General features: G+C 31.0%; 8 protein-coding genes and 1 long non-coding RNA gene across 18 annotated transcripts in view; 5 read left to right on the top strand and 4 right to left on the bottom strand.

The window, feature by feature from the left end:
* The first annotated feature begins 6,670 nt into the window (after window positions 1-6,670).
* On the top strand, window positions 6,671-9,629 carry LOC114413349 (bifunctional UDP-glucose 4-epimerase and UDP-xylose 4-epimerase 1-like). Its single transcript, XM_028377698.1, has 9 exons — window positions 6,671-6,935; window positions 7,013-7,062; window positions 7,154-7,289; window positions 7,576-7,677; window positions 8,061-8,288; window positions 8,480-8,561; window positions 8,693-8,775; window positions 8,944-9,035; window positions 9,284-9,629. Exons 1-9 carry the CDS (start codon window positions 6,741-6,743, stop codon window positions 9,366-9,368), a joined length of 1,053 nt encoding a protein of 350 aa, XP_028233499.1. The 5' UTR covers window positions 6,671-6,740; the 3' UTR covers window positions 9,369-9,629.
* Window positions 9,630-11,519: 1,890 nt separating this feature from the next.
* On the bottom strand, window positions 11,520-12,398 carry LOC114413348 (protein P21). Its single transcript, XM_028377697.1, has one exon. The coding sequence runs from the start codon at window positions 12,379-12,381 to the stop codon at window positions 11,707-11,709; it is 675 nt and encodes a 224-aa protein (XP_028233498.1). The 5' UTR covers window positions 12,382-12,398; the 3' UTR covers window positions 11,520-11,706.
* An 8,668-nt stretch (window positions 12,399-21,066) lies between these two features.
* On the bottom strand, window positions 21,067-26,556 carry LOC114413347 (CBS domain-containing protein CBSCBSPB1-like). 5 transcript variants are annotated; one of them, XM_028377694.1, is made up of 15 exons: window positions 26,336-26,556; window positions 26,100-26,259; window positions 25,209-25,368; window positions 24,965-25,097; window positions 24,740-24,877; window positions 24,507-24,588; window positions 24,280-24,393; window positions 24,058-24,124; window positions 23,827-23,932; window positions 23,685-23,752; window positions 22,825-22,934; window positions 22,608-22,741; window positions 21,983-22,068; window positions 21,809-21,898; window positions 21,067-21,445 (listed from the first exon to the last, which is right to left on the bottom strand). In XM_028377694.1, the coding sequence occupies exons 1-15, from the start codon at window positions 26,469-26,471 to the stop codon at window positions 21,269-21,271; spliced, it is 1,761 nt and encodes a 586-aa protein (XP_028233495.1). In that variant the 5' UTR covers window positions 26,472-26,556; the 3' UTR covers window positions 21,067-21,268. The 5 variants fall into 5 exon arrangements, with proteins under 5 accessions (XP_028233495.1, XP_028233493.1, XP_028233494.1 ...); XM_028377692.1 differs by having other exon boundaries at window positions 24,707-24,877; window positions 26,336-26,553; XM_028377693.1 differs by having other exon boundaries at window positions 24,707-24,877; window positions 26,100-26,250; window positions 26,336-26,553.
* A 5,244-nt stretch (window positions 26,557-31,800) lies between these two features.
* On the top strand, window positions 31,801-32,503 carry LOC114413346. The gene has a single exon (XM_028377691.1). It carries the CDS (start codon window positions 31,918-31,920, stop codon window positions 32,227-32,229), a length of 312 nt encoding a protein of 103 aa, XP_028233492.1. The 5' UTR covers window positions 31,801-31,917; the 3' UTR covers window positions 32,230-32,503.
* Window positions 32,504-35,195: 2,692 nt separating this feature from the next.
* Window positions 35,196-37,978, top strand: LOC114413345 (gamma carbonic anhydrase-like 2, mitochondrial). Its single transcript, XM_028377690.1, has 2 exons — window positions 35,196-35,676; window positions 37,274-37,978. Exons 1-2 carry the CDS (start codon window positions 35,292-35,294, stop codon window positions 37,648-37,650), a joined length of 762 nt encoding a protein of 253 aa, XP_028233491.1. The 5' UTR covers window positions 35,196-35,291; the 3' UTR covers window positions 37,651-37,978.
* Window positions 37,979-42,045: 4,067 nt separating this feature from the next.
* LOC114413343 (squamosa promoter-binding-like protein 13A) lies at window positions 42,046-46,106 on the bottom strand. 6 transcript variants are annotated; one of them, XM_028377684.1, is made up of 5 exons: window positions 45,816-46,106; window positions 45,448-45,542; window positions 44,640-45,114; window positions 43,771-43,904; window positions 42,046-42,891 (listed from the first exon to the last, which is right to left on the bottom strand). In XM_028377684.1, the coding sequence occupies exons 3-5, from the start codon at window positions 45,059-45,061 to the stop codon at window positions 42,275-42,277; spliced, it is 1,173 nt and encodes a 390-aa protein (XP_028233485.1). In that variant the 5' UTR covers window positions 45,062-45,114; window positions 45,448-45,542; window positions 45,816-46,106; the 3' UTR covers window positions 42,046-42,274. The 6 variants fall into 6 exon arrangements, with proteins under 6 accessions (XP_028233485.1, XP_028233488.1, XP_028233487.1 ...); XM_028377687.1 differs by having other exon boundaries at window positions 45,454-45,542; XM_028377686.1 differs by lacking the exon at window positions 45,816-46,106 and adding an exon at window positions 45,659-45,806.
* LOC114413344 lies at window positions 42,890-44,367 on the top strand. The gene is made up of 3 exons (XR_003666890.1): window positions 42,890-43,637; window positions 43,724-43,941; window positions 44,059-44,367. It is a non-coding gene; the product is annotated as an uncharacterized LOC114413344 (long non-coding RNA).
* An 11,192-nt stretch (window positions 46,107-57,298) lies between the features above and the next one.
* On the top strand, window positions 57,299-61,367 carry LOC114413342 (SUMO-activating enzyme subunit 1B-1-like). The gene is made up of 11 exons (XM_028377682.1): window positions 57,299-57,451; window positions 57,536-57,637; window positions 57,821-57,872; window positions 58,011-58,206; window positions 58,322-58,401; window positions 58,538-58,654; window positions 59,572-59,622; window positions 60,224-60,290; window positions 60,593-60,696; window positions 60,785-60,889; window positions 60,968-61,367. Exons 2-11 carry the CDS (start codon window positions 57,549-57,551, stop codon window positions 61,070-61,072), a joined length of 966 nt encoding a protein of 321 aa, XP_028233483.1. The 5' UTR covers window positions 57,299-57,451; window positions 57,536-57,548; the 3' UTR covers window positions 61,073-61,367.
* Window positions 61,368-63,403: 2,036 nt separating this feature from the next.
* Window positions 63,404-63,710, bottom strand: part of LOC114413341 (tubulin-folding cofactor B) — a 4,692-nt gene continuing 4,385 nt past the window's right edge. The window contains exon 6 of the mRNA XM_028377680.1: window positions 63,404-63,710. This exon is cut by the window's right edge and continues 94 nt beyond it. The gene's annotated coding sequence lies outside the window, so the exon portion shown is untranslated.

The following is a 63,710-nucleotide window of genomic DNA, read 5'->3' as shown; positions in this document are numbered from 1 at the left end:
TTGCGCGCTAAGTGTGTGTTGCGTGCTAAGCGAGAATACACATTGGACTTGTCTTGCACACTAAGCGAATTTTCTAATTCTTCCAATTTTTCTTCAAGGCTTTTTCTTTCAATTTTTATATCTATTTTTCTCCAAAACACTTGAAATCTTATTCTTTTAACTTATGTTTTAATCAAAAACTGCAAATATATTGATTTCTTTATTATTTCATTAAAAACAACAATAAGATAAATAAATTATAATTATTCTTAACTAAAATTGACTATCAAATTAACTCAAATTTTACGGTTATCACTCTTAGTCCTAGGTGCCTCGGATCTTGAAGAATCCATGAGATGTGTCTCAACCAAAAACCACAAACAACGAGTTATAAACTCATTGATCTCAAAGCACACCCCGAAGATAATCAATTTATTTTTGGCAATAATTATAACAACGCTTCTTCAATGACAAATTAATGGTGTGTTGGCACTTGATCCAATTTTAGAGTGAGCAATTTGTGACATTTAATGTGCAGTAGTGAACAACTTGTATACTACAATATTTTTATTTGAGAAATGTTGATATGTATTTGAGGGTATTGGTCAAGTAACTTAAAGTATAAATAATTTTATTGAGAATTAAAAAATTGTGTTGTTGATGTTTTTTTTAAACACTCCTATAATTTACATAATAAATTGTGTAGATGAATTGGACCAAGTTAACTAAAGTACTTTAAGTTTAGGCTAGCTTGAGTAGCCGACTCAACATCTTTCTCCCGTATAAGTTTAAATGAATTGAGGCTAGACAAGTCAAGAAGTTCCAAATTAATATTACTAGATAATAAGTATGTAAATGAGTTAAAATATTTTAAACCTTTCAATCTCAACTCATTAAATATTTCACCGAAACTTGTTTGTTTAATTAAACAACCTCGAACTTGAGATCTATGATATACGTTGAAATGTCATGTGTTTGGAAAAATATCTTGATGATGCCATGTGTTTGTTGTCGCATGGACTCAAAGTCCGGACAATTATTTGGAAATTAATAATATTGGCGCATGGGTTTCAACTAAAATTATTCAGAAAAAAAAAAACTAAGTTAGTTGAAAAATTATGAGTCGGCTAAAAGCTTGCAAGTTAAAAGATAAAAAAATGAAAATTTATAAATTAACTTATTGAATTGAAAATATTTGATGAGATTAACTAATCATACGATATAAAACAACATATATTTAATTATTAGTTATAACTTGATATTTTATTTGAGTTTATTTATAATAATTTAGCATTTTAAAATTATTTTTTAATTTTCATATTTTAAACAAATGGTGAAGATTCGATGGTTTTACTTAATCCTCCTTATGAATACAGTATTTGTTAGTTTTGAAAGTAATGAACAGTGTCATACTTTTTTTATTATGTTTTTCTTTATTTTTTTTTCAAAATTTATAATTTAACTAGATAAACTTATATTTTAAATTTTAAATTTTTGAACAACTTTTAAAAAATATTATTTAAGAAAGAATAATTATTTTTCTTTATAATTTGAATTTTATCAGGTTTTGTTTTGTTACCAAATATTTTAATTAAAATAAAAAATAAACAATTCAATATCTAATAAAGGAAAAATATTAAAAAATCATATAAACTAATAAGATAAAAATAGCCAATAGTTTATAAAATAAAAGCTGGTTAAAATATCTTATAAATAAACTCAAAGTTACTAAAATAAATACACGTATCAACTAATTTTATTTTGATTAAACTAATTTTTAATTTGATTAAACTAACTAATAAATTATTATAAGCTATAACCTTAGGAAAATAAGTTAAGGTTCAAAAGCGTTTTGGCCCGTGACTGTAGCTGCTATTGACTAGGGGCGAGAAATTTCCTGCTTCCTTCAGGAAAAAATAAAAAAAAAAAGCCTCTCTTATCATCATTCTCCAAGTTCATATAAATTATTGTTATCTTATTGATAAATGTAACAAGAAAATTCAACACCCATATCATGGACTTATGTTGAAAAAAACAAAAACAAGAAAATTCAACTAAGAAGAAAAGAAAAATCAACCAAGTGTTACTGCGTTGTTAATAATCCACTATACGCGACCAAAGGTCCAAAGCAAGCAAGTTTCAACAACACTTGTAAAAATAATCCAAAAACAACACGTAATAAGTAATATTTTTATTCAAAGTGTGCAATTTACGTAAGTGACCTGGAAAGTAATATGAACATTAATGATGAGAGTTTTTTTGGGTACATAAATAGTGTTAGATCTTCGTTTTAAATGTTTTAAATTTATTTTAAAAATTGTTAAAAATGTTTCGTTTATCGAGTCCAAAGAGGTTAAAAATATTATTAATGGAAAAAATAAGAATTTATTTCTTTATATACTGCTGTTCTTAATAAAAAAATTACTTTTATTTTTAATACCAATATTAAAAAGAAAATATTGTGAGAGAACAAGTCCCGTGGAAACTTGTTTCTACTGTATAAAAATAACGGAAAGTCTAAATAATTCTTAGGCTTTGAAATTTGTTCATCCTAACTCTTGTAGAATTGGTGAGTAGCTGCTTCGAAGTTTCATTCGTTTGGAACTGATTGTCTGACGGCTTGGTCAGTAGTATTCGCTGTCCTCAAAACGAAATATTAGAAAAGTCTCAATTTTCAATTTCATTTAGTAGCCAATGCCCGAGGGACAAGGTAAGTGTTAAGTGAGCAAAAATAAATTTTTAGAATTGTGAATTTGTGATGTTTAGATATTTTTCATAAAAATTTTACAAAAAATTAAGAATATAAAAATATTAAACTTCTTTATAAGCTGAATTAATTAATGAACCGTAATTTTTGTAGAAATTAAAAAAAAACAAGAAGAAATTTTATAAAATTAAGTGCATAAGGCCTTATTTATATATTTTTTTTCCTATAATCACTTGTAAGAAAAAAAATGAGAAAATAAAATAAATTAAGTTTCTTTTATAAGCTAAAACTAACTTATGCATTTAATTTTTATAAAAGTTCTTTTATTTAACTTCTGTATAAGTTAAGATACATAAATAATTGATTTTCGCTTGTAGGGAAACTTAATGCTTCAGTTTTTTTTTTTTTTTTTTATAAGTTCTTATGGTAAAAACTATTCAAACAAGAACCAAATTAACTCATAGGTTAGAACTCATTTTAACAACTTACATGTTACCTTTTTTTATTGGGACACCAAACCAAACAAAACTCAATATCATGGCACACGAGAGAGTAGTCATAATTTAGTATTGCCTTTTAGAAATCATGGTGCTATTTCTTCAATTTTTCTCTCTATATGTTTAGTTTTGTAGGAGAACATTATTTTTACATATCAACACATCTAAAATATTAAGACGATATTAATTACCATCATTTTAATTATATTTTTATTTAATTTTTAAATATTTTACTCATTATATTTAAATAAACGAGAGAAAAACAATAATAATGATAATATTAAAAAAATAATATATATAAAAATACTCATTACATTTCATAATCAACATATTATTGTTTTAAGTGGACATATTTAGTTATTCCATCAATAAGTTATTTATTCGACTAGAATTGAATTTGATCTCTTTAAGTAAGATTGTAAATTGAAGACTCATGAATAAAAAAAAACAATTAAGAGAAAAGAATCGCTAAAAATTATTAGTTAAATTTATTAAATAAATTAATCATTAATAAAATTAATGACCCTCCACAGCAATTCATAAAGAAAAAATAAAAATCAGTTATTCCTTTTACAAGCCCATCAAATCTTCACGATCCAAAACTTCTTCCGAGTAATCATGGACCATAACATGTGGACTTCTAATCTTTCACAAAATAAAAATTGGCCACTACTTCCCGCACCTCATAATTACTTGCTGCAGCCTCCTATTTTTAAAATTCCAGCATTACCCTTCCCGAAATTGCATCACAGATAAGCACAAACCCACTGTACAAGTACAAGTACAAGTCCATGGATGGATCCAAGATCGTATCAAAGAGCTGTCGATTTTTTTTATACATGATTATTTAAATATTTAAGTTATAATAGATAATTATTTAATAAATAATAAAATTTTTATTATTAATTTTATGAATAAGATTAGAGATATAATTTACTACTAAAAAAATTAAGTAAATATCAATTAAAAAACATATTTTTCATCATTACTAATTTTTTTCTCACATACCCAAAGGGTGCTAAGGGTGTTAATTTTTTAATCTGGAGCCTGATAGAATGAAAAAATTATATTCCAGATTACCTAATCCATAACACTAAAAATCTATTCATGGATTATCCATCTAACTTACCGATTGGAGCAAGCGTGTTAAGATCAAATAATTTTGAAGTTTAGTCCATTTAATTTGGGACTAACCGAGCTGGATTGAGTTTAGTTACATTGTAGATAAAAGCAAAACTAATAGTAACTCTGTTCTTATTAAGTTCTAAAGTGTTATGCAAATCGTTTCAAGTAAGTAGATGAATGATTAGAATAACATGTAATTGAAAGATGAATTACTTAATTATAGTATACATTTTTTTATTTATAATGGTACTGTATTGTATAAGGATTAGTAGGATAAGTAGTTATTTATCAGTTATAAGTTTATGGGATATAAATAGACTGTTACTTATGCTGGTCACCAATTATATTTTAGATAACTTATACTAATAGTTGCATCCAGTGAAGTACTATTGCCCACTCGTTTCCTCCAGACAAACACAACTCATTTATACATGGGCTTTCCTATCAATATTCTTTTCAAATTGTCGGTTCGGTACATTCTGTTCAACCATTTTTTTCACCATCAGTATCATCAATTCACTATACTAGCGTCCTTCAATTAATTTTACGTTGTACCCAACTCAGAGATATCATTATCATAATGAATTATAGCCTTATAGGGAAATTAAAGCACAATCAAATGACTCATCCCTGCTTTTAATTGTAGATATCAAACAAACTGTTATTCCATTCGACTTCACGATTCTACAAGTCTGAATTCTGAAGTTCTGAACATGTAAACAAATGATTTTGCTTATCTAAGTTGTTTTACACGGCTGGGAGAGGCTTGCGTTCACGGAACAATATCTAAGGATGTTACTGTACCGTTCAGCTATTACTCACTCATGAGCATATTTACAAATCCAAATTCATGTTTAGTCAATAGTAATAATTTATGAATAATATTAATCGGTCTCTTTAGAATATTGACTAAAAAATTACAAATTATATTATCTATTGATTTTTTTTATAATTTATACAATAATTATTATTTTTTTTAATTTTTTAACTAATAACACTAGTTAACCAGATCCATAATTTATATGGATCTATAGTTTGGCATTTTGATTACGTGACCTAGTACGTGCCCGCATATCCAAAAAGGATCTCTGCCGTGTCAATCAATTGCTCCACACCGTTAACACGTGACCACATTGTGCTGCTATTCTTTCCTCATTTCAAGCAGCTAAACAAATAAATAAAAAACTTAAATATATGATTTTACTTATTTAAGCCTATATTAATTTGTATTTTTTCAATCTTCATTATTTGAAAATTTTTTAAGTTCAATTTTTGGTCTTTAGTTTCGTTTGAGGTTACAATTAGGTAGTTTTAGTTTTAGTTGAGAGGTAAAACAATAAATGGAATGGATAACCAAATTTTGTATTTCTCATTTGCAGATAGTTATTGTTATTTTTTATTAAATCATGCAAAGACGATGGGTGTTTATTAGGAATAAAATGGTTTTAAAAAAGTGGAAACCAAAAACAATTGTTGAGATGAATATCCCTTTTATCTATTCTTGGTGAGAGGTAAAACAATAAATGAAATGGGTAATTCAAATTTTGTGTTACTCATTTATACATAGTTATTGTTATTTTTGGTTAAATGATGCAAAAAATTATTAGTGTTTATTAAAGATAAAATGGTCTGGAAAAAGTAAAAGTCAGTTAGTTATTACTTTACGTCCTACTTATAAAAACAAATTGTAGTGTTCATTATAAATAGAATCAGAGATAATAATGTTTTTTGAAATTAATTAATTTATTAATATTTATTTGGATATATTTAATAAAACTAGGGAAAATGATAAACTAAGACCTGAAAAGTTGAAAAATTATAAGTTAATTAGCTGAAATGTAAGTATTTACCAAACTATCTAATAAGCTAAGTGATAAATATAAAATTATATTAGAAAGAGTATTTCGTTATTTGAAGTAAAAAAAAATTAATAACTTATAAACTATCTTATTTATTTTTCAAGTCATTTGAATATAATATCACATTGAATATGTTTTATTTTTTATTTTTTCGATGAGAAAAAAATTGAGTGTATAAGTTTTTTTTTAAAAAAAAAGGCACAATAAAATGAAAAATGGTGAGATAGAGGGAGTGAACAAAAGTACCCGAAAAGAAGTGAGGGTCTCGGGCGAGGAGATGAAAACTGGAAAGATTCGGTGATGAAGCTGCGTGGCGAACCAATCCAAAGGCAGAAGCCTGTGTGGGACCCACGCGCAAACGATAACAAAGAGCACAGGAATGGGAAATAATTAATCAGTTAAATAAAAAAGAGAAAGGCGCGCGCGAAACTAAGAAAGCGAAAGGGAAAGCAAGTAAACATTCCCCCGATACTAATGCATAATTATCCCAAAATCAAATTATAAATAACTCCATTATCTCTCACTCCTTAAATTCTCAACGCCGCTCCCACTTCTCTCCCTCTCTATTGCAGCATGGTGTCTTCCTCCCAACACATTCTGGTCACCGGTGGTGCCGGTTTCATTGGCACCCACACCGTCGTTCAGCTTCTCAAAGCTGGCTTCAGCGTTTCAATAATCGACAATTTCGATAACTCCGTCATGGAAGCAGTGGACCGCGTCCGCCAAGTGGTTGGCCCTCTGCTTTCTCAGAACCTCCAATTCACCCAGGTCTCTACTTTTCTTTTTCTTCTTTTCTTTTCCATATTTCAAATTCACCCCTCCTTCGTAACCTCTTGCTTCCGTAGGGCGATCTCCGGAATAGGGATGACTTGGAGAAACTCTTCTCCAAAACAACGTACGCTCAATCTTTTGCGTCTTCTTCTTCTTCTTTTTTGTGTTTTCTCATTTTTCAGTTAATACTTTTTGGTTATGAAATACTGAAACAGATTTGATGCCGTGATCCACTTTGCTGGCTTGAAAGCGGTTGCTGAAAGCGTTGCGAAGCCCCGTCGCTATTTTGATTTTAATTTGGTTGGCACCATCAACCTCTACGAGTTTATGGCAAAGTATAATTGCAAAAAGGTTCGCACCTGACCAACATTTTTATCACGCCCTAATTTTTTAACTATTCTATCACAAATTATTATAATGGTAAACCTTATATTGACTTCAATGGTTATTTAAAATTACATGTCCATAATTTTGTATATTAATTGCATTTCGCTTTCATTTCATTTTTGGGAGAGTGCTTTATTACTTTTACGTTGTGTTCCAAACAAGTAAACAGAATCAGATTCTTGCCCTTCCTTCTTTTTTTCTTGTGATCTTATAGAATATTGCTTAACAGCATGATTGTTCTCCTGCATAGATGGTTTTCTCATCATCTGCAACCGTTTATGGCCAACCTGAAAAGATACCGTGTGAGGAGGATTTCAAGTTACAAGCTATGAATCCCTATGGACGGACCAAGGTAACCTTCACACTTTGTTCTGAGTTGCTTTTTTCCCTTTTTGTTGTTCGCAGCTTGTGGTTTCTAAGGTCGGATAAACTTATCCATAATTACTTATAGGTAAAATGAATTAGACTTTTTTCATGTAAGTTAATTTATAGAAACTATCTTAGTTGGCTTTTCTAAAAAGCTAATTTAAACTTATAGGAGAAGCTTAATTTATTTGACCTTCATATTTTCTTTTGTAAGTGGTTATTGGGAAATTTTACCCAAACAAGGCCTAATTCAATAATTTATCATCACTGTTTGGGCTGTTGTGTAAACTTGCTGAGTTGTAAGGCTTGTAATGCCTATTTTTTGGGATCTAATGACCTGTCTCTCTCTGACACTTCAATTTATTGAAGCTTTTCCTGGAAGAAATTGCCCGAGATATTCAGAAAGCTGAACCAGAATGGAAGATCATATTACTGAGATACTTCAATCCAGTTGGGGCTCATGAAAGTGGCAAACTCGGTGAAGATCCCAAGGGCATCCCAAATAACCTCATGCCTTACATTCAGCAAGTAGCTGTTGGAAGATTGACTGAACTCAATGTATACGGTCATGATTATCCAACGAGGGATGGCTCTGCGGTTCGTAAAATTCAACCATATTCTACAATGTATTTGTTCCTTTTTTTACATCATATACACCTACAGGCGACAGGACAGGACATTAGGGGAAAATGTGACACTGGACAAAGTAAATAACAGCATAGCATATACATAGTTTTTACCACTGTAGAAATGCTAATCCTCCCTTCTTTTTCCTTATTCACAATAAGATCCGGGACTATATCCATGTGATGGACTTGGCAGATGGCCATATTGCTGCCCTGCGAAAGCTCTTCACAACGGAGAACATAGGTGAATTGTTCTTTTTCTTCCCTTGCATATCTATATGGACAAATTTGTGTCTTTGTCTGAGTGTTTTGATATTTATATGTTGATTGTTTTTCTCTGCATGCTAAAGTAAAATGTGATGTATTGTTGTTCAGGTTGTACTGCTTACAACCTGGGAACTGGTCGTGGAACATCTGTGCTTGAAATGGTTACAGCATTTGAAAAGGCTTCTGGCAAGGTAAATATGTCTTCCTGATATACTCGCGAAATGAAATTTTTTGAATGATGTAAAAATGTTAAGTTTTATAGCAATATAAACCAATCCCTTTATATATCTAAACACACAAATGAATGAAATAGTGTCATCTGAAGGCTTATCTTTTTCCACTGGATATCAAATCTTCAGAAAATTCCAGTAAAATTATGTCCAAGAAGACCGGGAGATGCGACTGAGGTTTATGCATCTACAGAGAGAGCTGAGAAAGAACTTGGTTGGAAGTAAGTACTTTAGTTCTTTGTGTGCGATAAGCATGGTTAAATGATTAAATCGGTAATCATTTGGGTTTTTTGGCGAGCAGATTTTGTTGACTGAAAAATCCAAGATTCTCAATTTTCAAATACTAGCATGCTATGCTTCATTAAACTTGTATATTTGATAAATAAGATGTACTGATGTAGGGATCTTTCATTTTACCTTGCATTTTATGTTTCTTGTTTGTTATTACTAATTTGCCTCTTCTCTTCAGGGCAAACTATGGTGTGGAGGAGATGTGCAGGGACCAATGGAATTGGGCAAAGAACAATCCCTGGGGTTACGCGGGGAAGCCTTGAATTAGCTTGAGAAATATACTGCTCATCTACGAATGCTTTTCACATAAATAGGCATCTCTTATATAGAATACTTTTATGTTTGATGATTTGTTTAGGCAGTTCGTTGTATAATCTTGACAATAAAAATTTGGCAGCATTTCAAGAAGTTAAAGCTATGTATTTAAACAATAACTTTAAATTAGACTGGCCATTGATTTGATATTGAGAAAAGTTTATCCAGTCGGCCATCATTTTTAAAAGGAAGTTGGTGTTCAAATTGAATCTTAAATGTTACATCCATAAAATATGGACATTGATTAAATTGTTAGCCGAAAATATTGAAAATATAAAGTTTTATTTATTTATTAAGTTTGGGTTTTTAAAAACTGAACTAAATTTTATTTTATTATTATTACTTTTCTTATCGAGTCACTTTTGTGTCTTTAACATTATAGTCGGTAATCGTTAAGAAGAATGTAGTAGTTAAGAAAAATATTTATGGTTTATCCATTTTGTCTTTAAATTTTTTAATAAAAAATAGCATAAGTTATAGTTTTGTATTATGGAATTGTTAGTGTGAGTATTGAGTAGTTCATTAATTGATAAATTAATAATAAATAAATTGTCACGTATGAATGAAAACACTGAGAATACAATATTTTAAATTAGCATCGGAAAACTAAAAAAAAAGAATTGTATAACTTAGTTGAATTAATTGGAGTAGTAGATTTGATTTTATTTTTTATTCATGAGAATTGAAGTTTACACATTTTATTCGATCAATTAATCTTTAGAAATATAGCCTTTAAATATAGTTTTACATATTGTTTGGGCTTTCTCAAATGCAATAGGGTGCTGGAATTAATTTTTGGAGGTAGAGGAAGTTTTAGCTGTGCACTCAGCATAGCCCAATTCTAATTTTGTCCTTGTGTAAAGAAGATATGAATGGCCCAAACGATTTTTTTTTTAATTTTTAAAAAATGTTTTAACGAATTTTTTCAATCCATAAGTAGTTTATGCAGAAATCTAAGTCTCAAAGTTATTAACATAATACTAAAAAAATTGAATATATAAATTTTAGGTTATTAACTAACTAATTTAATAAGTAAATTATAATATAAAATAATTAATGTCATTATATATAATGCTAAAATTTTTAATATATATCACAATTAATTTTGATGGATGAGACAGAGGACAAAGCTTTTAAAGGTGTCAAATAATTAATCCTTTTATTCTTGCATATATATATATATATATATATAGTAGGGCAAAAATGGTTTGTGTTTTCGTATAAAGAACACAAAATTTGTCCAATTAGTCTTCTCTTTTATCATGTAACTAATATAAATAATCAACTTCTTTTCGAAATTGACACCTTTGAAAGGGGTGGAGTTATTGAGCTTTGTGCATGATGGGTGAGACAGAGGGCAAAGCTTTAAATGCCATAACCTCATTGCTCCTTTCCTCTCTCAATGAATTCCTAACCAGATCTAAATACTCGACGACGAAAACATCTTTGATGAGCACAATGCTTCTCATTGGTCTTGACTAGAAATTTTCCCACTACTCTCTCTCTCTCTCTGCTTTTGTTGGCCTCTTTTAGAATTGCTTCCGATCAAAGAACGTAATTGGGTGTTGGGACTTCGTTTTGTTGGTTCCAACTACAAGTTGCTAATTGCTATGAAAATGTTGCAATTGGTTCTCTTTGGTGAAGTCATGAAAGGTTGGATTTAGAGGTAAGGTGGTGCTCTAAAAGGGAGGTAGGGGATTATTTAGTGTAAATGAATAAGAGGATTATCACATTTTGTCCAATTTGGATTGGTTTTAGGTTTAAAAATCGTTGGCCCATAAAATCGAACTGAATATCATCAATATGGTTGATAGTAAACTTAAGTAATTAAACGGATTAGCCAAATCAAACCAAGTAACTCAGGTTGGGATGCATCGAGTTGATTAAATCTATGAATTTATTTCTTCCCCTTTCACGTCTATCTCTCAATATTCTCTCTTGCACTCCGGAATTGGGTTGTGTCCTACTTTTTCAATAGCATTACACATGGGAATAAGAAACTAGTTTGCGATCGTACGTACGGTAGAAGTTTTACTGCTTTTCACGTGAATTTATCATATAGAGGATTTTAGAGGGGAAAAAAATATGTAACAAAACAATAAAGTATTGAAATGGAATTTCATTGCCCAAAGAGTTTAATATATTATTCATAAGTACCCCATTTCATTTAGAATAGAAGTACACACATCATAGACGAGGAGGGGCACGCAAAGTGCACACGCCTTATGTAATTTTATTGATCTTTATTTTAGTGCATATATTATATATTATGTAAGGTTATTGGGTTCAAGGACAAAAGACAACCCTATAGTCAGTCCCACCATTACAAGTGAAGGTGCTAGTTTGATCATCCTTGGGGTAACTATAAGCATCGGGGCACCTTTGCTTGAAGAATCTGGAATAATCAGTGGGCCCACAGCTACCGGAATTGCAACAGTACTGGTCGGTTTTGAAGACAGTGCAAGGGTTGTTGCAACCTCCTTGAGTCTTTAGCTCACTAGGGCACTGTCCGTTAATGTCCGCAGTGCAGCTTATGCCACGTGTGCATCCATTCGAGGTTGGACTAAAGTCCATGGGCACGTTAAAACCGTCCACGAGGGAGATGTCGAAGAAGTCCAAATTGTTGAACCCGTTCAGGCCGTATTCAGCCAGGGTGTTGGGAGGCGCACCGTAAGCTTTGCAGTCGAGGACACCCCCGCAGTCACCGGTCTGGCATCCACCGCGGCCCGAACCGTCGAAGTTGCAGCCGGTTCGGGCCCAAACGCGGGCCCCTTTCGTTCCTGCAGGCACGTCCACGGACCATGACTGGCCCGGGTTTAATTGCACGCCACCGCCAACAGGCACAGACGCAGCCCAGACAGTGTATGTGCATCGGTTTGTGATTTCAAACCTTGCAGCATATGCGGAAAAGGTGAAGCATTGAGCGATTACAAAGAACACGGCTTTTCTGAGAGCCGCCATTTAGAGAGTGTTTGTTTGTGTGTAGACACCAAGTGGCCTTATATAGACCACTTCATCCAACAAAAATAACGTTACTACTTACTAATTTTATCCATGATTAATTGATAAATCATCTTTAATACATTTTTTTTAGATATTCTTTTCATCCATAAAATTTAAATCTAAGACTTTTCTTTAAAAATTAAAACTTGAGTTTTATTCGGACCAATATATAATGTTGGTAGTAGAGCTTTACTTTATTGTTTCTCTAATTATACTTATAAATTGATTCGGATACTAAATTATTCTTTAAAGTTGAATTGAGTAGTTAATTTTTTCTTTTGTATTTCAAAAAATATTAATTTGATATATGATGAAAATAGAGTTATTGGTTAATTTAATCTTTCACGTACGTTATAAAAAAAGGAATGAAAATATCTTCTTTTATCATCATAAAAAGAGGAAAATGGAAATAGTGTAAAATATTAATGCCGTGAGAGAAAGTTCACTCCCTTAGCAGTAGCAGCCAGAGACGTAGACCTTGGCTTTATATATATCACATCCAAATGTTAATTAATACTTAGTGAACAAAATTAGAAAAATATAGGTATGATAAATAATATGGTGTGATAAAAAGAGAGAGACAAAAAGTGTGGAAAGAATGTTTAAAGGATGGGGTATCCAATTATCATTACTCACAAATTAATGGCGTTGAAAAAATAGATATCCAACCTACTGTTTGTTGTTACTCGATACATCCAACCTAATATAAACTGTGGTAATTAAATTGAGAAATTGATAATTAAACAATTGAATATAAAAAAATAGAAAATGAAAAAAAGATTTTTTTTCATTAAATTGTTTTTGGATCTTAGGTTGAAAATGGTTTTGATTCAAATTGAATCTAATAACTTTGTTGTATAGTCAAGATTATTCAATAATTAAATATATGTTTACGTATTTAAGAACATTTATGAATTAAGAATTTATTATTTGTTGTGTATTTGTTCTTTGAAATATTATAAAATTATCTTTAACTTAAACTTTTTTTGTGACGCCTTTAAATATATATTTTGAACCAAGTTATTAATTATTTATGAAACGTATTGATTGATGTTAGAGTAATTTGTGTCTTTTATCATTTTTTTGATATGACAATTGCTAAAAATAATCGTTTTTTTTTTATTGTTTGATATTTTGTGTATTTCACATTTATTTGTCAATAGCTAAACGTGATCCCTTTAATTTGTTGCTAAATGTATTTTCCTTTTTTCATTATTGATAACTTATTAAGATACTTTTCTTTTTTGGTCTCTTTTCATTCATTCAAATAGTAGAACTTTTTATTTTCATTATTAGTATTTTGTTCCCCTATAACCCTATATGCTCTTTGTTTTCCCTCCCTCTGTTTGGCTCATCTTCCACTTCTATTCTATAGACATGCATATGTGCTAATAATAGCGTGGGGTCGGGTGTGGTGGTGATGGTGATCAATGAATCTGTGAGTGGCATCGCTGAAGCTTCCTGTTTCCCTTTTCCTAACTCTTTCCTCGGTCCATTTGTGATTTGTCTACTTAAACTTTAATTTGACGTCATATGATGATGTAATTGTAATGAAGACCACGATATTAATAAATTATTTAATTTTATTTTTTGATGAAAAATATTATTTTTTACGAAAGTATTTTTCGTCAAAACTCACTATCGATGATTTCAATCAAAAAGGGACTTTTAGGTTTTTAAACCTTTTTAACCAATATCTACTTTAAAAAATGAGTAATGCTATTTGATACGAGAAAATCTTTACAAAAATGAGTACAAAGCCATACAAATTCATAATCATACATGATGGGTTCCTATAAAAATTGTTTTTTTGTGTATCTACATATCCAATTTAACATTTTGAGTCAATCATATTGTTTTGTTAAACTTTCACGAATTTTGGTACTTACAATACATCATTTTCCTTTAAAAATCACCATCGTTCATTTCAAATTTCGTGCAATTAGTTTTCATAACAAATACCGTCACTCATCCTTAAAATGGTGTCGATATAATATAGACTTAAGCTAACAGATACAGATGGGTAACAGATGGTTTACATAACTATAAGAAACAGTTTCAGACTTATATGGATTGCTATACTTGCACCATTAACTGTTGGCGTGAAAGTTGACTTTCTAGATAAATACTCTAGTAAAAATAATTTATAAATATAACTGCCACTATAAAGAAGCATCACAATCTTGATACTAAATAACAAGAAATTCACAGCTAAACACTGTTTTTTTACTATAAAATTATAAACACTATTAAGATCTAATTTAATTTCTTTTTATCTCTATTTTTTTTATTACATTATGTTATTTATAATAATACGATTAATATGGTAATTTTTACGTACCATTTTTTAATAGTTCGTTTTATAAATTATAGGGAGGACGAAAAAATATTTGCATTATATACGTACACTTAAAAATTTGGGGGACCACGGCCCTCCAGGTCCCGCATTCCCTCCACCCCTGCATAGACCTTGACTTTATTATTTCCACATCAATACTCATAAATTGAGTTGGATATTAAATTATTCTTCAAAGTTGAAATTAGTAGCTAGTTAATTTTAATTTTTATATCAGAGAAATCATATTAATTCGTTATATAAAAAAAATGAGAAGTATTGGTTAATTTAATCTTTCAAATATTAAAAAAAAAGAGAGAAAGAAAGAATTCTTATTTTATTATCATAAAAAGAAGAAGGTAGTATAAAATATCTAAGGTGAGAGAGAAGATTATTCCTATTTGCTAGCATCCAAATAGACTAGTGTTAGGATGGGAAAATCTAAATGCCCCGACAATGCGTAGACCATAAGACTTTATTATTATTTGTACAATATTTCTATATTTGAATAATATACTCCATTGCTTGTTGTCTGTATCGTTGGCATTCAATTTCGCCAACAAAAGAAGTCATGCTATTTATTATTTTTATTGAAAGTGTCCAAACCGAAGACCTTGACCTTATTATTTCCACACTAATAGCCATGAAGTCAGTTGGATATTTCTCTAAAAAAACTGAGTTGGATATTAGTTTATTCTTTGAAATTGAAATTAGTAGTTTATTTATTTTTTATATTACAAAAATTATTAGTTTAATACTGTTCATAGTGAAAATTTGTTTTGAGCCTGCATGCACGCATTTCAATTTTTAGTGAAATTTGATGAGATAATTTTCCACGTTTGATTCTAATAATAAATATTTTTTTAAAATGGGACAATAAGAATTAATGAACTAGTATAAGTGCATGCATGCTTAATCCTGATCCGTGTTGCTTCTCGGTGATTCACGTCTGAAGGTAATAATCAAAGCATTACCAAACATGTTGTAAGTTCTTAGGACTAACTTGGTAGCTGACTCTATTAAATGGACTTCTCTAACTATGGATAACTATTATCTAACTTTATCTTTTCAAATCACTTCACTCGAAATCTTCATTATTAGACACTTAGTCACTCCCTTCATTAATTAGATCGTGTTACAAATTACAACTTTTCTTGTCTTATTCCTTGCATTTCAATATCTTGTCCAATTTTTGGCATTATTGCACCCATGCAAGATTTTAAAGCATTTTCTTTTGTTATTGACTTTGTCTTAGACATTTTCATCCCACCATAACAATATTCCTTATCTTCATCTCAAAACTTTTTGATTCGCTCAACATTGTTTTAGCGTTTTTTCGTATCTTCTAAGACACATCTCATCCAAGAGGTTAGCATCACCTTGTAATTTTCTTTTATCTTCCTCCAATAATTTTTGCTTAAAAGTCAAAAGTTTATCTCCCTAAAGTTGACACCACTTGATCTTTGGATTTGCAATTTTTTCTAATTTTCTGTTTATATACCTCTTGAAATGGACATCAAGAATCAATAGATAGGTTATGTTTTTATTTTTTTTTTAAATATATCTTGTGTTATGTAGTTGGACCCTCTCCTCAAATCACTTTGCGATCCTTAAAATATCCCATACCAAAAAGAAATCAATCTACAACTTTGAACTTTCACTCTTATAAGTGAAATCAATAATAGTTTTTTTTTTTCTGACTTAGTTCTTCAAAACCAAAAACCACCATGGACACTTTGTAAATTTCATTGATTAACTATCAACATGTCCATTAAGATCCCCACCTTAAAAAATCTTTTGTTCCCAAAAATTTTCCTTCAAAATAGTCTTTTTTTTATTCGTAGAAATTAAATTCAAATAGTTAATAGTTTTACAACAACTCAACACACTGCTTAACTAGTTGACCTAGAATTTCTTGATTTGTAAGCATCTTTGATCCTACTTGTGATACATAAATAAACACTGATGATATTGATAGTCACCTATGCCACCATTAATTTTAAGGCTAATATTTTGTCCCCAATTCTTTTTACAACACACTTTCTTTCTAATTATTGTCCACAATAATACTCGCCATTCTTTTTTGTAACTTTCCCTACGTAGAAAGCTTAAAACATGTAGTATCTATATCTATAGTTTTTTCTCCAAGTCATTTAGTCTCTTGTGGGCACAAAATGTTAACCAACTCCAAATCATGGTGTCAACCACCTCTGTAAACTTGCTTGTGAACAGTAATGAATCCAGAAATTTTATGTTGTGGGCACAATACAAATGTATATAAATTAGTTTGGAGTCTCATATGCTTTTGAATTATTTACCAAACTTTAAAGTTTGCTTTATAAGGGGACATACAAATTTTGTCGTCCATAGCCTAGCTAGAGCATCAAATTCTCACGTTGGTCACCATTGTTACACTACTCCACCTTTTTGTATTGCTCATCAACTTTTGCTAGAAATAATGCAAGTATGTTTCAATATATATATATATATATATATATATATATATATATATATATATAAAAGAAAACAGCAGTATTAATCTTACAATTCACATCGGAGTTATAATGTTATTTGGTGATTGAAAGAAAAAAATCTTCTTAATTAGTATTCTTATATATATATGGCGTTCGTATAAAATCTTCCTTAGACTCTCTCCTCCAAAGTTGACCTCGCCAACCAGTGAAAGGTATAAAGTGATTAATCAAATATATAAGCAAATTTGGCAATTTGCTTCACTTAACTTTTCTTGACTTCCCCCTGATCATTAGAAAGGGCTTAGAGAATTTCTAGTAGTCAATAAATCTTAATCACTGAGAACACAATAATTGAAAGGGAGTTGCTAAATGCACCCAACAATTTTTAAAATTCTCGAAAGTGTCTCCTGCTCCTTCTTTCCCCCTATTCCATTAATAGTGTTTCCATTTCCTGCACCCAGCTTTTAAAAACGGCACAATGCTTCTATTTGCGCATTCTCTCCTTCTTTTCTCTCTTTAGTGTGCAGTGTTTCCCTGTAGTTTGTTTGTTTCCTTGCGATGGGTTTGGTTCGATGAACGATTAGGTTCCATGAAAGTGATGGTACCGATGTTCGGTGTTGCGATGGTCGGCGGTGACATATGAGGTACGCAATGTTGGGTGCGTTCTGGTGTACGGCAGATCACGCGGATCAAGTTGATCCGTAAGAAGTTTACGGATCAACTTAATCCGCATATAGATTTCATTGCTTCGGATCAAGTTAATCCGTAAGTCATTTGCAGATCAACTTGATCCGTTTTGACTTACGGATCAACTTGATCCGTAACAGGCTCTATTTTTTGAAATTTTAAAGTTCAATTTTGTTTTTAAATTATTACTTTGTTTGTATTGTCATTTTTTATTTGAATTTTTTATACGTGTAGAATGAAATAGGGTTTTGACTTTTTACTAATGATGAGTTATTACGTATAGTTTTGTATGTTATGTGTAGTTCGGTTATGTGTTGTATGTCTGTGTTGAAATTTTTGATTTATTGTTAAGATGGACGAAGATCAGTGGATGTATAAAGGTATAATACCTGAAGAAGTTGATATGGATGAAAATGAAGAAGAATGTGGTGTGAATGAACCACATGTTGATTGTTCGGATGCGTTCAATACTTCTCAGGTAATAATGTTCATGATTGTGAGTGATTCAATAAAATGAATATGTTGTAGGAAACTAAAATTATCAGGATTGGTTTGTAGGTGTTTGATAGCCAAGAGGATGTTTTGCGATGGGCTCGATCCGTTGCTTATGAAAATGGATTTGTGACGGTGATTGTAAGGTCTGACACAAACACAAGTAGTAGAGGAATGACTTTGTTTATGTTAATTGGTTGTGAAAGGAGTGATGAGTATAGGTGTAGGAAGAAACAATGCGTTTGAAGAGACACTAGGACCAGAAAATATAGGTGTCCCTTCAAGCTTCGTGGCAAGCCAGTGGTTGGAGGACAAGGTTGGATGATGAAATTGATTTGTGAGATTCATAATCATGAATTGAGTAAGTCATTAGTTTGACATTCATATGTCGGCGATTGACTAAAACTGAAAAGACACTTATTGCTGATATGACGAAGTCAATGACGATTGTATGTTTTTAGTAAGCATGTAATCGAAATGGAAGATAATATGTCCTTGTTGCAAAATGAACATGACTTAATTGTCGTATTTGATGCTAATTTTATTTCTTTCGACTCTGTTTTAGTTAATGTAATATTTGAAGTTAATGTAATGTTATTTTATGTTTGGAATGATTTAACATTTGAATTCGTTCAAATTTTATGTTATTCATATTCAAAAATAAAATAAAATCTCCTTCTAAAATAAAAAAATAAAGGCACAAGCTTCTTGCGGATCAAGTCGATCCGTAAGATCAAGTTGATCCGCAAGTGACTTACGGATCAACTTGATCCGTAAGTAACTTGCGGATCAACTTGATCCACAAGCTGGTTACGAATGAAGTTGGTCTGTAAGCCAGTCGCGGATCAAGTTGATCCGCAAGTTACTTACGGATCAACTTGATCTACGATTGACTTACGGATCAACTTCATTCATAATCAGCTTGCGGATCATTTGCGTCAACTACGGATCAAATATAGCTTCTGCGGATCAACAAAAACTATGCGGATCACGTCATAACATACACGAATCAAGCTGAATGAGTTGGGTGCACAAAAATATTTTAAAAATACACGGGAGTATTTTTGCCTTTTCACATAGGGTGCTGGGTGCACCTAGCAACACCTCAATTGAAGATGAGAATCTTACTTTGAATCATCTTTTAGAATCTATGTAATAACTAGCTAATGGATGTTGCCTCGGTTATCCCTTGTGGAAATTGTGATCTTAAAGCTCGACCTATTGTTTGTTACATTCTCACTTTAGTTATTAAGTTTGGATAATATAAATAAGAATAATTAATTTTGGACATCATATATCATGATATCAAATCAGTTTTTTCAGTTCCAAAATATTAATATATTTTCTTATAAAAATAGTAATATATTTTAAGTTGACTCCAAGTCCTACTCAACTTTTAGAAATATAAAATTGATTCTTAGATTAATAATATAAAAATATTTAGTTGATAAAGAAATTTCAAACCTTGACATATCTCGTGATATTTATTTTGACTTTGTTGTATACCTTCAAACAAGACATTATATATATATATATAATAAAAGTTCATCAACAACTTTATCTTTAATTAACTTTATCTTCAAAAGTGATGATGTAAGATTACCAGAATTTTTCTAGCAATTATTAAATTGTCATAAATTTTTGCCAAATATTTAAAAACAAAGAACCTTAAGAAAAATAAAGATGTTTCAGCCATGTACTGTTGCTAGAGGTGATTTTCACTAGCTGAGTCTAATGCCTTGTTCTTTTTTTTTTATCTTATGCTTGTCTTCTTCCTTTTTTTTTGTTCTTATTTAATAACAATCAAGAAACTGATAAAATTAAACTCATTTATACCCCATAAACAATATAAAAAAATCTAATTTAATTAGTTAAGTAAGATATGTGAATTATTGTACTTATTTGTTTTAAGGATAAGAAAACCATAAACAATCTCCTAAACTACCCACAAAATCTTTTAAGTCTCGAGAAATATGTAACTTTGTGAATATCCAACTACAATCAATAAGAAACGCAATATATATTTAAAATCAGAAATTGCATTCAATAGCTGTACGTGGCAAAAACATCTTAAAAAAAATGTTGGTTTAACAGTGTCAGAATTTTTGGTGCTTTAATAACTGCCAATTTTTATTTTGTGATTTTACATCGCCAATTTCAATTTTGTAGCGATGTTAGTGCCCTTAAGTTATTTGGTAACTTGGCAACTGACAATAATAAAGATTAAAACATAAAAAAAAAATTGTCATAAAGGCTAAAACATAAAGGTTTTTACGTATAGAAATGAAAATGTAAAATTTTGACAAGTATAGGGACCAAATAATTCATTAAATCATTGAAGCCACCAGCTCAACATAAATCGTCGTACTTATAGCCAACCACTGCTTACTACACAAAATAAGACTTGGGTAACTTAATAAACGACATCAGTTTAAACCTAACTACAATTGTTCTAATCAAACAAAGCAGCTTACAATAAACAATTACTGATTGATAAATTGCAAGAGCGATTATCAGATGAAAATCATTGTTTCTTATCAACTCAATCCCGATTTCTGATTTAATTATTAATAACATATCATAGAGTTAGCAGAGATACATATGGCTGTTTTTAATTCTCGTGTTGATGAGGCTTCTAAACCCGTGAATTACAAATTTACAAGCTGCAAGTAGTATTTATAGACAGCGGAATAAAAATGTTGTTCCTTCCTTTCTCGTATAATATTCGAATACAAGTCGATATACAAAATGTCAGAACTTACAGATTGGCAAGTGCTAAAAGTATGCCCCTCCTCCTAAGTTCCAACAGGCTTCAGTTTTGGCCTCTACCCCCCAAAAACAACTCAGCTTCTTCCTATCATCGACTTCGCCTCACAAACGCCAATAGACCTAAGGCAGCAACAACTGCAGCTCCAGCAGCAATGGCACTGTATGCCGATGCCCATGCTTCTGAATTAGCATATTTCCAACTTACTGAACTTGAATCAGTTCCATAACCATGTGTTCCAGAGTAGTCTAAATGCAATCTCAATCCCTACAAAATTCATCAATTCAAAGTCAAATTTATCTGATACTATCAAGGGTGATAGGTTCAAATCCCACTCAAATGACAGCAAGCCTTAGATGATTGCTCGCTAAAATGCTATGAAGCAGTTTTTCAGTTGAACGTATCTAAGGTTCTGTTACTAAGCAGAGTTTAAACTTCAATCCCTTGAACCTTTATTCTATCCACACATTTAAGTTCTTTAACCTTTTAAGACTATTGATTCTTGATACTTACAATGAACATTATAGATTTTTCTATTCCCATATGATTTTAAAAAAAATATGAAAAAATCATTAATCTAAATCCAGATTTTCTTCACACACCCCTTCCCCCAATTCCATTTAATCATACCTTCAAACCAGCCGTCTTCGCGTGGTCCACAGCTGCAGCAAGATCACTGTCCGAAGCCAGTACAACTTTATCATTGTCTTCATCTTCATACTACAAAAAAAATTGACCAGCTTGCATTAGGAAAACGAGAAAAAAACTGACTGAAGAATATAAATATAACATCTTGAAACTTACCAAAATTTGGGGCAGGTTCATGGGGTCAATATCATCACCGACTCTCTGAACGATGGAAGTTATAACCTCTGCCAAGCTCCGAGTATCTGAAGTTGAATACAAGCACATAAATCACTCAACTTACACTTTTTTACGTAATGTATAATTAACTTGAAAGTTGAAATAGAGCTACTTCGGGCAATAAACAAGTTTCTGGTACAGCTTACAGAATACCCATTATTACCTTCTTGCTTTCTTTCTCTCCTTTTATTTTTCAAAATGCATTATTATTTATTTCATCAAAACAAAAACCCAAGTATACGTCTTTGCATATCAATGTTGAACTACAGAAGTTTCTCACGTCTCATCACCCATCCATTTCTCCTTCTCTGTCTCTCTTTTATTCATCTCAGTATTAATAAGGCACAATCCCCTATTTGAATTATGGGATGTACAATATGTGCAGCTAACATTACTGAAAACTACAATAATGAATGCGAATTTACTCATCAATAGACTGAAAGCATGCGATATGAGCATATATTGTAACCATCATTGGCACTTTTGCATGCTAAAAGAGATAGAAGAGAGGTAAAGCACACATATACGCTAAGACATGATTGGAAACATGTAATAGTTAACATACCGCATGTGAACCTATGCAATCTGCCCTTCCTGTCTTGTAATTTGAACGAAAATACGTTCTGCATGCTTGACGTAAGATAAGAAATGGATCTCCCTGTTTCTCCTCCCTCGGAAATCATTTTCAAGGAAGCCTCGCTGTCATGTCAATAATAATATGTAATTAAACTAAAATATTGAAAATATTTTTTCCTAACAACATCGACGCATGTATATATAACCTTTGTGAATCCTCATCCTCCTCATTTGGAGCTAAGGCCATGGCCGAATCCCAAAATTTTTGTATCATGGAGTTGGCAGCTTCGTTGTTAAAATTGGGCGTATTTCCGACCTAATTAGTGAAGAAAATGAAACCGTCATTACAAATGACAAAAAAAAAGATCATGGAAGCCGAAAAAAAATTGAATTTCGGTGTCACGTAGTCTTCCTATTCAACATTAACATCAGCAATGCTCCAAACCCGGTAAGTGAAAGAAACAATTTCAGTTTTTTAGTCTTGGGAGCTACACATTGCAAGTAGGAGAGGGAAAAACAGTTGAATAAGTGCCCTCTGATTTCATTTGGTTTTCAATTCATAGCTCATCGTTTCATTAGTATGATATGCCACCTCCTTTTCTATTCCTAATACCCAGTTCCATGCTTTAAGCACATTTAAAAAATAAAAATTAGTTAACATCGGTTAATCTTTTGTTGCTAATCAATTATCAAGCTTTCAGATTCTTATATTCCCAAGAAGCTTAAGCAAATGGGTAAAAATAAAAGGAGGCAATTTTCCCCCAGGTTTAAAACCAAAATGCTAACTGAAGACCCACTCATCATTAATATGCATACATATTTAGATATCAATACATGTCAGTTCATATCTGAAACCTGAATTTATTTGTTGTTTTGTTTTTTCATAATCTGAATTTAGTTTAACATCAAAACAATCAATTAAGAACATGAAAAGTACCAAGTTTTGCTGACAATAATTTGCTATTACTTACAAATAAACAGCCTCATACCCCATTTCAAACAGGATTCAATAAAAGTTCAATGCACTCAACCTTAGTGGGTATAAACACAGTCAAAGAAAGCATACCTGACTAGCTGTCGCCACAGCCGCATGCGTGATATGAATCACATCAACCGTAGCAACAACAATGCCACCTGTTTTCAACCACTCAAATCAGAAATTACTAATACAAGAACTTTTTCCCCATCTCATATACTATCTATATTACCTCTATTAACCACAGGAAGATGCAAAAATTTTCCGTCATGCATAGTGTGAAGTGCATCGACTATTGGTGTATCAATTGTTCCACATTCTGGATTTGGAGTCATGACCTGTAGGATTGTGTTGACTTTACGTCAAATAAGAGGGACTACAAACGATAATTGAACGAACGCTCAGAAAGACTACTTTTCCTTCTAAAACATGGTGGTCCTAACGTCACTGGATCTAGATGTACCTTCTCAACAAGAGTTGACGATGGAGGAAGACTCTGTGCTATTACCCGCATCAAGATATCCTTTGAACTGAAATTTGTATGCAGGTTATAGTTCATCAAAACTATTCCGATGATAAACGTTAACAAAAATTTAATTTTTCAGTATAAGACAAAAGTAGAAAAGGTGTAACTTTTCAGAAAAAGGGGACTGGTGGCAATGCCCATATATAGCAACACACTCACGTAAGAATACCACAAGGTTTGTCATCAATCGTCACAACAGCTGAACTTGCACGAAGTTCAAGCATCTTCTTTGTTGTAGTCAAAACCGAGTCTGTTGGTGAAACTGTTACAACCCTGGAAAGTGCCACTATCTGCTGAATTAACTTGATATAATAACTTCAAGCAGGCAAACAAATTAAATTTGAGGCAACTTTTGTTCAGCCAAAACAAAAGAAGGTATTACCTACTTTGAATTCTCAGGAATAATTGTAGACAAAGATGGCTTAAATATCTGCTCGCGAAGAGTCTCCATGAATGTCGAATTGGAGGCTGCACAAAGACCAAATGAGTGAAAAAAATATGTAGAAACTGGCAACCTAATTAACTACGCTGTCCAATTATTAGAAATAAAAATTAGGCATACAAAAAAGAAAGTAACTGTACAAACCAGGAGTAGATGTTCCCCAGTGTTTTTCGATACCTTCAACTGCTGCCGCAATTGCCTTTCCTTTCTCAGCTGCCCTTTCCATACGGGCAATGGCATCATACAAACACTTTGCTATGTCAAGTATGGCAACTACTTCTCCATTCTCCACCACAGGTAAATGTCTGAACCTCCCTGAAAACATAATCATCTTTGTATTTATTCAAAGGGCACCGTACCGAAATAGTAATTAGCATGTGCCTATCTCCGTGTAATACCAACCTTGCACCATCTTTTGGAGGGCTTCCACAGCACGAGTATCAGAAAGGACAAATACTGGATTCCTTGTCATAACCTTGGAAACAGGTGTTTCTTCGAGATTAACTTCACGAGCAATAACTCTTGTTGCTATATCCTTAACCACAAAATTAGAATAGCAAATTAAGTATGTAAACTAAAAACTGCAGAATACTTTAAAAAAAAATCTTTCTTGTTAATTAATGGGTCATAAAGTCCAATAACTTACCTTGTCTGTGAGGATTCCACAGAGCAAAGCATTAGAATCAGTTAGTAATAGAGCATCAACTTTGCGAGCAGCCATCCTACGGCAAGCTTCATAGACGGTTGTTGTTTCAGGAACTGTCAATGCCTTTGAAAGCCGCAATGATTTCACAGTTCTCTCTCCCCTGATCCAATTCCAAGTAGAAAACAATGGCATCATCATCACATGATTTAAATGATAAAACCATAATAGCCATTTACTGAATCATCTCTTCTTACATATCAAAGCACGAAGCCATCACAAATTTGGGTAAAATTTCAAATGAATCATTTGAAAGCATTTAGCAGTTGCCTAGTGAGTGCTGCATTAATTATTAACTCCATGTAATGAATCAATTAGCTAAATGTGAGAATATGTGTTTCCATAAAGTGAAAATCACAATTCACATGAAAACGAAGAGAATAGTTATTCATTATAATATTTCAATTTGCCTTCATCTTTGGAATCGTATTTTAGCTTCTGGAATGGACAGAATTAACATGTATTTTATATTATTTAAATGTTTAATGTAAAAATCGTATTAAAAAAAAATTGGGTGCATACTCATAGTATAATTTAAATTCATAAAAAAATATTTTTAAATATATAGATTAAATGATAGATTAAAAATTAAAAACTGTATTTAAAACACTCAAGTTGAAAAGGAAAATCCTAATAAAATTGTGAATTATTCTTTATATATAGCTATTCTAATTATAATATACATATCGTTAAGCACAGAACATAACTATTATAACTTGTATATTGAGAGAATTTACAATTCAATTAAACATGAAACATTTGTCCAGAAAGCAAAAGGCATATATAGATGAGAAGACCGAAGATGAAAAAAGGAGAAAGAGAAGGAGAAGGTACATGGTGCGCGGTGAGGTAAAGGTTTTACGAGCAATAAAGTCAGGCGTTGAATGCTCAGAGCCAAAGGCTTTCTTCTTGGCCCGCGTGGGGCTATTGGACAAGGAACCGTTCCTTAAAGAAGAACCACCGTGACTCGACATCTTCCCGAACACTACCTTAACTTAACCGTGGAAATTCAAATCAAATCAAAACAAATGGAGGAGAAATTAAAGGAAAAGATCGAAATCATAAATGACCTAGAAGAGAAGAAAAGTGTTGACGCGAAGCAGCGAAGACGAACGAATCGGGAATGAAGGGGGTGGGGACGGTCGGAGAATGAGAGAAGCCGGTGACCAGCCGGTGAGAAGAGAAAGAGAGATCGAGAAGGAACATTGTGGTTGTGGCGCTGCTTGAAAAAAAAGGCGGGGTGGTCGGAGAGGAGAACTTTAAGCCGATTCAAATGGGGCCAATGCTATTGCTACACGTCACCCGCTTTTTTTTATTTCATACTATTTAGTACATTTATTGTTTTTTTTTTTTGTTCCAAATTTACTGTCGTAACAGAAATTGCGGTAAATTCAACACCTGCTAGTCTGAAATGTGAGGCTAAGGATGGCAATGGAAGAACGTGCTCTGTGTCTCTGATGTGAGGAAAGAAAAAAAGAAAGAAAGAATAGCCGTGTGTAATTACATTTATGGCCTCTTAACAAATTCAGTTATGTGGATATTAAGATCCGTTCGGGATGATATGTTGTCTTTTTGAAATTTTGTAAAATCAAAATTAATTTTCAATTTCAATCTTAAAATCATGTTGCAAAATAGAAAAGAGAAATTTATGGTTCTTGAGTTTCAGATAAGTCTCTCTTTGTTGTAACTAACAATCCAAAGATGGAAAATCAACTATCTTTTATCTTAACTACTCAATAAATATTGGTCTAATAGGTAAAAAACAAAATAATATTTCATAAATATATAAATTTGATTTTCACTATCAATGTGAGAATTTTATTAGTTTTGATTTAGGTTTGTCTTAACCCTTGTGAATTCTCGGAACCAAATTCATCTAAACTTTTTTCATACAGAAGAAGTTCAATATATGTATTCAAGTTTAAATCATAGTTTAAAAATTAAACCAATGATTGATCCGATCAAGATATCTGGTGAATGATTGAAATTGTGGATCACTAATTGACTAATATGTTTATATTAATAAAAAAAATTACACTCTATCTTTTAAAAAGGAAAAAAATTACATCATAAATTAATATAATTCCACTCATTCATTCTTTGAGTTAAATTTCATTGACATTCCTCCATGAAGTTCTAAACAAAAAATTAGATAGAAATTACTCATTAACATGTAGTGCTAACGAGTATGAAACAATAAAATTATTTTAAAAATCTAATAACTTTATGTGTTTATATTTAGAGGAGGGATCAACTTATTCTAAGCATAATTTTAAATTATGAGTAAGCTGATCCCTCTATATATATATATATATATAATTTGTCATATAGTTATCCATAAAAGTCTTGTAACTTAGTGATTAGTCTTTGGGCATTTGAATTTGAAGACTTATGATTAAATCTTGTTGGCATCAATCATGCCTATTTTTAAATTTAAAAAAATAAAGACAACATGCAATAATGGTATATTAGGTTAGAGGAAAATGGCCAACCATGTTTTGTGTCACGTAAAGGTGTTGTGGTGGGAAGGATTTGGGGATAATGATACGGAAAGGGGAAAGAGCATCAAGGTTTGATTGTGATAATGATAACGATTAAAAGTAATGTAAACTTTTTGAACACATCTTCATGAATAAGTTGGACATGATTACCTTGGATTGCATTGAGTTGAGTTTTTAGATCAACCGCCTATCTATAAAATTGATTGGGTAGTAACGGATCATATTGGATTAAATATACACACAATCCAATAAGTGATCTAACTAAAACATCTTAGTGGATAATAATATTAGACAAATCAATTAGATGGATTCAAGTTTTTTAATAATGATTAAGATAATTTTTTATCATTTTATTTCTTTTGACAAATAAATTTTCCTTTTGTATATTTATTTTATGTTATTGTCTTTTATCATTATTAACCCTAAAAAAATTCCTCTATCATTATTAGATATAAATTTGATGGTGAATATAAGTGTTTTAGAGGCAACACGCTACAAAGGATTAACATGTATATGTTCCTTAAGCTCTCCTTTAGAATGATAAAAAAGTGAATCTATAAATAATAATAAATAAGAAGTGCCAAATTAAAATATTTCAAGGAATTGAGAACATTTGACGTGAACTTTATATAAAAAAAGTTAAGTTATTTGCTTTGTTAATGATAAGAATAATAAATGGCTAACTAGTATGAAAAATAAATTGGAGAATATATTTGAAAACTCAAAATAACAGAGAATGAAAGTATAATTTCTCAAATATAGTTTTCTTTATTTAAAAATAAAACTATCAAAATGTATTTAAGATTGAGTATTAAAATTATTTTAAATAAATATAATTATTAATAATTAATTATAAAGCCTTTTGTATTTAAAAAAATAACTTAATATGTATAAATAACTATTAAATATAACGGTGTCTGTGTATTTTATAATACTACCTCCGGTCTATGGTCCTTACTGTAAGCTTCAAATAACTATTTCATTATGATTAAGAAAATTAATTAATTTAGTTGAGATAAAATTATTTTTTTCCAAAGTTACCCTCAAAATAAAATAAATAAATGTTCTTGGGTTATATTTTTCTTATTATCACGTGATTCTAAAATTAACTTTAATTAAGGATATTTTTATAAAAAAATAATTAATATAAAAAATATTTTAAATTGAACTTTACAAATAGGATCAAATTACACTTTTAACTTGCATCTTATAAGGTCCAAAGGGTAGTATATAGAAATAATTAACAGTGTCAAATTACACTTTTAACTTTGGATTGATTGATCTATTTTACATAAAAAAATTGATAAATATTTTGATTACAATGTTCTTACGAGAATTAAAAGTTAAAACTACTAATTTAAATATATGCTGAATAATTATACATTAAATAAAAAATCACTATCATAATATTTAAATTAAGCTGACATGCAAATACACGGTTAACCTAACTAAATTATTTTAATACACTGTCATATGTTTATATGATTCCTAGAAGTTTCGCAAATATTAATCAAGAGACAAATATATTAGTGATTAACGAGGATCAAATTGCAAACCTTCTTTTAAAGTCAGAGTCATAATCATGCAGCTGCACTACTTCATTAACAAGCTTGTAGCCGTTGATGCAGCTATTTCATGCCGTTACCTCTTCAATTAATTGAAAGGTTTGCCTATCAATTAATAAAAAAGAGAGAGAGTTATTCTTAGAGTAAAAACCTTCGTGATTTGATGCAAACATGTTTGGCCTTTTACGACATAAAAACGAAGAAATAACTACTTACTATTAGAAGAGGCTGAGTGTAGGAAGCCTAAATCACTGACTCATCAATCCAAGGGTTCATCTGTTTTACATTAATGTTGAAAGAATCATAGCTGAAAAAGCAAGTTCAAATATAAATATGTTTTGTAAATCTCACCCTCAGAATTTATTATAACCAACAAAAAACTAAAATGTTTTACTAATACTCAACATTGCCGTTGAAATGAATTCTTCGCCCCCACAATACAAAGCCACGCATTTTTTGGGAGATGAATGCTAATACAACACTTTCTAAAATAATTCTTTTTATTATTATCTGAAATCTATTGAGAACTGTAGATTTGAGTAAGCTTTAATTTTTAATTATTTAATAAATATCACTCTGATTTTATAATTGTCAATATAATTTAACCAATAATAAAAAAATCTATCAAAAAAATGTGAGTATAATTTGGTGAAGAGTAATAGTATTTTTTTTTCGAGGAAGAATATAAAAACATGCAACTGCAATATTTTAAAATCCAAGCCCATGTTCTTCAGTAGGATCCAAATTCGTAACTTGGAAACAAAATGCAAACCATAGGCCATAGCCCACAAGAGTATAAGACAAAACCGCCAAAAGGATAGCACTAAACTGACCCAGTTTTAGCGACTATATTTTGCATGTAAAAAATAAAAATGTGATTCTCTGTTACGATTAAAAAAATTAAAATAAATTTTTATTAAAGACGTTTATCTGTTATATCAAAACTATAAAAATCAAATATATTTTTAAACTAAGTTATTTAACAAATTTAATATTTTTACACTGTGTATTAGCACATTCATGATAAAATTCTCTAAACTATTTTAGTTTTAAATATGTTTTAAGTCGTAAAAATTGCAAATTTTAATTTTAGTAAAATTGTCAATTTTAATCCTCATAAACTTAATTATCTTAAATAATATCTCTTATCATTATTTAATGATAAAATAATATTATCTCCAATCTTTTGTATAAAAAAACAAATAATTAAATCGTCTAGAATAAAAATAATAATTAGATTATTTACTTAAAATTAATATTTTATAAAAATATTTTTATTTTAGTAATATCCATAATTTGATCTTATATACTACTAGGAGAATCCTAATAACATATTTTCCAACACACATTTTATTATTGGTTAATTTTTTTTTTGGAAATTACAAAATAATAATAGAGTCATTTAATAAGATGTGAGACCTAATTTTTTTTAATTTATAATAAATTTTAACCAACAAGATAAAGTGTGTTTAGAAGAATACCTTGTTAGCGCGCATTTCCCCATATTATAAGAAACATAGGACAATCAAATACCAAGGGAAATGGTGATCACATTTAATAGTATTGTAAATTCAAATTTTATTTCAAAAATTTCATTAAATTTAAATGTTGTTACTAATAGTCACATTTAATGTTAGGATTCATAAGTCAAGGAGCAAGTGCATAACAAATAGAGTTAACAGTGAATTGAGAGTATAAAAGAAAATTAACTTTTAATAAATTTAAAAAGTATCCATTATTTGTTATAATTGGGACAAAAAAATCAATTTGTTGTTTATATATAAGACTAGAAGTAATAAACTTTTACTAATAAATTTTATTTATATTGTTAATAGTCAAAAATGTATTTAATTGTATAATAAAAAAATGAGTAAATGTTTTTTTATTGATAAATATTAATTGTTAATTTTTTTAATGAAAAAGATTTAAACTCACAATTTCTCTTTTTCATTCTATCTTTAATCATCAAATTAATCTTATAATTTTGAGTAAAGGTCTTATTAACATACTTCACCATAAATTAAAAATGTTGAAAAAATAACAAAGGATAGTATGTAGTTAGATGTATCATGTGAATTATTTTGAAAATGAAAATTGACTGACATGTTTAGAAGAGAGTAAAGAAATTATTAATAATAAGAAGAAAATTGATAAAAATGATAATAAGTTAACGTGTGTTTGAATAACTTACAAAATCACGATAAATTAGTATGATGGTGTAAGTTAACATTGATTTTGATTAAATTTTAGATTATTTTTAAAATCACCATAGAATCAAATATAAAACATAAAAATCATGGTAAACTTGAAGCAAGTATAACTTATAATAATCATTGGTAATTGCCCGCGTCTGATTTTCAATATATAAATAGATGAAATAACAAACCCTGAATGTTATGACACTTATTAAATAATCAAAATAATTATAATTATAATTTTTAATACCAATCCAACGACAAATTCTTATCTATATCACTTAAACAGATATTTTCAATAAAAATAAAAAAAGAATTATACAATGAATATAGAAAAATTGGAAAAGTAGTAATAGTAAATATTTATTTAATTCCGAAATGGCATTTAAGGATGCTGACACGTTTAGCGAGAAGGCGAAGCATCCGTTTCCGTCTAAGTGACTTTGTCTACTTGTGTCCCCCAGAAGCCTTAAAGCTCTTCTCTGCTTTGAAAATGGCTGATTGGGGCCCGGTGGTGATCGCAGTGGTGCTGTTCGTGCTGTTAAGCCCGGGGCTTCTGTTTCAGATGCCAGCCAGGGGAAGGGTAGCAGAGTTTGGGAACATGCAAACCAGTGGGGCCTCCATTTTGGTTCACGCCATCATCTACTTTGGCCTCATCACTATCTTCCTCATTGCCATTGGCGTTCACATCTACACTGGCTAACTCCTGGATCTGGTTCAGTTTCACCCATCTATGTTTATCTCTGCCTTTTATTTAGTCTTTTTAGCTTTACAATAATTTCCTTGTTTGATCTCTATGTATCTTATGTGGGGTTGGGTCATGGGTGCCCAGAAAAAAACAATAGATTCAGATAAGGATGATGCTGCTGTGTGTGTGTGTTTTTTTTTTATTTTTTATCAAGATAGTATGGATCATGATCCTTTTTGCTTTGTGACGGTGAACATTATTTACAACGTTGGTATTATTATTATTATTATTGCTTTTGCAATCTCTTTCCTGGATTGGCCAATTGAACGAAAAAGGCAAACATGTAAAAGTCACCCACTTAACGGCCCTTTCCTTGCCTTCTTTTTTTCTTTAAACAGTTTTTCAATTAAAAACCTTTTTTTCAATAATCTTGCTAATCAGAACATCGGTTAAAGAATTAAAAAAAATATTTAATGTAAAATTCAAGAACATACAAAAATCATGAACCGCCTAACTTTTTACATTCTAATAAAAAACTTTCTATTACTTTAAGTTTTTAAAATAATATTCTTAGGATATAGGTCATATATATATATATATATATATATATATATATATATATATATATTTTTATAGTAGTATAATGTTTTTGGAAAGTTGGATATATTTAATCGAAGGTCTTTTTGAAAAGTTTTAGACTTTTAGACGAACGCTCGCCCCGTCAGGGTTAGCTATTTAGGTTTACCCGGTGAGGGGCACCCACGTGGTTTCGTACACCGAAAGCGTAGCATAAAGTAGGACTCCTTTATTGGCACTCTTATCCATAAAACAATTTTGAATATGACAACTATTAATCAATTTTATTTTTGAAATTAATATTATTAATTAATTTGGTTCTTAATAATAACATTACAATATTATTTAGCTAATTTAGTCTCTAACTTTAATATATTATTTTTTTTACTGCTGGTATATATTAAATTTAGAGACTACTACTCTAATAGTATTTGATTAGAATTAACTTTTACTCTCTTTTTAATTAAAAAAATACAATATTAGTAAATCACAAATTATCATATACACTACATTTCTAATTAACTAACCGTGTAAATTTATTTATATTCACCATCTATAAAAGTTAAATTCAATACAAATATCTTATAATTAATAATTATTAAAGTCAACAATTGAAATTATGAGTTTTTATAGCAAAGACTTTAATAGCCTAATAATTATCACTTTTAAAGATTAAATATTTTTTAACCATATTTTTTATTATAAAATTTATATCCGAGATCTTAATAGATACAGCTTAAATTTACTTGGATCAATGTAATGACAGTAAAAAAATAGATCCAAGCTCATATTTACTTGATTAATATAATCACAGGGACATTGTTTAAATAATATATATATATATATATTAAGGCATCTCACTTTAATTTTAATGTATCACACCCATATTTTTAATAACGTTTTATTTATTGATTTTTAATTCTATTTTGTAATTAATGATAGTTAAAAAAGATGAGTAATAACAATTTCCTCACTCAAAAAATAGTCTTACCCAACACTTTATTAGTTAGATTATAAGCTTTTCAGCTTTTTAATTCTTTAACTTATGACTTATAAGTTTTCAGTTAATTTATAAATTAGTTTTATCCAACATATAACTTTTTACTTCTCTCCCATATAACCCGTACTTCTGTTTTATTTGTTTCGCATCTCACACACTTTGAAAAATATTAAATACTTATCAGAGATCGGAATTTGATTCAGTTGATTAAAGATGTAGTCATTTTAATTATTAAAGGTCGGCATCATTCGACTCATCCGAAAGTAACATTCGAGAGGGCATTCCGTAAATTTTACTCTTTACTCACATAATAACAAAAGTTTCGTGTAACTCACAAACCTAAAATATTTCAACATCAATAACCAAATCTTTAAGAAAATAAAAATAAAACACAAATTGAGTCTGAAACATTAAGGTCTTAATGGTAAAAAGCATAAATTATTACGTTCACACTATTAAGGACTGTAAAAGAAAATCTAAGCTAAATGTTCTCCCTTGCTCATAGTTCAAGGTCTCGTAACCTATCAATTTGGAATATAACTTAAACTAATGAGACTAGGTCTTAGTAAGTATCCTAGGGACAACAACACCGTATAGTTTCTAAAACAAGACATATACACTTGACACTTTCCTCTCGAAAGCATATCATCATCAACATATAATCATATCCTTAATCACGTGTCACGCAAAACATCATTATTAACGTATAATCATATGCTTGATCATGTGCCACACACAACATAATGTTATAGATTTGGTATTACTAGTATTTTAACAACATTTTATGAAAAGTCTTGAAATTAAATAACTGTTTATCAATTACCTGTGAACATGTTCGTTATAAGTGATCTATTTTTTTTAGTAAACACATGCATGTATATTATTTCTTTTCATAGGTTCCATATAATATAAATTGAAATGTATGTTTTCAACTTCGCTATTTTATTTTTTTTGTAATTTTATCAATTTTGATTAAACAATATTTTGACTTTCCAATTTTAAAAGTAAACTAATTAATTTCTAACTCCAATAAACCAAATCCTTACATAGTGGTATTTAGCTTACTAATTTAGTTGTTCACTCAATTCATTACCCTTACATCTTAAATAAATTTAGTATGGAAAAATAAAATTATCTATCAGTTTTCGGTGACATTGGTTAAGAAGTTTAAAATAAAAATAAAAATTAGTATTAAAATTCATTTTTTAATAAAAAATTGTATTTCAAATTTGTTAATCAATCAGTGCTCTATTTGCCATTAATTTTTTTTTGTTCCAATTTTGGTTAACGAATTGGTTTGATTAAAATTTCACAAGAATAAAAAACAAAAATAAAAAATCCATGGGCCTATGCCTATTTAGCTGCATAAGTATGGGCCAAGAATCGAGCTGGAGATACCCACCCCATTTGTCTCTGTAGCCCATAAACGCATTCCCCCTTGTCTGCTACCTCTGTTTCTCAACCTCATTCTCATTTTCCGGTTTCTCTCTCTCTCTCTCTCATGGCGAATCTAGCACACTTCTCCAAGAGAGCCCTAAGAAGCGCACACGCGCTCGCAAGGCACCACGTGCAGCCGCAGCTGCTGGCAGCGGAACGCGCTTTTGCGACGGAGGCGGCGAAATCGATATCCCCGTCGGCGGATCGCGTGAAGTGGGACTACCGAGGGCAGAGGAAGATAATCCCGTTAGGGCAGTGGCTCCCCAAAGTGGCCGTGGATGCTTACGTAGCACCCAACGTGGTCCTCGCCGGCCAAGTCACCGTCTGGGACGGAGCCTCCGTCTGGCCCGGTTGCGTCCTCCGCGGCGATCTCAACAAGATCAGCGTCGGATTCTGCTCCAACGTTCAGGAACGCTCCGTTATTCACGCTGCTTGGTCTTCTCCCACAGGTTAGGTTTGCTTCCCTTTCCAACACTTTCGTTCCTTTCTGTTTCTCTACCTATGAAATGTGAATTCTGGATTTGTTCGTTTTTGTCGCTCTAATTAGAACTTGGTATTAGTCGGGATGAATTAGACTTTGGCTTATTCAATACCTTGCAGTTGCGTACTACTTAATTTACTTCTAAGTTCTAACATCAAATTGTTGCCCAAAAGAAGAAAGGATAAGTGTGGTTTATGTATTTCACTGGATAAACAGTAAGTCATGTTTGGATAATCTTTTCCATAATCACTTGTAGGAGAAGTGTAATGAATTGAGTATCTTTCGTAAGCTAAAATCAACTTACGCAATTCAGTTATTTTTTGGACTAATTAAATGAAAGGGATTCTATAAAAGTTAAGTGCATTAGTTGCTTTTAACTCATGGGAGAAGTTCAATTCATTTTACCGTGTTATTTTTTCTCTTGTAAGTGTCTATGGAAAAGTTTATCCAAACAAAGCCTAAATTTAAATAATAAAACAAACAAACTTGGATCTGACTTGCTTAAAGTGAGCAATTCATTTTAGAGGATAAAATAAATAATTTCAGTAGTTGATGATAAAATCAATGGTCGATATTGGGTGCGTATGCATGACAAATTATGAATGTGTTGAAATGTGAAGCATCAACAGTTTATTTTTCTCAAATCATATCATTACTTACTTTATCTCTATTCATTTTAGAAGAGCCTAATCCAAGAAGCTTTGGGTGAAATCATGCCACTTGTCTTGTGTAAAACTTTCGTGCAACAGTGTTGTACCAAATAGCATTTTTGAATGAAATATTGTTTCATTGCTTAGCCTTAAGTCCTTAACTTCTTAGTTGACATCTGCGTGAATGTCCTTGAATATTGAGAGCTAGATTGCTTTTCCTTTCCTGCACGGATAAGAAGGAATTAGTAATTTTCTAACATCATTCAAGATTGTAATATTTTTAGAGAGTGAGGATGAGGTTGAAGTGGAGTTTGTTACAGATGCTTGTTTGATCTGATTACTTTGCTTTGCCAGGGCTTCGATCTTTAGGTGGCTTGGGTGGTACACTATGAAGTCATGAGCATGCCTTTGCATGTGTTTTTGTGTTGTTTGGAGCAATGATACTTCTGGTCATTTAGCTTGTTATTTTCAGTCTACAGCTGTCTGGCACTGGGGCACCTTGGAGTGGGTTTTGTGTCCAAAACAATAATGAGTTAATTTTGATTCTACCGCTATTATTGGTCTGTTATACTTCTATGTAATGGTCCAATCTGATACTTACAATCCCAATTTTCTAATTTCTATACATATATACCATTGTGGGCTGAGTTTTTTCTGGGGTTCTAGAAAGATATTTTTTATGCTTGTTTTAAAATAATAATAGAATGTGATATTCATTATTGAGCTGTTTGCTTTTAGGTCAAGAGTTAGTCATCAGCATACTTCTTTGCAATTGTTTACTGTTAAGTGGAGTTGAATTACATTGCAGTTTCCATATTCAATTTGAGATCCTTGAAAAATTCATATGGAATAGGCTTAATTATGGTTTATGAATGTATGCTTATTCATCGTTTTATGCTTTCTTCTGCGAAACAGGCCTTCCAGCTGACACTTCAATAGAGAGGTACGTGACAATTGGAGCATACAGCCTGTTGAGGTCCTGCACTATTGAGCCAGAGTGCATTATTGGGCAGCACTCCATCCTCATGGAAGGTTCATTGGTGGAGACACAGTCAATCCTTGAAGCAGGGTCAGTAGTTCCACCAGGAAGGCGAATTCCAACAGGAGAACTGTGGGCAGGAAATCCAGCGAGGTTTGTGAGGACTTTGACCCATGAAGAAATCTTAGAAATCCCCAAACTGGCAGTTGCTATAAATGATCTGAGCAGAGACCATTACTCAGAGTTCCTTCCCTATTCCACAGTATATTTGGAGGTTGAGAAGTTTAAGAAGTCTTTGGGTATTTCTGTTTGATGTTCTTTTTTGTTATTCTTCAATGTATCTGTTAGCTGGAGTTTTGCTTGTAAGGAAATAAGAATTAAAACAAAGAGAGCAAGCTTTTGTATTTTCTTTGTATTCCTTGCTGAAAGAATTGGCTTAAAACATCGTGTTCTATATAATTGACTGGAGTGATATGTTCAGAGATGAGATGCATCTTCTGAGCTTTAGGCATTAGTATTTTTAAGTCCCAATTGGACAGATTCTGATGTTTCCCCCTTTTTATCCATTTGTTGCAAACAAATAGAAATCTTAAATGCCAGGTGACAAGCAACCTTGATCCACTTGGCAAGTATGCTTTCAACCGGTGTTTAGGTGGACAAGGGTATGGGACTATGGGTAGTTCTTCCTTGTCGTTGATGATGTTAATATGCACCCTTTTCCCATGGAAATAATTCAAGTAGTCTCTGAGATACTTTCTGTGTCTCACTGTAATGTATAAAGATAAAGTGTTTGTTTGGACTAGCGTTTGTAGAATGGATTTGAGATTAACGTGAACTTATAAAATTGATTTTTAGTAAACTTGATTTTTGTTTGGATATATATATTAGAAAATTGATTTTTACATTCAACGATGTTTTGAACGTAGCTATCAAAATAGATTTTGAGTGTTTGTAGATGTATTTTGTATTTGGATTTATTATTTTTATATATAGATTACTAATAAAAAGCACCTCCTCAATAAAATTTGCAGACTAAATTAGTATAATCATTCGTATAAACCAGTACAAAAATTATTTTATGGTAATAAAGCATTCGGTTGCCCAAATATCTCAAGTGCCTCGATGATTATGAAGTTAGTTAGTTACCAAATTATTTTATATAAACAACACTGAGGCTATAATGAATAATAACAACACCAAAATTTTCTTTTTACAGCAACATCACCGATTCACCATTCACTGAATAGTTAGTTAGTTACCAAGTTACATTACTTCATGTGCATTGATAATGAAAATGAATGAAGGGCAAAAATGAGAAGTCTGGAAGCCTACCCTAAGAAGCCTATAGTCTCGATCATAATTTTAAAATTGGAATTGATAATTAATTCAATCCAGACAAATGATTCTCCTTTAATGATTTAAACAATGAATTAATTAATTGACTCGAATGATCCGGTATATATATTCAATGTATTAAAAAATATAAGATATCATAATACAAATAAAACTTGACAAATTTAAACAAAACACTTTACTTAATTTAGTGATTAGAAGCATTGTCTCAAGTTTGGGAGCCAGAATTCAAGTCTCATCTTGTGCATACTTTACATTTTACATTCACATTCAAATTAATAGGGGTGAGCAAAAATTTGCTACCCGACCCAGAACCGCAAGAAACCGAACTAAAAAGAGGTGTTCCGTGGAGAAAGGTAAAATAATCGGTTAAATGCGGATGAAACCGTCGGAAGCCACACCCGACCGCATAAGAATCTAACGGTGCATTTCATTCATTTTAATTTCAAATAAATCTGGATCGTCCATTAAGGTGTATGGATACAATTGTCTACGAAAGCGCCTGAGAGAGTGCTTCTGGAAAGATGGTGCATTTCATCTTATTAGAGGGTGCTGGGTTCAAATCTGGATAGGTGCATTTCATCTTTTTTTCAAAGAAAATGTCGAATGCAATAATCCAGTGACCCGCGGGTTAACGGTTCACCGGTTAGACCACAAAATCGGCCGGATCACTAGTCTGGAATGAATGATGTGGGATTCATTTGTTTTATTAGTTTGGTAAATTTGTTTTTGATAAAAAAAAAAAAATTGAATCCGTGAATGCCATTGTAATGTGTATTCAAGTTAAAACCTGTGGTATGTTGGAAAGAATTAATTCTACTAATCTGTCAAACAATCACTAAACTTTGGGCCTTATGAGCAACATTCAACATCAGCCGTTTGTGTGTGTGATCCATAATTGATGTTTCTGAAAATAATTTTGAAAATTCAAATAATAATTTGATGAAGACTTTGATGCACTAGGAAAGCTAACTCCAAGTTATTAAGAAAAATGTGAGGGGTTGGTGGCGCCGGGCCAAAGGGCAAGAGGCCTCCCCACTTAGATAGTCAAAGATTCTTAAAATTCTTATTGCGGGATTTGTTGTCAAACACGTTTATTATCTTTGTGATATAGTTGAAAGCATTGAGATTCCCGGTGTTATGTGATGACATTGGCTCCACCCTTACGAATAGCAACATCATTGGATCATTTTCCACCAAAAAATCTTCTTAGGAGGTACTTTAGATGCTACTAGCTCCCAATTACCGGATTTTATTTTTTATTTATTTCTCTTTGACGTATAATGGATATTGTTTCACATCTAGGGAAAAGAATAACTGTTTGGAGGAGCCCTCGTATTTGGCGCTTCAACATATCATCAATGAGGGATGCTTTGAAAAAAAATATTTCTATTGCAGCACTGGACCATTTTAGGATATAAAATGCCACGACTCCACTTTCATATATTAAGTGAGCTGGAAAATTCCTAATTAGTCAGGGAATTAGGACATGGATCTAAAGTTGTATTAATGATATATTAGTGTTAAAAATGGCCACTTGAATTGTAAAGGAAAGGTAAGATTATATACAGGTTCAATTTATCATAAACCACCAACCTGCATGAACTCAACAAAATTATGTATTAAAACATAATGGATCCTCAAATAATTAGACTAATTATTATTCCCTTTTCCTCTGGGAGGAGGGTGGAAGAAGAGATAGATTTGAATAATGACAATTAGTTGGCACAGTGTTGGAAGCATTATTTAAAACATATTCGATTAGAAAACCGGTGAGGAAGGAAACCTCCCCTCTCTGGACTTAATATAATCATCAACTATAATGTAGGTATAGGATGTAATGGAAATTTATATAATAATTGATAGATATTGACCTCTCAACCATCCTAATTTAATTCAAAATCTCCCCAATATATCTCATCCGCTTTCTTCTCTTATAAAGCAAGCCACTTCAAGACCCTTATTCTTCCATAACGCCAGAGGCCTCCAATAAAACCCTTGTTTCTGATATTTGGATCGTTGCTGGAGGATGACATAGCTCGGAACTCAAGCCTATGTTCTTCATACACAAAGGTAGAAATTGCTAATGTTTATAGTAATTTGTTCTGTTGGAGGAATACATGGGGATGTTGGACGGTTCAATCAAATCAAATCTCCTAATGGCTGGGTCCTTTGGTATGATTGAGCCGTGCCAATATCAAATCCTGCTTAACATGATTTTTTTTTATAGATTATATATTTTTTAATGGAGACAAATTTTATTGAGTCAAGTAGGATTATCATGTAAAACTATCTTTTTAGATATTTAATGTAATTATATATTCAGAATTTAAATTTTAGACTCTTCCAATAATCCCACATACTTGTTGAACACAATTGTATTTAAAATAATTTATAATTAACATCTTACTAAGATAGCATTTGAAAAATACTTTACTTTTCAAAATGAAACTTTACCCTACATGCATGCGCCTAAACAGTTTAAGCCTTTATGACTATTCTCATCATTTACTTTGTAAAATGCAAAGATAGGTATGTTAACAGTGGCAAACTTATTCGTACCTCAAGGGTGGATAAATGTTTCCCCCTCAGTTTAGGAAAATTACGTATAAGTAGGTTTTTATATTTTATTTCTTATCCTTGAAATTTTGAATTTAGGTTATTTTTGGATAAATTTCTTTGTAAATACTTGTAGAAAAAGAAAAAAAATTATTAATTTTTTTCAATACGCTAAAATCGATTCATTCACTTTAGCTTTTGAAGTATATTTTAGATGATGAGAAAAACTCAATTTGTTTTACATTCTCATTTTATTTTCCTATAAGTACTTTTATTTATTTATTTTACTTTTTTTAGTGTAAAAAATGACCTACTAAACCTGAAATACATTTGAGTACAAACTTCTTTTCCAAGTCCAATAAATTTCAAATATTGAACCATTTGTTTTGGGTCAACTTGCATTTAAACGACCAAATTACACCAAAGATCAAAGAACGGGCTCAATGTTTGGTTTGCTTCATGTCTAAAAAACACCATGCACCTACGTCACACGGGAACATACCTCCTAAATTACCAAGTAATAATAAGTGAAGGAAAGATCATGTAATGTATCATGCCCTTATTACACGAGAATGATACTCCCATAGTCCCTTTGCAAGGGGAGGAAAAACTGGTGTACATTCATCTAAGAATTATACATCTTTCTTCTTCTAATTTTTGTTACTTTTCAGCTCCTACTTTTTCTAATTTTAATATCAGAGCCCTTTCGTGTAAATCAGGACCATTACTTCAATAATTTTTTTTGTGCGTTTTGTAAGTTACGCACTGGCACATGTCATTGTATGAGCAAGTAGAGTTTCTCATTGAAATGTGGTGCTGCTTCAAAGAATAAAAAAAGACAAAAAGGTGACGGGAATATAGTTTTTGATAGTACACAGCAACACTTTTAAAGACATGAAAATTTCCACACCATTTTGTTAAACGTGATAGATAATGGTTCATTGCCTTCATTAAAAGATAAATTGAACATTGAAATAGTACGAGGGAAAGAATCAACATCCAAAGGACGAGTCCCCTTATAAAGTCTATTCCCATTGAAAGGGAAATAGTGGAGGGGCCTCATTCCCCTGAGATCCATTAGAACCTATGTTATACATTGATGAAGAATCATTGGGGCCCAAAACAGGGTCCACGGAGCCCAGGCTGTTATCATGCAGGCTCAGGCCCAAGGGTTGCATAAGGGGCGAGTGAGAGTTCACCATCAGGTTTAATCCATTTCCAGGACTGAGCGGTTGTGGTGGTGATGACAGAAGAGAGAGAGCACGAGAGGTGTTGTTGTCTTGGATCGAACTTGTTAGGCTATCACAGAACATTTTGCATCTCAGCCCATCGCTTTCTGAATACAGGCTGGTCCTAAGAAACATCTGGGCCTGGCCCACGGAAGCACCTGGAAGATGTGGGCTCCGGTTGTTGAGGGTGTGGTCACCTTGCATGAATGCCAATTGCTTCCCTTCTTTGAAACCGGCTGGAGAAGATCCAAGAAAAAGGTCCTGTTTATCAGCCAAATGCACCTGGTGGTGGTGTTGGTTGTGCCCATGAAGCCTAACATCACCAGAAGTTGTAAGAACTCCACCCCAAGTAGGATTCACCACAGTTGTGGATGGGTACTCATGTGAACTTGAGAAAGGTAGCAACTGTGTGCCTGATAAAATTACTACTAAATTTAGTCATTGACTTTCTAGTGTGTTGGTATATTGCAAGTCATGGAAGGAAAATATTATAATTTTTTTAGAGTTTAATTTCTGTGACTTTCAATGTAAAAGATAGTAAATTATCATGAAAATTTAATAATTAGATGACGGTATAAATCTTGTATGAACTATTTTTTCTAATTTGTTTTATTTGGTACCATCATAATTAGGGTCTTAAGTTCTCTAGTGGTACCCACGAGCTTTTGTCCTTTAGATCGATTATGAGACTAATTCTTGATTAGGACTTAGTCACACTTAAAACTCATCACCTCTCTCCAAGAATATATTTTGTGAGAGATGAAACTTAGGTTCTCCTCCACAAACTAAGCTACACCTATTAGATATTTTCTCTAATTGTTATACTATATCATTATGTGTGTGGGCGAGGGTCTTGGTTATAGGTGGCCGTGCCTAACCAATAATTGATGTACTATGTTATGTGTTTGTTGTCGAGAAATGTCCAAACCGTGTAAGAAACTGGGGGCGTGACACAGGATAAGATATTTAAGCAAAATAGAAAACTACTTACACAGAAACAGTCTAGGATGGCATCTCTCACTCAAAAGAAAAGCAAAAGGCTTGTGTGTGTTGTGTGTGTACTGACACGTTATTGTAATGGCCACTGGATTGTCATTTGCGTGGACATGAATGGACCAAATCAGGGATGGTGGCAGGCAGCGCACTGAGGCTGAGCTAGGTAAGTGCATTGTGTTATTTCTTACTCTTTTTAAGATTTGTGTACCTATGTGGGGGATCCTCAGCAGATGTCTGCTCCAAATCTAGGCACATACGGGTCCACTCAGATAATGTAGCTAGAACTGGAAGCTAACCTTGGTAATTCGACAAAAAACTACCAGAGCGCGTTAGAGATTCTGGTTGGGGCTTTCTTCTCCGTCGGTTGTGCCCGTCTAACCGCTTCCTGCAGCTCCTTTTCCCCTCATCAAATTCCTCCAGTGAATGGAACCTACACAAGGGTTCATCATTCAAACCACTACAGTCAGGTAAGATGTCATTTCAACTTGTCAACATGCCATGAAATGTACCCAAATAAATTTAAATGCACATGATACTTAAAAAGTTAAAATAGCTAACCAGGATTTATCAACTCAATAATACAGGCCTTATGAAAGTCATTTTCTCCCCCCCTATTGCAGAATCTACCGGTATGTGGCTTTGTCAATGCATCATCCATCAAGTACAATTAAAGCTATAGCCTATATGACTTCAAGAGGGTGGTCTCCTAAATTAGCATCATACTTATTGTAAATTAAATTAACCATTTACAAGTGTTTTTAATGCATAAGTTCCAGCTCAGCATGGAAACCACCCACGAGATAATCAGGTATCTTAGCATGGAATTATCTTAATTAATCCGGCAGAATTTTCCAGTATAGTCTCCATCAATTGAGATTCCTTTTTTTTGTTGAGGATTGTGCTTCTACCTCCCCCCTAATGGCTAATGATCCCTAAATTAAAAGATTAGGTGTCTAATGGTCCAATTGCCAGTTGGTAAATAATCTTTTTGTAAGCAGTTTTTAAACTTTACCGCCTACTTCTTACTCTTGGTGATCTCCTAGACTTAACTCATCAAAACTTATTGGTTACGAAGGTATCAGTTACACATGATACAAATCAAAAAAATAAAAACATTAATTAATTAAGAGAGCAAATGGTGAGAAATTTCATATGAAACATGCACCTGCTACACTGCTGGCAGAACCTTTGTTTCTGGCCTCCAATTGAGACCTGTGCAGTCTTGGAATGGACTTCACAGACCTTATGGCGCCTATGATAGTCCCTGCAGTTACTGAGATCAGCGTGGCACCCATCCACAAGGCATGACACTGTTTGTGTCCCGTTGCTAAGGGCACGAGCTCTCTTAGATGACCCTGAAGTAGATGAGGATGTCATTTTGGAGACTCCAACAGCATCTTTGGACTTAGTCAACACTGATTCTGTGCCAGAATTCCCCACCTGGCCAAGCTTCAAGTCAACAGAAAATTCCCCCTTAGTTCTATACATTCCATATCTGCTTGAGCCTTCCATTGTTTCCATGTTGGGTAAGTTTGCCTGATCCACTTCACTCAAATCCCAAGAAAGTGCTTTCAAATTCCAGTCCATAACAAAACACTTACACTTTTTCAGCCCCTCTTTGTCTTTCTTTGCTCACCTTTCTGTATACCACACCAAGATGCCCCTCAAATCAATTGCATGAAAATTGAAAAGTAAGAGAAAATTTAAGTAGGAAGAAACATTGGACTACACACACTCATAGAAAAAAAGAAGGTGAACCAAACTTCATGGAAGTAAAAACACATTAAAGTGATTAATGTGCACCAACCGAAATTCTATTCAACAAGATTTTTAAAGTGACAACTGATGGGGGAGGAATTTATTATAATAAAAAAAACAAAAAGAGAGACAACCATAAAATAGGCTCCTGGTATACAACTATATTCAACAATTGTTTGTCCGTATTTAGCAAGAGAGAGAGTGAGAGAAGAAACCTTCACCAGAGAGAGTGTTGAAAATACGTAATAATGACTAACAACAGCAGCCAAGTTGAAAGAGGTCCAAGGAAACCGGAGTTACAATTAAGTTGCTACAGAATACAATGAAGCAAATAGATGTATTATAGGAAGAGAAAAAAAAAACTAAAAAAACATTAAAAGAGATAGAAGTGAGTGTTGTAGACAACTGTAGCTGAAGGAAGCTTACTTCTTCCCTTCACCACCAAAATTGCCACTGGACAGTCAAATAAAGGAACCAAATTTTTTCTCCCCTCTCTTGTGTTTTTAAAAATAGAAAGAAAACGGGGGGACAGAAAGACAGAGGCTTGTATGTAATATTAAAGAAGGAACCCTACAAAGCATACCTTATTTGGCACTTAAGAAGATGAAACTGTGGATTTGTGCAGACAGGAGGTGTGGATAATATATTGAAAGTTGAACTTGATACTAGGGGAGGACAGAGAGAGAGAGGGAGAGGGAGGCAGAGAACAAGAGCAAAAGCAATGAAACTCAAAAAGGGTATGGATGATATACTAACAAGGTTCAACTGAATATTTTAACAATTTAAAAATGCATTTTTCGAGATATGGGACCTCTTCCCGGCATGTAAAACTTGAGAAAGAAAGGAAAGAAAAGGAGATATAATAAGGACAGGCTGTTGGTTGCTTTCAGCTTTTTTAGTCAGGAAAGAGAAGTACAAAGAATGGATGCTCAAGACAAGGCATGTGGCATTGTGTTTCACATTCCATGGCATGTCTTTCCTTTATTAGGATTAACTTACTATTTTAGTTTTCTACCCTACAGTAACACTTTGTTTAACTGTCAGGTAGGACAGAAATAATAAAACAATAAGATTAAAAATATGTAATAGACAGGATGAATTATTTAAAAACAATAAGAAGAAAAAAAATGGTCTCATTTGAATAAGTGAAAAAAGTAAACTAGAAAACTACATATAAAATTTTTCCCTGTAATAAATGTTCTAAAGTATGAAATTTGACGTGTTTTGAGTAGGAATGTTGACTTTATCCAAGATCTAAACTAAATTGACTTAGGTGAAATTCAAGTGGATTGAGCCCTAACTTATAGTGATGATAGTTTTACTCTTTGACACAAATGAGACGTTACAAATAAGAAATAAATTAATTAACTTCAGTCAATACTTCACAATTTGATCGAAACGATCTAGTACTTTAGGTCGAGATGATCCATTACACGGAGATTAAGCTTTTTTAACTAAAAAACTATAAATATGAAAAAATAGATATGCTTCCTCTCACTCTAAAGTTTTACTCGAGGTGAGAAAAAAATCTTCTAGATGAACTCTGAATTTCTCTCTCCCACGCAATTCATCCTTATTTAAATAAACAAACTTACAATTTTTATTTTATCTCTTTGTGTCTAATTTTCTCATTCTTATATTCATTGAATTAAATAAAGGGTAATTTTGCATTTAAGGTGTGGTATAATTGTATAAATGACTAGTAATTTGAGATCTTTAAGAAGATAATAAGGTTTGATTTCTCACCGTATAAATTGAGAAGCGTCTATGAATGGAGGAAATATCTGTTTACCAGTATTTTACATTCTTTAAGAATAACTCGTGACTGTGGATTGTGAGGATATCTTTTGTTCACTCCACATTTATAAAAAAAAAAAATATAAACATATTTAAGTAAAGGTTCAAATAAAAATTTAGTAAGTAATTAATCATTTTCATCTCTCTGATGAGAGAGAAAAAAAAAGAGTCTCATGAAGCCCATGTCTTGTTAGTATATTTGTTTTGTGGTGGATAAATTTGGGAACTTGGTGGTGTAGAGTGTAGCCCACACGGGGAGCGACAGCGGGGAACAAAACAAAAGACTTGAAATTTGAAAATGAAAACCTATATATGGTCTAAGACTCTAAGTTAATTTAAATGGAAAAAATCTAATGGTCATGTTGTTGTACTGTAGTTTGTTGGCAGAAGGCTAATGATGAGTGGTGCTGGTGGGCCTTTGCATTTGCAGTAGACGCTCGCCATTAATTTAGAGGGCTCCAGATTTAGATGCCTTACACAACAATTAATTATTAGACTCAATAAAACCTTCACATACCCAAACACCTCTAGCACGTCATAATCCTTACTCATCTGCGATGCCGATGCTGCGTAATTGCTATTTATGTTTCTCGGAAAGCTCTATAGAGTACACCACTAGAAGATGAAGAAGAAGAAACATAATGATTCTTAATATAAACTACTGCTAATATGCAACCAAATATACCTAATTATCATAAATTTATGCATTAATTCCTTTTTCAAACGCTAATCTAACGATAATTGTTAAGGGGATTTGGTTCAACAGGATGCCGGGTATTATCTTTCATTCACACGCATAAAAAAATCTATCAATAATCATAACATTGACACTTGAATTTAGGAGAAAAAATATTTATGGAAAATTTATAAGATCACCATAATTTTTCTTTAAATTTAGTATTTTTTTTTTAATAAATTATTTTCCTTCATTCGATTTTTTCCTTATAACGTTGAGAATATTCTTGCGGCGTCGATAGAATTGTCTTGAATGAGTAAATAAATCAGTTAGTAGAGAGTTGTTATAACTTTGCCGGTGGTCAGATTTCTATAAATCAGGAAAACCAGGTATCCAATATGATATCTAAATATCAGGAAGTAGGAACTTAACAAAAAAAATAATTTTAATTTAGGGCGATTATAAGATAGGTAAACTTAACATAGTCAGCCCTTAATTGGACAAAAAATAATTAATTGGGTTTAGTTGAATTTATTATAAGAGTGGATTAGAAATTTTAACTCAATTCAAGTCTAAGTGAGTTATGTGTTGACTTTATCTGCCGTAATTTAAAAAAAAAAAAAAACAAATAGGCTGTAAAAGGGCGACTTATGTATTCACTAACTAGATGAAGAACAAATAAAATAAATAAATAAAAAATCTAAGTATAATCACAATGATTATAAATTAGTTTATCAAATCATCCAAATAGTTGAAATATCAATTGCGTCGACCAATTATTTTAAAGAGAAAAATTAAAAAAAAAACATTATACTTTAATTCATTGACAGTAATAAATCTACAATTACAAATAAGTTTTGCTAGGTTACAAAAAATACACGAAAAAAGTCAACATATAATATTAACTCAACCAATCTACTAAACAACGTGTTTAATTAAATTGAACTCATTTTGACTTTTTACAATGTGTCAGAAATCTCAATCCAACTCATCACCCTACAACTACAAGAAGGTTACTTAAACGGGTTAATTCAATGGATAAACTCACTTCGTCATCTCTGTCTTTTTGCATTTGTTATGATAACCAAAAGAAAATATGCATACAGAAAAATTGAAGAGTTTAATATTCAACAGTGTCTTGATTCAGCTATACATTGGAAAGGAATCCAAGTATAAGATATGAAGATTTGTCATAAAACCACCATGAATATAAATATATACGTAAAAGAAAGAGAGGATAGGATATGGAAAGCAGCGAGTTGCGACTAGTCACTGCAGGCTTTTGGACACGAAGGTCCTGCTCCCTGGGAGAGGGCCTTGGCTAGTCAATTATTGCCCATGCCTTTTACTAGGGTCCTGTGCCAGGGTAACTTAATTGGTTTTAGCACACATTGCTGCTGAGTAATGTGTAATTGCCTTCTCAATCTGATGAGATCATGAGATGTCACCACCTTTCTTGGCATAAGTGGTTCACAAAAGTTTCATTTCAATGCAATGAAACTAAATACTATCACATCATTGCCACCTGATATAAAAAAAATTATGTTTTGTTTGCTTTTCAAAAGAAAGGTAAACTAAAGAAAGTGAAAAAAAATATCTGAATAAAATAAAACAAATATCTCAAATAAAAAAAATACAGCCGTTCAAGAAAAAATTTGAATTTGATTTTCATAAAATAGACTCTTGAGAATAAAAGAAGAATAATAGTTTGACTTTTACTAAATTTCAGATCTAATCATATAGTCAATAAAAAAAATTAAAAAAAAAACTTGTTATTAAATTGATAATATATTATATCCCTGAAATGTGTTGTAATGACAAATTAGATCCTTAAAATGAAAAATATAAATTTAGTTTTTAAATGTACAAAAAGTATAACAAATTTTAATGTTTAAGAATCAAATTGATAATATATTATATTTTCAAGTAAAAAATTAACATTAAATTATAAAATTTATAAATCAATTTGTTATTAAATTATCTAAATAACTAGTATGTTATACTTTTATCACGTCCATAAATTAAATTTGAATTTTTCTTTATTTAAGAACCAATTTATTAATAATTTACACTTTTAGGAATGAATTTAAGCATTTACTTGCTAATTAAGAAAAAAATAAACTAATGATAAAAATTACCATGAATGAACATAACAATCTATGCCTTACATTTACAAGCAAAAACATCCACCGAGCACATTTCCAACTACCAAATCACATTACTAACTTTATTTCAATAACACCCAAAAAAGAACAGGTAACGGAAAATATTTTTTAACCTTTTTAAGGAAAGTGTTTTTTTTTACTTGAATATATTCAAATTGATTTTTTTTAAGGAAAATATTTTTTTTTACTTAAATATATTCAAATTAGATGGACATATTAGGAGGGTTTGGTTGGACTGCTTTCTATTTTTATTTTCACTAGAAATAAAAAATGACGATGAAAATGTGCTTGGTTGAATTTTAAAAACATTTCCAGTAGAAATATTTTTTCAAACGAATCAAAAATTAAAAATAATAAAATATTATTTTCAGTGTTTTCAGTTAAAATCAGGAATCTCATTTCGAGTAAAATGAAAACGCGGTGAAGAGAAATCTAATTTTAAGCAAATCTAAAAATACATTTCATTTTGAAAACGCATTTTCAGTATTTTTGTTTTCTGAAAGCAGAAAACAAAAAGTCAAACCAAACACGTTTTCAAAATTCTAATCTTTAGAAAATGAAAATAATTTTCAGAAAATGAAAACAGAAAATAAAAATACAAACCAAACACACCTTATAATACAGAAAATTGTTGAGTAGATAACCTATCAATTTAATAAAACAAGTTAGTGATTATTGCACGAAATTCTTAAATTTTAAATGTTATTAATATATATAAATTAAAAACTAAAACAATAACAAACATGCATAAATAGTTTTAAAATGATATATCAAATTCAAATAAAGATGATATAAAATGAAATGTTTTAACTTAAAATTTAAAAGATGAAATTTATTTGATTGTTATTATTTTTATTTTTTAGTCGAAATGTTATATTTTCAAATGATATGGTTTAAAAAATTAATAATTACAATTCTAGTATTATAAGAAAATTTTTTAAAAGGATTCTCTTAAAAGTGAAAATATATAATAAAAAAACAAAAAATAAGTGTTTGACATGAAAGAAGTCACACAGTTTATTGAAAGTAGGAGTCAACAGTGGTCACTCTCAGGGTGTGTACTATTTGATGTTTTAAATATTTATTATTTATAATTTAAATTTAAAGTATTATTCCGATAAACAAAATATTTATTAATTATGACTACAAATATATTTTCTCAGGTTAATATGAGCAACAAATAAAGAAAGAGAGTATTTTATTGAATAGGTTTGGAAAGTTTAGATTCATATTATAATTATTTAAAGATCCATTTACATTTTAAAATTATATCGGTCGTGGAAGTATTATATTTGACATCATTTTAGTAAAGATTAAGTTGGGTCTCCTCTTAAAAAGAAAGAAAAAGAAAAGTTGGGTCTCAAACATGGTTTTGACCCATTGGAATTTTTTTAATCAAAATGTCCATATATTGTATATTATTACAATTTTGATAATATTTAAATAGGGAAAATATTTTTAATTTTTTATATACAATGTTTATATATTTTTATATTATCACTTAATTTTATGTTAACCCCTTATTTGATAAATTTAAGTACGGATTAATTTATAAAATAATCTATATATGACTTGAACAATGTGAAAATACATTATATCGATTAATTTATAAATTAAAATAATTTTAGTTACATTTTACTTATTTTGTGATCGAACTTTTAAGTAGTTAATTTTTTTTCTTATGAACTGAAAGATTAAGATAAAAAAGAATAATTATATTTTTAGGCATTAGAATAACTATTTTTAAAAAGGAGTATTTTGATCGTCATTATTTAACAAGATCCTCTTTAATTATTTTTCTTTTATGAGATTATTTTTTAGAAGTTTTTTAACCTCTTATCATTATCTATTTAAAATTATTTTTCAATATTTTTAGTTCTAAATTAAATTTTAGTTTTCTTAAAATTATCAATAATTTAAAATAGCATTGTTTCATAATATAAATCATTTATCATAAATATAAAATATAAATTGTATTTCAAAAAAATATTTATTATATATTTTAATTATAATATAATTTATATATTTAAAATTATTTATTTATTATAATTTTTAATTATATTAAGTAAAAAAATATTTTGTGCAATTCACATGATTAAATATTAGTTGTATAAAATATTTTTATACTAATAACCCATAAAAGTTAAATTATATGATATTTAAAAAATGAAAGTTTTAAGTTAATTATTTCAAGATTAATTTATTTGTTATTCAAATTAAACTTTTCCTCCTTTTTTTTTCTTTTATCCTATTTTCAATACGTGTTAATAAATTATACTATAGTATATTTTGAAGATAATTACAATGTGTTTTTTTAATTAGATATTATATATATAATTAAAAAGTAAAATGGAAAATAAAAACAAGAAGTGAAAGCACAAATAAACTCCTCCTCCTAAAAATAGTGACAGTAGGAGAAAATAATGAATAAAAGAAAGAAAGGAGAAGCCTTTAAAGCTTGCAACCACCAAGAAGTCAGTGTGGCAGCTGTGCCTGTAATTGTAATTGCGATGTGAGTCCCTCGCAGATTTTGTATAATTGATTGATACTGCAGGTTCTGCTATGGATGATTCAGCCTTTCATTTTAAAATTAATTTGACAAACAAGAAAATATACTATTTGAGAGTTAGAATCTCTTACATTTTTAAGATAACTTCTGGTCATTGCTATACGCAGTAGTAGTAGTAGGACCAAGCTATTAGGTATTTGTCAGTTAACATCTCTTTCCTTCCTTCTCTCAACACTCTCACTGTGCCTATCAATTATTGGCCGCGTCTATGCTTCTACACCCATCCAGTTAAAATTAAATAATATATTGTATTATATTATTATTCATTCAGCTAAATTAGGACATATTAAAGTGAAGTGTTACGGATAAAAGTAGCAGTCACTAACAGTAGCAGGTGTCAAAGACCTATAATTCAGATACAACCACTTGTTTGATTAAGGATGGATTTAAGTTGGTTTCTTTATAATATACCGTCAAAAAAGTTATTATTGTAATATTAAAAAATTATTTTATTTTTCAAATAAATAAATTTCAAGAAGTAAAAACAAAACAAAAATTATATACATTCTTAGTGTAAAACAGTAAGAATTCATCGTATCACAGCATTATATAAATGAATTGGATGATGGGATAAACTAATCAAAACTTATAAGATGTATGTGTAAAAAATGTTTTGCATTGAAATTATGTATAAATTAAATTTTAAAAATAATTCATACTCTGCTAAAGTGTTAAGTTATATAAAAAATTACTTTTGTTACAAGTTTAATTATTTTACACGTCTTCATACTTTTAACAAAATTTTAATAGATCTCTAAACTTTTTTTTTCAATTGGATCCTTCCGTCTAATTATTATAATAAAAAGTTAATCACAAGCACCTAATTAGAGACGTAGAAATGTTTTGATGTTTTTGGATTGTGTTATAAATGTTTTTCATCAATGAAATTGTGTATAAATTAAATTTTAAAAATAATTCATAATTTGCTAAAATGTAAGTTATATAAAAATATTACTTTTTTAACAAGTTTAATTATTTTGCCGGTCTCGATACTTTATCAAAATTTTAATTAGATCTCTAAAGTTGTTTTTTTTTTTTTTTCCTTTCAATTGGATCCTTCCATCCAATTATTATTATAAAAAAGTTAACCACAAACACCTAATTAGAGGTGCAGAAAGTGTTTTGATATTTTTAGATTGTGTTATAAACACAACTTAGTCAATCATGAGAGTTTTCAGCAAACCTTTTACCAAATCTAATAATTTGTGATCAAAGACTTATAAAAGAATATTTGGATTGAATTGATAAATAAAAGTTAAAATTATACATAAATCATTCATAATTATCTGAGAAAATACCTATACTTAAGTGTTTGTGATTAATTTTTCATAATGATAATTAGACGGAAAAATCCAATTAAAAAGTTTTGGGACTCAATTAAAAAAATTGCTTAAATTACATAGAGCCGTGGATCAATTTAACCTTTTTTATATGAACGTATTGCTTCTAAAATATTTTTGTCAATACTTAATTACTGTATTATTAAACACAACTTTTTAAATTTATTTAAATATGATTTAATATTAACTATGTTAAAGGATAGATTGAAAACAAAACGGATTTTTTATATGTTGATCGTGAAAATTTGGAAAGAATTAACTAAAATTCTGATCCATGATGTCGTAGTTGATAAAAAAATTAAAATGAGATTTGATAAGTTGTATTACATTAAATAAATTTCACCTAAAATGACCTTATAGTTATGTTGTCACGCAGAACGAATTCCCTACTTGCGCTAGTATGAAATCAGATATAGATAACTTTTTTCAAACGAAAGTATGAAAATAGGTAATAAACTTTGCATTATTGAGACTAACCCTTTTGTTTCCTTGTTGCCATCCTAATTTTTACTGAACTTTGCAGTTTAGGTTCGGTCTAAATAATGCAAATAAAAAGGTCATGGTGTCAGGGTGTGAATTACAAGAGCTACGATATCAATTTTATCATATAAAAAATTCATTTATTTCTTTTGATTATATTTATAATTTGTAAGAAAAATTTATTTATTTAATGTTTATAAAAAGTTTTTTTTTTTTCACGAGACAATCATGTCAAAATTGGGATGAATCCTTATGCAACACTCTTGGACTCTTCAGCGGATATGTATAAATACTTGTCATTAATTGGAAAGCATACCAAGTTCTTTTTTATTGTGAAAGAAAAAGCTTACCAAGTTAAGTCAATAGTAGTGAAAGTTTTTGTTGTGATGCGGTTTAATTTAAGTGACTTTGAGCCAACTTTTAATCGACCCCTTTCGTTTTCAGTTTTCACAATCCATTAGTAACATTTTTATTTTGACTGCCACAATCCATTAACATTATCATCTTACTTCCTGACCAAAATTATTAAGGTCTTTGAATATGATAGATAGGCCTACATTTAAAAAGTTGGCTGGAGTTAATTACTGTGGCTAATATTCCCTTGCAATTGGGGAACGTTTCAAATTTCAAGATACGATACATTCACACTTCCACTACTGCGACCCTTATGTTTCCACATCAATAGAAAGGTAAACCAAACCCCTTGAATTCCTGTTCTCTCCCAAATTCATTTGTCAAATTGAATTGAATCCCGGTAAGTAGTAACATGAGCAGTGATAGTGCATGATGCCCCCACACCCAGTTAAAGCAAAAGCAAATTTATTGAATGACCTTTGGTGCCAGATCAGGGAAAATCAAGTACACGTTTTTAACCACGAACCACTTAAATCAATATGCTCGATACTACTACTACAGTGCCGTTCATCACGCTTGATGCAAGACTCGTGGGTCTGTGGACCATGGTAGGAGTTCCCAACCAGGATCCAGGTTAGTTACTCCCAACTTCTCTTGCCTTTCCCTTTTATTCATCATATTTTCTCTATCACCCACATGCATCATCATTCCTTTTTTTTTTTTTGGTAAATAATAATTTATTAATTTTATTAGAAATATTAATTAGGAAATTTGAACCCACTATTTCTCTTATTTTCTTCTTTCTTTCTTTATCATCCTCTAATTATTAGACCAATCTTATAGCTACATCATCATTTCTATATGTTAATTTAAAACCTTATTCAACTTCATTTTAATTATTTGGACTTTCTACATACCTAATGAAGCAACTTGATTTTAAGTCAATTCCCACTCTCTGGATACTAAATGTATGTTTAGATTCTTGTTGAATGATTCAATTTCTTGTTAAATATCAACTAACATTTCTTGAATGAATATTTACATATTTAGTTGTATTTTGAATAACTGATTTTGGGTTTAAATTTGATTTTGAATTGATATTAAAAGTAATTGAATCACAACTTTTATACTTGAATTTTACTATTAACATGCTTTTAGAATAAAAACATCTCAATACCAATAGCTTCAAAATCAATTTCGTGTAAAATTAATTTTGAAAACACACACAAAATCTTGCCATGTTTTTTCCTAATTTTTTTAAGTTTCGCTCTTATGCAAACTTTTAAAAATATGACCAAAGTAAAATAAAAAAATACAGAGTGCTCCTAGTAATTGTTAAACCAAACAGATAATTAATTAGTGATTGTATTGGCAGGACTGAAATCGATATTAAGAAGTGCTGGTGAGGATACAAAGACGAAGGAGGAGAATATTGTTTCAAGGAAGATGAAAATAAAACCCATCGTTTATCTGTTTTCTAGGCAAGTTTACCCTCAACCGAGCGTTTTGTCTGTGAATCCCCACTGGAATATCTAAGCTTGTTGACAAATAAGAAATGCTAAAACTGGCACTGCTAGAGCTATTCTAGAGTCTAGACTTTGGACAAATAGTTCCAGCACCTAAACTTGGACCACCTTGAAATTCACACATTTAAAAGCAAGGTACTTTTGTTTGTGAAAACAAAGAAAATAAAACAAAAAGGTTTCTTATTTTTGGGGCGAGGGAGATGATGAGGAATCATCTTCGTTGGTGATGAAGCCATGCTCTCGCAAACAAAAAGGATAAGGACAGAACCAAATTGAAATTACGCACGAGCCAATATTTCAATTTTCAACTTGATACCTACACTACACATCTCTAGTCTCCAGGAGGAGAAAAACAATTTCTCCATCCACGTAGTTTGTTGCTTTTACTTGCATTTTTCACAAAACTTTTTATTTATTACATTTTGAAATAAATTTTGCAGGGACAGAAATATGAGATGTTTAATCAAATATGTTGTAACCCATCAATTAATTAACATGAAATTATTTTAATTTAATTAATAATCTTAAATTTAGCTTTTTCATTATGTTAAATATTTAACTTGAAAAAAAAATACATTTATCATCTTTAGTGATTTTATTCGAGGCATACAATTGTCTCTCATAGAAGATAAATATAGTAAGCCTATATTAAAAAAAAATCCTTCCTTAACCTGTGTGTATTAGTTTTTTTAAAAAACTTTTCCGTAACATTTTAAAAAATAGATAGAAAAATGTATTTTACACAATTTAAATTGGTTTAGTTTGCACTAATTTTTTTATTTTTCTAATATATGCACTTTAAAATGAATAAAATAATTATATCAAGTTAACTTCTGTAATCTTGAGTTCAAACAATGAATGTATAATTATATTAAACATTTTGAAAGAGAGCTTCACTAACCGAACTATCTCTTATAAAGGGTGGTCTTGGAAAACAATTGGCTTTAATTATAGAGGGTGGTCTGCAGTATTGAAAGAGTCTACAGTACATTGTTAGCTTTAATGATGAGAAGGTTAGAAAATAAAAATCTTGTTTGCATCTAGTAGCTAAACGATTCTATTTGCAATTAAAAGCTTCCATCAAGGGCTAATTAAAGCCCAAATTAGATAGATCCAGAGCCAACAAGCCCAATTGGGCTACATTATTAGCCTTGATCTTGGGCTTCAGCTGTTTAGCCCTTGTCATTAGTTGAGTTGACCCCAAAAAAATTAAAATTCACCGTCACCGATTGATTATTCTCATCGCCGCGCTCTTCAAAGCTTGAACCGAGATACGATTTTTTTTTAAAGCGTTTAGGCGAATTCAGCGAGAGTGGGTTAACTTTTGTACTTTGTTTGTTATTAATTGCGACGTGGAAAATTGAAAGTGAACGTTTCCGATGGTGTCGTGGAACAGGTTGCGGCTGGGAATGGACGGTGACGGCGAGGAGTTGACGGCGCAGGAGACCGCTTTGTATGACCGTCAAATTAGGGTTTGGGGAGCTGATGCTCAAAGAAGGTTCCTTCTTCTTTTACTTTTTTAAATTCTGATTTTTCTTATGCGCGATTTGATTTGCTTTTGTTACTTTACTATTGTAACCTAATTGAATTCTGCTAATTTTTGTTCTTCGTTATATCTAATCTAATAATAGTTTAAAGAACTACTTTACATAGCATTTTAATGAGACTTTTTTGTGTCCAGATTAAGCAAATCTCATGTCTTAGTCTATGGAATGAAAGGAACTGTAGCTGAGGTAATCCTAGAACTTGTCTCTCTCTGGTATCTCAAATTTGACTTTGGCAAACAAAAAAGAGTAAAAAAATGGGTCCCCCCCCCCCAATATGTTGTTGTAATAATGTGTGAGGAATTTGAGTTTCCTGCTGTTGGTTAGTTTTGCAAGAATATTGTTCTGGCTGGAGTAGGTAGTCTGACTTTAGTAGATGACCGGGCTGCCACGGAGGAAATGCTTTCCTCCAACTTTCTCATCCCTCCCGATGAGAATGTGTATAGTGGAAAGACCCTTGCAGAGCTTTGTTGTAATTCACTTAAAGACTTCAACCCTATGGTTCATGTTTCCGTTGAGAAAGGTTTTTGTTGAACCTGTTCCCTTATATGTTTGGTTTCTGCTTATGCATTGGTTTCATGTGGCTCTTGACATTATGTTTTGTGGTTGTTCTTTTCTGTTGTTTGTCTTGGCCTCAGGTGATTTGTCAAGTTTTGATGTTGAATTCCTCAGCAAGTTTGATGTTGTTGTCGTCAGTTGTTGCACGCTTTCGGCCAAAGTAATGTGGAAAACTTGTGTGTGTGTGTGCATTTCTGAGGGTTTACATAGTCACTGTGTTCTAAATTACTCTACACCTTTCTGATACTGTAAATTGTCTTGCAACATTCTTCTTGGCCTTTACTCTTTTGCTGTAGAAACTGGCTAATGGAAAATGCAGAAAGCTATCAAAACGTGTAGCATTTTATGCTGTTGACTGCAGGGATTCTTGTGGTGAAATTTTTGTCGATTTGCAGGATTATAAATATTCAAAGGTACTCTAGTTTGATCACAGTTAATTATTGGTTTTTATGATATGATATTATCTTCTTTTATTTCTTGTCCCAATTTGTGTGCTTTTTTATATCACGATGGTTTGTAAACAATTAAAATTTTCTATTATATCTATGATGACAATGAATATACAGTCTATTATAGTCATAATTTTTTGTAGGGGATCTTTTGTTGCAATTAGTGGTAGAGGCCATAAGGAAGAATAAGTACAAAAACTGAAAACCTAGTGAAGTTGTCAGTTGGGATGGATGAAATGTAAATGCTTATATTCTTACAGCATGCTTGGTTTGACATGCTGGAGCATTGGGCTTGCGTCAAGTTGAACAACTTCATATTGTTCATGATCTAATTGTTCATTTTATTGTGAATTTGTCTGTTTATGTGCGTTTGGATGTTGATCCGAACACATACTTAATGATGGCTATGATTGTGGATTGTTTGTTTACTTTGTTGACTGTTTGACAATTACCCTTGATAATTTTCTAAAACGTGTGGGTTTTATGTTTATGTTTGTAACAACAAACAAGTAGGCTTAAATACCTTTTTAGTCCTTGCAATTTAGTGTTTTTATTTTTTATTTTTCGTACCTGCATTTTTTTTGCTTTTAGTCCTTACAAATTATGTTTGTTTTGTTTTTTGTTCTTAAAGCGCTTTAGATGACACTTTGAACAGTGAAAAAAACGCTATCTAAAATGCTTTGAAGGATGAAAAACATAACAAATACAATTTGGAAGGACCAAAAGCAAAAAAAAAAAAAATGCAAGCACAAAAAGCAAAAAAAACGCTAAATTGCAAGGACTAAAAATGTATTTAAACCTTTTTTGTATCATTGTCAGATGATCTCGTGCTTATAAAACAAACACTAATTTCTTTTTAATGATGTTTTCTTATTTTGCAGAAAAAACAGGATGAAACTGTTGAATGCGACCTGAAATATCCATCTTTTGAGGTATGTCTGTGAATTCATTATAGTTGCATTCCTATCATGCATTTCTTCATCTCATGTTAAAATAATTCCTTTTAGGGTCTTGATGTGTTGCAAATTGCAATCGTCAAGGCCTTCACTGTGTTCGAAATGATCTATTTTTATCATCAGCAAACAAAAAGAATATAACAGGGATAAAATAACATACTGATTTTAACCTGAAGGATATTCGAAACACCTGATAGCCTCAATAGCTGACCCAGCCATTAATTTGCATTGGATGCCCTTTGGGTGACTTCCAATGCATACTTGTAAATTCAATGATCCTAAAATAATAATCTTGAAGTCAGTAAAAACTAGTGCTTTTCTTTTTTGTCATATACTAGGCTTAGGTGTGCCATGTTGCACATATGATTTCCTTGTGAAACGCAAATGGATCTTTGTGAAGCTAACATGGTAGATGTGGGATTAGGGTTATTGTGCATGTCATTCAGTCTAGGTCATTTATGTCATTTATAGTTATGCCTTGTAGCTATGCTTGTTACTTATTTTAATTTACCATAAATGATGTGTAGTTGAAAGCTTCATTTTCATGAGTCTGCCGATTTTATTTTTTTTGCTGCAGGATGCATTATCTGTACCTTGGAGGGCACTTCACCGGAGAATGTCAAAGCTGTACTATGCTATGAGAGGTCTGGTAAACAGTAAACTGTAGAGTTCTGTTTAGTGAGTAAAATACATAAAATGAAAATAAATGATTCTAATCAATTGGAAAATAAAACTTTTAGTTGAGAACATCTGCCTTATTGATTGGGTCCCTAGACTGTGTTACCTGAGAAGAGATAGAGCTGGAGACCATAGCTTACATCTTAATGCTTTTTGTTGTGACTTGTGTTTGAAAGAAATCTGTCTTCTTCCTTTCTGCTTTGCATTTTGTGATGGGCCTGATCTATAGAAAAATTTTCTGTCAGTTACATGAAATTATCTATTGCAGTAATAGAAAAGTTTGAAGAGGCTGAGGGACGTAGCACAGGGGAAGTTTCGATTGCAGATTTCTCTGGTCTTCTCAAACTGAAAAAGGAGATTTGTACTGCACAGGTATGCTTCCTGGAATTTGTTATTATTGTTTTATATGTTTTACATGTTAAATCCATTATTTATCTTATTTTTATGTTTGTGTTGACAGTCTCTCAATGAATCTCAAGTGCCTGATTCTCTTCTAAAAAGATTGGTGACAAATGCAACAGAATTTCCCCCTGTTTGTGCTATTATAGGGGGAATCCTTGGACAGGTATTTTACTAGTTTTCATTGTGCTTTAAAGATGTCTTGTGATATTTAACTGATTAGGCTTGACTTGTAAAATCACAGGAGGTTATCAAAGCAATTTCTGGGAAAGGAGACCCCCTAAAGAATTTTTTCTTTTTTGATGCTTTTGATGGGAAGGGCATTATAGAAGACATCTCTCCGAAGTGATTAACTAATGGCCGAAGCTTTGGCAGTATAAAGTAGGGATGTAACCTTTTGGCAAAACAGCACAGAAAACTAGTAAATTTCGAAAGATATCTTAAGAAGAAATTGACCCTTCACCCTTGTTAACTGCTCATATAGCTTCCTAGTTGTATGTAATTTATCTAGACTAATGACAGTTTAGGCTTAGGATCTTCTCGTCATGTAATCACTAGACACTCATCAACATTCCCTTTGATGTTATGAATATGAAGTGTTTGTGGTACTCTACTGGGTACATGTGGTTATCAGTCTTCTTTAATGATGGATTTTATTATAATTGACGACATTATTAGGACTTGGCGTTCAGTAAAAAAAAAAAACTAGTCCTGATATTTGCTCGAATTTGCTAATTTACATTAAACTCGCCGTATACAATCATTTGATAATGCAAGTTTTATTATAATATTTAGGAATGGCATAAATTTTTGGGTGAGATTGGTCTTCTGGCTGTAACCTTTTTGTCAAGTAATATTGAAACCATCAGCAGTGCACTAGTGGTGCTCCAATTTCATTAACGTCACTATCCCCCCACCCCCTCTCCAATTTTAGTTCTCATATTTTAAAATAGAAATATGGACCTTTCATTTTAGAAAATTTACAAATTTAATTCCCATATTTTTTTAAAAAAATCAGCAATTTTGGTCTAGTATTTAATTTTATCTATGTTTAATTTTTTATATTATAATTAATTAAATTATTTTGTGTTGATACCTTGAATGAATATATGTTAGGTTTAGGATTCAATTGGATCAAAATAAAAGAAATAAAATATAGATAAAATTGAAAATTTCACTAAAATTAAAAATTGTGAAATAGGAGAGTCAAATGTCTTTATTTTGAAATAAGAGATTAAAATTGAAGACTTTTAAAACAAAGGAACTAAATGTCTCTTTTTTAAAATGGAAGAATCAAAATTGTGAGTTGAAAAAATAGGAAAATAAAAATTATATTTAAGTCTAATATAATTTTTGGAAGATGAATAAAGTTATAAAGGTATTTTAAGGACATCACCCAAAAAACTGCTCTAAGAAAGATATCTTTGATTATAAAAAGAATAATATTACAAGCACATATATGTAAAAGAAATGAACATTGTGACATTTTTTCTTTAAATTCTTTAAGTCTTAAGGATCGAAATTTCAGAACTTCAAACTAAACTGAAATGTTTTTTATATCCACTATAATTAACTAGATCTTTGAGGTAACATTAGGTTCCATCCATGTCATGCTATTCAAACATTTGAGATACACAGATTACAGAGTTAGGCTGTATATGTGATCGTTTCTCAATATATGCTCGAAGCTTTCAGTTGACTTCTGCACAGGATGAATATGCATCCCTTCGTAGGTTGTTACCACAATCTCTTCGTCTTTAGAATGGCGTTGGATTTGTTTCTTCACATTGCAACCTCGATAAGAACATCTGCAGTAACTAAAGTTAACAAAGATAAGAATACTAGACACTCCTAACAACATTTTGGATGTATAAATGATCTTAAAAAAAAATAAGGATTTCTACTTCCTATATAGATATATTATTTAAATATTTTGAGGCAAAGAATTGAAATTATTTCTACTTTAATTCTACGAAAATAAATCGTTTCAGGGCAAAGAAATGGCTTTGTAAATTTTCTGAAATATATATATGCTTAATCCAGTATATCAACATGACTCCTTGTTTGAAATGCATATCTGTGCTGCTTGATTTCTTTGCCACCTTTCAGGCTTGGCCTTTGAGTTTTTAATATGAGCATTAGAATTATGATCACCAAGTTTAAAATCAGATGGAGAAGCAGATGATGAAGATGAAATAGGGGACACCACTTGATGTTTCTCCATTGATTAAAAAATAACAAAAGAGGTATATAGCACAAGTCATGTGTTGTATTTATATATAGTGCAAAAAATGTGATGGAGGAAGCATGCATTACAAGAAGGTGAAACATGAGGGAGGCAAGCAAGTCAATTGGTCTGGTCAAGATCCAATTTATCTGACTAACGAGAAACTATATATTATATATATTTTCATGTAACTACATATTTTACAGAACTAAACATTTAATCCTTAATTATAATATTAAAATAATTCTTTTTAACACTAATTCGACCACTATCTCCATTAATGTTGGTTGGGATTGACGGCACGGTATTTATGTGAGCCTGATATTAAGGGTGCATGTAAATGCATTTTTTATTTATTTATTCAGTTGTTTTCAAAATAGAATAACTCTTCATAATGCTAGTAATATAGACCATAGCGTTACCAAAAAAATATAGACCATAAATAGAGAAGGATTCACAGAGTAACCAAGTCTAAGCTAGTGTATTGGCATTTACCAAATTATATGCACTTTGAAAATGATATAATTCCTTTTGGTGTCTCTACTAAAAACAAATCTTAATGTTCTCCAAAGTAGAATCCCACCCAGTTAGTTCTCGTTTTACCATTGTAATGAGCTTCCAATTTATGTTTATCACATTGCACAAGCTTTTCTTTTCTAAAGACAACACAAACAATTCAAAAGCCACAATCAAACCCTTCGACAAATCCACTGCCTTGAAATGTCAACAAATGTAAGTTTTCCAAACAGATGTTTGATTT

This window comes from Glycine soja, chromosome 5, assembly GCF_004193775.1.
Source record: "Glycine soja cultivar W05 chromosome 5, ASM419377v2, whole genome shotgun sequence".
NCBI classification, from domain to species: domain Eukaryota; kingdom Viridiplantae; phylum Streptophyta; class Magnoliopsida; order Fabales; family Fabaceae; genus Glycine; species Glycine soja.
The sequence above is the reverse complement of the archived record's forward strand: the minus strand, read 5'-3'. Positions and strand labels throughout refer to the sequence as shown.

Excerpts from the sequence above, each read along its gene's own strand:
- LOC114413345 (XM_028377690.1), top strand. The coding sequence starts at position 35,292 with ATGGCGAATCTAGCACACTTCTCCAAGAGAGCCCTAAGAAGCGCACAC. Across the intron at positions 35,677-37,273 it reads TGCTTGGTCTTCTCCCACAG|GCCTTCCAGCTGACACTTCA; the intron begins GTTAGGTTTGCT and ends TCTGCGAAACAG.
- LOC114413343 (XM_028377683.1), bottom strand. The coding sequence starts at position 45,061 with ATGGACTGGAATTTGAAAGCACTTTCTTGGGATTTGAGTGAAGTGGAT. Across the intron at positions 43,905-44,639 it reads TTCTGCCAGCAGTGTAGCAG|GTTCCATTCACTGGAGGAAT; the intron begins GTGCATGTTTCA and ends ACCCTTGTGTAG. Across the intron at positions 42,892-43,770 it reads TTTTTTGTCGAATTACCAAG|GCACACAGTTGCTACCTTTC; the intron begins GTTAGCTTCCAG and ends TAATTTTATCAG.
- LOC114413342 (XM_028377682.1), top strand. The coding sequence starts at position 57,549 with ATGGACGGTGACGGCGAGGAGTTGACGGCGCAGGAGACCGCTTTGTAT. Across the intron at positions 58,207-58,321 it reads TCATGTTTCCGTTGAGAAAG|GTGATTTGTCAAGTTTTGAT; the intron begins GTTTTTGTTGAA and ends TCTTGGCCTCAG. Across the intron at positions 59,623-60,223 it reads TGAAATATCCATCTTTTGAG|GATGCATTATCTGTACCTTG; the intron begins GTATGTCTGTGA and ends TTTTTGCTGCAG.
- LOC114413346 (XM_028377691.1), top strand. The coding sequence starts at position 31,918 with ATGCTGACACGTTTAGCGAGAAGGCGAAGCATCCGTTTCCGTCTAAGT.
- LOC114413348 (XM_028377697.1), bottom strand. The coding sequence starts at position 12,381 with ATGGCGGCTCTCAGAAAAGCCGTGTTCTTTGTAATCGCTCAATGCTTC.
- LOC114413347 (XM_028377692.1), bottom strand. The coding sequence starts at position 26,471 with ATGTTCCTTCTCGATCTCTCTTTCTCTTCTCACCGGCTGGTCACCGGC. Across the intron at positions 26,260-26,335 it reads ACACTTTTCTTCTCTTCTAG|TTAAGGTAGTGTTCGGGAAG; the intron begins GTCATTTATGAT and ends TCCACGGTTAAG. Across the intron at positions 25,369-26,099 it reads TTTACCTCACCGCGCACCAT|GGGAGAGAGAACTGTGAAAT; the intron begins GTACCTTCTCCT and ends GAATTGGATCAG.
- LOC114413349 (XM_028377698.1), top strand. The coding sequence starts at position 6,741 with ATGGTGTCTTCCTCCCAACACATTCTGGTCACCGGTGGTGCCGGTTTC. Across the intron at positions 7,290-7,575 it reads CAAAGTATAATTGCAAAAAG|ATGGTTTTCTCATCATCTGC; the intron begins GTTCGCACCTGA and ends TCTCCTGCATAG. Across the intron at positions 9,036-9,283 it reads GAGAAAGAACTTGGTTGGAA|GGCAAACTATGGTGTGGAGG; the intron begins GTAAGTACTTTA and ends TCTTCTCTTCAG.